Source organism: Adiantum capillus-veneris, chromosome 6, assembly GCF_014529385.1.
Source record: "Adiantum capillus-veneris isolate H3 chromosome 6, ASM1452938v2, whole genome shotgun sequence".
In the NCBI taxonomy this organism is placed as follows: domain Eukaryota; kingdom Viridiplantae; phylum Streptophyta; class Polypodiopsida; order Polypodiales; family Pteridaceae; genus Adiantum; species Adiantum capillus-veneris.
The window spans coordinates 117,624,720-117,696,808 of NC_140936.1; the positions used below are offsets into that span (position 1 = coordinate 117,624,720).

The window sequence follows — 72,089 nt, forward strand, 5'->3', positions numbered from 1 at the left end:
CATCTTTGGCACAACCTAGAATAAGCGTCATGAAAGAGAGAACGTCCTTAATAGGCAGCTCTCCAATGAGATGTTGTGCTCTCAAAATAAATCTTGTTGTGCCATCCAAGACATAAAATTTTGAGAAAGTAGTCCAAGATATAGTACAATTTGTATGCATACTGACCACTATGTTCCCTAAGCATGCACTCTTAGTCAATGCTCTTTGTCCCTTCCCTTATTGACTATGTTGTATGACCTTTGCATTTCAAGAAACTACGCTACAAACATGGAGCTCATAAAAAACTTTCAGTATTTAAAAAGTACATTACATTAGAAAATGTGTGGACCAAATCATTGCCCCTTACTAATAATGTGGCCGTGCGTATGTTCACCAAGATGCAAGCATAGGAGGAGCCCTCACTTTGAGTCAACTAATATCTTTCCTATCCTACACATGCTTGACATACCCTACAATAAGTGCACTCAAGAAATAACATCCTAAATTGGAAGCAATCCAGGAAACACAACACTTGGCATACATACTGACCAATGTACACGTGTCCTCGTAAAGTAACCCATTATCACAAATATTTGGAAGTATCCTACTGTATTGGTACAAATAAAGAATTCCAAGATGACTACTATTCCAGCCTCATCATGATATTGTTTCCATGTCAACTTCTTGCATAATGCCACATGCCTCCACAATGAAGCATAGATGATTGTATATGGAGAAGAAAACCTCAATTCCTATTTGTCAAAATAGGCTAGTGCTTTACAAAATGGACCCTTACTTGATAAAATTCTTGATGGTGGAGAGGGGGAATGGGAACACACCCAAAAACACACCAGAATGCCTCTCTGGTTTCAAGGCACTCACAACACCCCACTCCTCTCAAAAACACCTTCAGAACAACATAATTTTACCTACACACACTCGCCACAATACGCCAAACAAAAGTTGCACCGCACCTTGACATCATTGAGACCTTGGATGGCATAACCAAAAATTGCCCTCATTCATTTAGTACCACCATGTCGGCAATTGTCATCACTTTCCATCCGCTATAACTCCCTGCTCCAAACTCTAATTGATGCCCTGTAACTTCTTATGGCCTTCTTGTGTTATATAATGTTCGTGCAAAACCCTCACAATCTCAAAAAAACTCCCAATGGCACATCTACTGAGGAAGTTAAATTGGCACATAACTGGGCCACGATGAAACTTCAACTACTCATATCTTGGCCATTTGAACTTCGATCTTCGATGCGAAAAGACCGACATGCACCATAAGATGATCGCTTCAAGTCTACGTATTTACTTCAGCTCTAACCATTTGTCTGCAACTTGCCAATCCAACAAGGAGTTGCAAACCACTTTGAACTTCAAACCGCCATTTCTTTCACTCCGTAGCTTTGATTGAGGAGCCATATAGACCGGCTTGTAGACACACTGAAGGCTACCTGTGGCACTTCCATTCATGTACTTTGCACACTTTGACCAGCCACATTTGATAGGTACCATGGCAAAGCACTTTGGTCCTAAAAACCACATAAATCATACATATCCACTGCCCCTTGCCTGCCCTTGATCTTCAGAGTTGCCTTACCACTTTGACATACCCTTGAGAGCACACACAACCTGACATTTCAAAATCCTCATAACATTGACCAACTTTAGATGCATCAATGGCATACAGGTTGAGCACAACAATACTAAGCACAAAACCTTTTTTTTATTCTTGCATAATGCCACATGTATTTAAGATGCAAGCATAGTTAATCACATTTTTTGACAGGTCCTCACTTTGCAATCAATAATATTGACCAAGAGTTTATTTTTCATATCCATGTTATAGACATAACTTGCGATAAGTACAATCCCATAATAGACTACCTCAATAAAAACCTCCTCAACCACATGTTCTACTCTCCGAGGTGCACCACACATGGATTTTATTGTGGTTACAATAGAAAACTTATTGTGTTATCCAAGAAAGCACATCATCAATAGAATGACTCCAAAATACACTTCAATTTGCATACATACCAAACAATGTGTTCTCTAAGCATGACTCCATGTTCGCATAATGCTACTTGGCCTTGACCTTATCATGCAAGTCATGCAAACAATGCATTTGAGGAGACCACATTGCAGATAGAGAAGCCAACAAACATCAACATACATGTGGGCCAAAGCATTGCTGCTGACCAATAATCTCATCTATATGAAATTGTTTGCTTTTATCAATATCTTTCATAATTACACATCTTGTCAAGATGTGGGCATAGATGATTGCATTGGTTATAAAAAAAAAAAAGAAAGGCAGCTTCGCAGCAGAAGGGGATGAAGATTTTGAGAAGATATCCTGCACCAACATATGAATGAAGAGAAAAGGTATGTCTTAAGAAGGCAAAGAGTGTCTCAATAGTTCACACAATGAGGGAAAAGTTCATGCAATTGGATAAACCCTATAACCCTAGCATAGGGGAGAAGATGGTGCTTGGCGGGTGTGCAACACCATTAATGTTACACCATCACTAATGTGTTCAAGGGTTGATCCAAGTGCACGATCCTCCCTCTTTGTTCGCATATGCACACACCATTAATCATATGCTTACAATAAGGTGTTCTAGGAAAAACTTCTTCCCCCCCCCCCCCCCCCCCCCCCCCCCCCCAAAAAAAAAAAGCTCCTCCAATGAATGACACATGGATGCCTCCCAATGCAAGCCCTCCCAACTTAGCCACCAAAGAAACACCTTTTGCTTCTAAATAATTTGATTATGCCAACCTCAAAACAATACATATCTCCACCAAGCACTGAATTTATTACCCTCTCAAGCTTTGTTGGCGTTGTCACCCAACCAATGCTTTCGTGAGACATAAGTAGCAAAATTGGTAGTAATGGGCTTTTTCCAAAAGCTAGCACTTTGTGTGTGCACACGCGTGCGCGCGCGCACGCACACACACACACACACACACACACACACACACACACACACACACACACACACACACACACACGCATTAGACCAAGATCCCAACCAAACATAGAGAAATGAAATTTTTGTTGCCACGAGCCTTTGATCTTTAGTCTCAATGTGTATATGTTAACCAATGTGATGCATCTTATGATATAAAACTACCAAGAGCCTGCAGGTGGTCACACTTCGAGAGGAGCCCACTTTGAATTAGAAAAAACAACCAAGAGATGCTTTCCCCAAAGATCCCTTGACTCTCAATCTCTTTATGTAAAGAATTTGGCCTCCAGCAGAGGGAAACACTACATGTAGAATTGGAAAATGCCCTGCTTTTTGTCCTTTGGGCAAAGCAAAGTGTCATGGCATCCTTAGCAATGCTCCAAATAAAAATACACCTCCATGGAAAGCCCCATTGTGATCCACATCACTGTTGAAGCGCTCGCATAATGGCCAAAAATTGCTAGGATCAAAGTTTCACCTCAGCTGATCAATTGTAGCTTAATGTAATCTGATCCAATCCAAGATCCTTTGGTCACCCCACTACTCTAGTTGCATCTTTTCCATAACTGCTCTGACATCCTCTTGCATGTGCGGAATGAGAATCCTGTTGTCATCATGCTAATCTAGGTGCTTGTTTTCACCCTCATGTGGTAAGTGTACTAGCCAAGCACAAAAAAATTTCTACAGATAAGCTGAATGTAGACCACCTCCCCCTAACAGTACATAACGGGGGGTTACACTACTTCCATGTTCGTTGGTTTTGATGGCTAGTGTGCCCTTAGGAGACAAATAGATTTGGGCATCTAGCTGGTTGGTGCACTCATACAAGAGACACACTGTCGAGACATCAAGAAGGTTGACATACATATCACCACTCTCCTGTGTGATTCCCATGTCTAGATGTATCAATATTGATGCAATGGAGATAGCATGAGTGAGGGTCTGATCTACCTCATTCCCAAGGAGGGTGGCTCCTTGGATGAGATTCGACAAGCATGCGGGGGTTAAACGACGCCCGTGCACGACAAATGCAAAAAGAGAAAAAAGGCAAGGATGAGGGGAGCCATTGTGTGATGGTCATTGCTCAGTTAGCTTGGTGCCATCAGAAGGTCATCCTAGACAGGAATAACAAGGTTGGAGACGGCCCGACCCCTCTATGCATCTCTCTCGAGCATTGCATAGTACTATGCTTGTGTGTGTGTGTGTGTGTGTGTGTGTGTGTGTGTGTGTGTGTGTGTGTGTGTGTGAGAGAGAGAGAGAGAGAGAGAGAGAGAGAGAGAGAGAGAGAGAGATGAATCAATCCACGCTATGGATGTCCATAAGTGCAATGCAAGTACATAAGCAATGAGTGAGGATGTATAGTGACCATGCAAATGTGAGATGAACAACTAGGTGCTTTGCTTGCAACACTGCGACACTCACAAAAACACTACATAATAGTGTCGTAGGCAAGAACAACCCATACGTGCAACCAACTTTTGTGAGGAAAGTTTTGCAAAGGCGAGAGTGGCTACAAGAGCCTTACATGGTGTATAGGTTCATTAGCATTAAGGATGCCAAGATTCAACGATGTTAATGATCAAAGGAGTGTTGTCATGGTGCTTTTGATGAGTGTAAATATAATCGCCACCATTTGGTTCTAGGCAAGATCTTGCCACCCTCCTCCTCCACCATCCGCCGATGTTGCCTTTGCTTTCAGCTGTCTACTTTCTCCCATCTCCTTTCTTTTTTTCTCCTCTCCATCTTCCATGTTCTCCTATCATAGAGAGTAGTCAATCCCAATATTCATTGCACGGGGTAGAACATGCCTGTTTCATTCTAGATAGTTGGAGTCTCTCTCTCTCTCTCTCTCTCTCTCTCTCTCTCTCTCTCTCACACACACACACACACACACACACACACACACACACACACACACACACACCCATCCAAGTTGGCAATTCACACAAGCAAATGTGCTCCTACAAAATTTGGTAGTGGATTGTCCACAAACCTCTCTGCCAACTCTCTCTCTCTCTCTCTCTCTCTCTCTCTCTCCGGTCCCCCGATGCGGTATACTTGAGCTACATCTAGAGTTGGCCCATGGATTTCCCAGCTTTGTCTCATAAGCAAGCAAGCCCCCTCATTTCATAGAAATATACAGTGTCTTTGTAGTGTACATACGCATACGTAGACACACTCACTATAGTAACCAATGAATTAGGGGAGGAGGGGCAACAACGGAGGTGCCTAACATTTAAGAATTTTTTAAGGATGCCATGAAAGAGTATAAAAGTGTCTCTTTCTAGTTATGATTCCTTTTTTAAATGAATTTGCATGATTTTTTAAAAAAATATTAACATTGGTCTCAAAAAAAGCCTCTCAAAAAAAGATGAAGCCAAATATATATTTTCAAAAATTAGATTTTCATTCAATAACAAAATCTCAATCAAAATTGCTTTTTTTGTGCACTTAAATCGGTACATTTACCTTAGGTAAAGTAGAAAGTCTTTCGACTTTCCATTGCCGACAGGCTTTCCATTTCCTATTTTACCTTCACTTTTGCATTTTAAATCTTCTTACACTTCACTTTTCAAGTTTTCTATTTTAGATTAGAAGTTTTGTAAGGTCTTCTTTGAAGTCAACCAATGTGTCACACTTGGATGTCCTCTCCTTCCTTCAAATTTTTAAGCTTCATTATATATAGTATAGATATGGAAGGTGAAATTTTTTGTCATTTTTTGTTTCATTTGTTTGTTTATCAACATAAATAATTGAGGAAAGTGTTCAGAGCATCAGACTCCATCACCCTAAGGAAACAAAGGACACTTTTAAAAAGTACTAAAATTGCACTTATGAACAAATTACCTTCGCCAATTTGACCTTTATAATTCCTTGTAAATTTACCCACATCAAGCAAAATTAAAATTTGATCTTGAGGTTTTCATATTATCTTTGATTTTTAACATCTCATCTAAACTACATGTTTTGAAGAGAATTCTGTCTCGGGTTGTAATAAGCCTATGGTATAGCCAAAAAACATTTTCCATCATCTATCATAATATATAAGATATTGGGCGTCGTAAAATCAAGGATTTTTTTTTTTCTAATAGTACACCGATGAACGCAAACAAATATGCATTGACAATATGTAAAATGTGTTTTTTTCAAATGTTGAATTTGTAATTGAATCAACATAGGAAATATTTTGAAGCTTAGCCACAAAGTGTAATATGGGCATTTTCTATCCCTTAAAATCATGAGAACATGCCTAAACTAATAGAATGAAGCACCTAATGTTGTAAAACACACTAAAATGATTTGAATGTTGTAAAACACACCTAAACTTGAGAAAATTTGCAAAAACAACATTTGATTATCAGCGTTTGAAAAACCTATTCAAAGCATAGAGCTGGCAGGTAAATCCATAGCCCAAAAGAACGTAAAGTTATTTCAACTCATAAGCCAAATTTGCATGTATCAAACACTACAAAAGTCATTACCAATAAGGACATAAATCTGTCCAGTTACCAACATAGAGAGCCTATGGGGGAATCTTCTTAGTTTAATGTGATAACGGTGGAGATAAATAAAGAGGAAATTCTATTAAGGTGGTGACTACAACAACAAAGGTTTCACCCTGATGCAGGGCACAAGGTCCAAAATTATAGCAGATATTGAAATTTGATAGGTTAAACCTGGCTACAACATTTCTCTCATCTTCTTCAAATATATGCTAATTGTGACTAACGAGGGACCATTTGACGATTTCTATCATGAATAGACGCTTCCAACATTTTGTTTTTTATTTGGATAGAGAATAGAAAAGGCAAATTCAGTGTAATCTTGCCTATTGAATTTTGCTTTCCTCGATGCTTTTCAAATTAAGAGGTGAGAAAAGTTACACCATCTTGTGTATAGGATTGTGTTATTGTAATCAAGCATAAGGGGCAGTAATCATTGGCATTGTTGAACCTTGTTAGTCTCTTTGAGGACTTATGGGAGGGGCAAGGATCGAGAAAAGGTAGGTTTGCTTCAACTAAAACATTTTCACACGGCCACCTTCTAATTTTTAGGGATTTGAGACCGGCTCAAGTTTCCAGATTTTTAGCAAGAAAGGCTCAATATTATGTAGAATTTTCTTTCTCAGGTCTCTTGTCAATACATCTTTGAGTGACAAAATGTTGCCATGCTCCTCAACCATAATCACATGTTCAACCACACAGCTGTGTACACCTTTGCCTTATGAACTAACACACAAATTTATCAGTCTCCAAAGAGGGTATCATAAGCTTTGAAGCACTATAATGGGCCACGATCAATCTATTGAGATGGCCATGTAGATGGTTAATGTTACACATCGCATAAAGAGCATAAAGAGAGCTTCCTGCTCCTCACACCTCTAGATGGTCAATGAAAGCATAAAGAGAGCTTACTGCTCCTCATACACCTGCTCAAAATTGAGTTGCTGAGAGGATGAGGCGTACAATTTAAGAGAGTTCCTAGTAACATCATGGTACTTGGAATTGGGACTCATTTGAATTGAAGGCTTGGAGGCGTCGTTCGTCACAACAATCACTGTTACGGTTTTGGGCCCAGCAGGCCCCAGTCGATGGCACGCTCATGCACCTTTGTCGAGTAGTTGAAAATCTTCTCTTTTGATAAAAGTATCAATGTCCTCCAGAAACATTGAACCCTTGGGGCAGATTACCATGACATTGGTCACCCTAATGAACATAACAATCAACAAAAAAGCACAGCTATAGGCACAAGCACTCCTAGAAAAAGATGCGAGTAGCATCATTACCTCATAAAAGAAAGAATGCCGACCAGATTAGGCATTTGCTAAAACTAATCCCATCGAAATGGCTTCATGCCAAATGTTCAATTAACAGGTGCTTACTCATGACGAAGAATGTTTGAAGCACAGGCAGCCTGAATATACATATCAACCATTGCCATGTGTCATTGCTCATGTTCCGACTTTAAATACACCGAGAAAGAATCATTGGTATTTGTAAGAAAGAAGATGAACATGGTTGACGTGTATGTGATGGCAATCCCGGAAATGATGTTTATGTACATGAACTAGAAGCTTCCCTGCTTTAAAGATAAATTAGAAGCTTCCTGGTGTAGGCATACAGCCACAATGCATAATTTAGCATTGCTCAAAGCTTCGTTTCTTCGACTGTATCCGTCAGAAGCCTCCCGCTCGTCTCTATCGGTAGGAAGGCAACAGCTACTGCACCTAGAAGTGGTACAGCAACAAACAGAGCGACGGCGAGTGCCAGCTCGCAATTTTTGACGAGCTCCACTGCAACCAAGGGGCACAGAACGCCCCCAATTCTTGCAAATGAGTTCGCAACCCCAAGACCCGTTGCTCTTAATTCAGTTGGATAAACCTGCAAGTAATACAACTTACCTTGAAATATATAAGCACCACTACTTGCATCATTCCAACCAAAAGAGAATTCTCTGCATACCTCTGGTGCATAAATATACACAATTGTAAAGGTTCCTGTTATGCATGCACGTCCCATGAAAAGAAGAAAGGTGGTTGTGGTGCTAGCCAGTGGCTGAATGAGAGGAGCCAAAACAGCTCCACAAACAAGGAACAATGCAGACATGGACTTTTTCCGACCAAAACGGTCAACAATAGCTGCAGAGACAAGTAGCCCTGGGAGCTCTGAAATCACAAAAAACAGTATTTTAGCAAGGTACGGACAACACAAAATTAGTGGTATGGTTAGCCGATGTTGACAACAAAGTAGAAACTAACCCACATCATGCTTCATGCAAAGCTAACAGGAAAAACATGCCCACCTATTTAACAGCAGGCCTTTGCCAACTTGAAACAGGATTTCTAAAGAGGAAATGATGAACCACATTCCGGAGGTATTTCTGCAAACCAGTAAGCTACATATGCAGGTTTTGGCTTCAAGCATGCATGCCATTCATCAAGAAAAACATACTGAGCAAGAGTTTGAAGCATAATCAAACTGGCGTCCTCCATCCAGCACTATAATAGATGTAGACTCAAAACTTTGCACATAACAAAAGTACCACATGCTTTTAGAGTTCATGCTTTTCATATAAATTGCTTTTGAAGGGCCAAGGGCCTTTAAATATGAGCCAAGGGCTCATTCTCGGACATGCTTCCGCGTGAAGGTGCAGAGGAAGAAGTACATGCAATATAAAGAAATACCGAAAGGGGCACCAAGGTTTGGAGCCAGTGCTCTCTTGGGGTGGAACTCCGCCACTCCCCGTCTCGTGTCGTGCATCTCTTTTAGTTCAGTGTTATTTAAAGTGCTTAAAGTTGTTCAATCTGTTCTTCTTTTTCGTTGGCACATGGTGCCCGTCCCCGTTACAGTGGTGTCAAAGCTACAGGCGTGTAGCTACAGGCGTGTGCTTTCTAGAAAGTATATTGATCCTACCAAAGAGCAGACAAAGCAAGTTGGCGCTTCCAAGTTTTACCGAGAATTTTATCAAAGAATTTTGGTGCCCCGACCCCGGATTTATTAATTACTCCCACCCTTACTCAATCGTGCATTGGGCAAGCTCCCGTCTTTATCGCTCTGTCTTACAGGGGCCATAAGGAATTCAAGATCACTTGCACGAGAAGGATTTAATTTTTTTTTCAAGCCATCGTTTTTCTCAAAGGCAGTGCCATGTAGTGGTGAAAGTCTATAGCTACCAAGCCGCACACTCCAAGGATTTTGCAAGCTTTCAAGAATTTTTTTGCTCGAAGTTACATGCTTTTTGACATCTTTCTTTGGAGTGCAACTTCTGGCAGAGAGGGGTATCCTGAAATGCTTGCCTCAGAAACCCCATCTAATTACGACTTAAAATTCTTGAGCATCTCTCTACAGTTGTCTCTTCTCGAGCTGATAACCCTGGAGACCCATTGTGCTTTCCCAAGATCATCATTCCCCTACACACCATCCCCATCGACCTATGGGACATTGTCTCTGACCAATTGCATGACGCGGAATACGCAGGTAAAATTTTCTCTCATAAACCGGATAAAGAGAAGCCAAAACCAGGTGAATTCTTGTTTAGGAGGCTTTGCCCTCCCAAGGTACGTTCTTTTGGGTTATCAGTTCTCTTTGTTTGTAAGAAACCAAACTCATTCCATTTTTGTGTGGATTTCACCGCACTGAGGACAAGGATGGTCAAATTCCGAAAGCCAAGACCTCACATGATCATTCCTTTTTGGAGCGTCTACAAGAGGCACAGTGCCTTTCCAAAGTAGACCTGACGAGTTGCCGCCACAAGGTTGGACATTTAAGGAGCAATCCAAAAGAAGAGCCATGCGGTATGCATTGATGTGCTGCGGGCAAAGTAACATATAGCAATGTACGAGAATATGTCCGTCTCAACTCTCAATCTCACTCACACGTATCTGGCTCTGAGTGTCAGAACATGGTCAAGAGTGGAGAAGCCTCTCCTGAAACCGTTGCCCCGTTGCTCGTACGCCCTCACTCTCTGCTCATCTGCTCAACTGCTGCTCAAGGATAGATGCATACAACCACACCAATGTGTGTCTAATCATAATAGTATGGTAGTTTCCAGGCTCTGTGGCATCACCTGCCTTGAAGATAGGCACAATAGCAGACAGCCTCCAAGTCTCAGGCAGACCCTCACATATGACACGATTGAATAGGACTGCAAGAACCTCTGTCAACATATCTGTAGCATGTATAAAGTGCTCTACTAATAGACCATCACGATCATGTGCCCTCCTTGTCCTCATCCTGTCAATGGCCGTCTTTACCATCTCAATGGTAAAGAAGGTACTTGTAGATGGGCATGGCTCACGAGGATTTGGAAGGGGTGTCTATCGAGGGACCGTACATAAGGATGTTGTATACTGACCTGACCCCATACATCGGGGGAAGTAATCACTAGGGAAGGCTCATGAAAGAGACACCATGGCTCTCATGAGTCTCTGCTCAAGAACAATTGGTATAAGTCTCGCTCCATCTGAGCTAGGAACGCTCGCTTCTTTCGTCGCACACGGCGTTAGAAGGCTATCTGAGACTATCTATGATCGATGACACCTTATCAATTGTTCCGAGGCATACTCCCAAGCCAAAGTCTCTGAACAGGCTGAGTGTGTGGGTATGCCTCTGCTGCTACATCATGCGATGTCTCAGTCAGTAAAGTGGTGAGCTCCTCCACTGAAAGTCCATGCCTAGCTGTTGTTCATATCTGCATGGACAGAGTCAATCCCTCGTGTAAATGTATAACAAGTATATGTCCTCCTTGACGTGTGGTTAATACGACTAGAAGGAGACTGAAAGTGTCAAAAGAGCATGATCCACTGCTACACCCACTGGTCTAGGTCCTATTGTTAAATACTTAATGTAGGGGATGCAGCTCAATTCTGCCATGATATAGTCCAATCTGTTGGCACCATGCCTATGTGGAACAACCCAGCTGTTGCAAGAAATTGTTGTAGGCCATTAAGTATGGCCAATCCATGTGAGGCCCCATTTCCATCAAATATCTCCTATATTTAGTGTACTCTTCATCCTGTGAGCATTTGCCAAGCTCCATATCACAGGTATCTAGCTCTCTCAATATCTCATCTGAGGTGTCATAAAAAATTGTATGATGATTTCTTGTGCAGGCATTAAGGTCCCCCAAGAGAATGATGTCACCATCTCTGGAAAACTCTCATATGTCCTCGTCTAATGCAGAGAAAGGGGACTATCCTCTAGGTGCGGCATACACTCATGTGCTGGGGGCAAAGTAACATATAGCAATGTACAAGAATCTGCCCGTCTGAGCTCTCAATCTCACCCACATATATTTGGCCTGATCATCTCTCCGAACAATGTGCACAAGCGGCTGCAACCCTCTACGAATAGGACTCCTACTCCCCTCGACCCTCTACCCCTGTGCTTTGATCTCGTCTCTGCTTGACAAGCTCTCTCCCACCTATATCCAATCACATGTGGCATAAGCTGTCCCAAGGCCTCGTGTGCCTCTCAGTAAAAGACGATGTCTCTCCCCATATAGCTCTCCTCAAATGTCCCTACATCAAGACAAAGTGACCCTTCACAATTCCATGCGGCCATCTTTAGTGTGGTCCCACAGGTCTCGCACCGTCATGCAGAGCATCACTCCAATATCACCACCCTTGCATCTCGGTAAAAAGCAATCTTACCTTTTTCCCTTGCCGCTCTAATATCCCGCATTACCTCTTGCATATGAGCAATCTGCGAGAGCGTGAGGTCATCTCCAAGAAAGATGCCCGTCTTCTTAAGAGTTGGTCGCTTCTTCAAAAAGTCCTTCGCTTCCATGGATGGCAACAAAGCATAAGTGCCCTCCCTTCAAGGTTTCCTCGTTGCTTCCATTTTTTCTTATTGCCCACCCTCCACGCTCTTGTATGCGTCGGCTCATTAACCCCCATCATAGTCATGAGTTCTTTTACCTCTTCATCCACATTATCTTTGTCTTTGAGGCCACAAATTCTCACATATAAGGCACGCACCTGTCTCCTGTGCTCCCTTTCTAGTTTCAAGTTAATAATGGTGGATGTGGATGTCATTTCCTTGCCTTTTCCTTTCTTGGCAATATTGATCCATTTTTTGGCCTCGTCCCCTTTCTGTTGAGTCTTTCCACCGAGGAAATCGTCATTTCTTTGTGTTGCTCCTCCCCCACTTTGATGGCCTGTACTTGCTCTTTAATCGTGTTGAGTTCTTCAATTACTAAGGGTTGAAGTTCTCCCTCTTCAAGCGTGTTTCGTGATCGCACTTCTCCAAGCTCCTTCTTGAGTAACACAATCTCCTCATCTTGGGCCGTCACACAATGTTTAAGTGTGTTTATCTTGCTTTTCTGAGCTGACACGTGTTCTTCAAGTGTCTTTATTGTGCCTAGGAGGTTGCAATTAATCTTGTTGATGGTCTCACACATTTGTTCCTTGCATTTTTTATGGCATACTCCAGAGAGTCCCCCTTGTCAATTTGCTTCTTCATGTTTGAGAACTGCAATAGGAGACGGAGAGGTAGAGGGAGAAAGAGAGAAAATCCTTGAGGGATAGAGAAAACCACACTATGTAAATAGGTGTTTCCACATTATGCATACATATTTATTCCACATTTGTTTACATCTCTGTAATTCTAAACCAATAGGTGTTCCCACATCACGCATACATGTTTATTCCACACCTATCTTCGGTCTCTGCAGTTTTGAGAATTCTGAAACTTCTGAAAAATCTAACAATATCTGGACTACTGACTTTCTGAGTCTCTGAATTATCTGAATTTTTGCAGGGGGAGAGGGGCTGAGGAGTGCGACAGGGGGAAATCTGAATTTTTGCACTGCTGCATTTCTGAGTTTCTGCAGGACTGAATTTCTGCATCGGGGGGGGGGGGGGGGGGGGGGGGGGAGATATGAGGGAGCGCAAGGGGTGGGCTGAGAGAGAAATGAAATGAAATGTTATATTAACGTCTTCAAAAGGCCAAAGTGACCTATGAGACCAGAAAGTTACAATGTGATGGATCTGAGTTACAATGTGATGGATCTAATACAAAGTCAGAGTAACAAAAAGACAAAATAAAATACTATGGAATCCCAAATTGCTAGGTGTGAGCTAAGCAGCTAGGTGGGATAGCTAAATCACAAAAGATCCAGCATCGGTCGCTGGCAGATCTCATCAATCTCCTCCATGGTCAATAGCCTGACCGAGCATCGTCCGTGTCGGGCAAAAGTGATCCAAATCCTTTGATGCAGCCTCCATCGATGCTGTGTAGTCCTCCGCAGTCGTGGGCGTCTGGATCTCCCCAGCTCGGTCGCTCGGTCGATCAATGTGCCTCTGGTGTGAGGCGACGTGCTCCGCTGTGGTAGTAGCTCCTCCGGGTGTCCAGTGGCAGCTCTAAAGAAGTCTGTGGTCTGTCTTTGAGAGTGGCTAGCCTCTCCTCTCATCAAGCTCTCTCTGTGTCTGCGCAGCTCGAGCAAAAACAAGCCCATGCATCTCTGATCCTCGTACTGCATGACTCTGGAGAGTGGTCCAAAGCCCTCTCTGAACAAGCAATGGAAGCGGCCTCGTATCTCGTAGTAGACGGGGCAGTGGCATGTGTAGTGCAACTCTGTCTCAGGCTCAGTGTCGCACAGGGGGCATATCTTGGCCTCTGCTAGTACTCCGCTGTATCTCCCAGTCTCAATCCGCAGCTGGTGTGAAGATGTGCGTATCTAGCCAATAGCACATTGTATTGCATGAGACAAGTGGGTGTCCATGTATCTGGGCCTCGTCACAAAACCGTCCTTCGTAAGCTGGAGAAGATGCTCTCTATAGAAAGCCATCTTCGTGCCCAGCTCCTGTGCTGGCTGTATCCATGTCCTCCTAGCTGAGTCAGGTCCTGGCGGATGAGCCTGGTGATCTCGAACTGTGTAAAAGTCACAGAGGGTGCAGCCAGTGAGTACTGGAAGGGAGGTAGTCTGTCTATGCTGAACCCATGTGCCTGAAACCATGATGTCATCTCCCCATACCAGCATGTTGTATCTCCCTGCATGGCTAACTGTCAAGAGGACTCAAGTGCAAGGCGTGCATATCTGTCTCTAAGAAGTTCCCACATGCGGTGTATGAAGGAGACAGATCTGGTGAGCGCCTCCACCACTAGTGGGGGGGCAGCTAGCTCTGCCCGGATGATGGCACGTGGTATTGAAGCCTTGGCTCTGATGAGCCGCGAGATCATAGAGACTAGTGTCTTCTCCATGTCCCCCCATCCATCAGTGCAACATGTCCTCCCGTGATGGTCCAATGAAGGTCCCCAAATGTCAGCTCCATAGAGCAATGCAGAAGCCACCAAACTGTCAAAGAGAAAGAGCTTCGTCCGAGGTTCCTAAAACTGAACATGTGAACACATCCTCTCCAATCAACCCAATGTTGCATGGGCTGTGGTCAGTCTAGTCTCTGCTGCTCTCCTCAATGAAAATGTTGGTCCATTGAAAACCACTCCAAGGTAAGTGTAAGCATATGTATACTCCACTGTCTCCTGGCCGTATGTGAATGCAGGCGCTGACCTCCTGATCCACTGTGGGGTGGTATTAAATACCATGACCTTGGTTTTACCAAGGTTGACAGACAAACCACTTTCATGGGCGAACCTACGCAAAGCATCCAAGTGACGTTGCATCCCCTCCGGAGAGTCGGAGATCAACACAATATCATCAACATATAACAATAGTGGAATCCATGTCCCTACCAGCTGTGCACCTCTATCACTATCTCTCTCAATGTAGTCAGAAACCTCACACATACATACCAAATAGAGTAGAAGAGAGCGGGCAACCCTGCTTCACCCCAATAGTGGAGTGAACCACTGTAGATAGGCCCTCTAAGGTGCGTACATGCCCTACTACTGACCTGCATAATGCCATGACCCCCCAAATAAGCTCTGTGGGTACTCCCATCTCCTGTAATCTGCGCATCAATCTAGCTCTGGGTACGGTGTCAAATGCTTTGCAGAAGTCCACAGAGCTACAATAGATCCGTCTCCCATGTGATCCACCCTCAATGATGGCTCTGAGTGTCAAGATATGGTCAAGAGAAGAAAAACCTCTCCTGAACCCTGCCTGCCCTGCTGCATGTATCCTCTCTCTCTCTGCCCATCTGCTCAGTTGCTGCTCAAGAATGGATGCGTACAACCATGCCAATGTGTGTCCGATCATGATAGTGCGATAATTCCCACGCTCCATAGGGTCTCTTGACTTGAAGATAGGTACAATAGTAGATAGGCTCCAAGTATCAAGCAAGCCCTCACACATGGCACGGTTAAACATAACCGCTAGAAGCTCTGCTAGTAGATCTCTGGCATGCATGAAGTGCTCAGCCACTAAGCCATCATGATCATATGCTCTCCCAGTCCTCATCCTGTCAATGGCCGTCCTCACCATCTCAAGGTGAAAAAACCACATGTGTGGGGGCATGGATCGGGGGGGGGGGGGGGGGGTCGGGAAGGGGCGGGTGTCCAGGAGCTCTGTACAGAGATGACACGTACTGGCCCCAGGCCTCTGTAGAGGTAATGGCGGGGGGGGGGATGCTCGTGCGAGAGCCACCATGCCTCACGTGAGTCCTGACTCAAGAATAGCTAGTATAGGTCCTGCTCTAGGCGAACCAAAAATGCCCTCTTCTTCCGCCACACTAGGCACAGGAAGTCAATTTGTGACTGTCTGTGAGTGATGTCTCCCAAAAGCACCTCAATCTAAAGTCTAGCTCTAGTCTCGCGGCATTCCTCATCATACTAGCTGTTTTGGGGTATCCTCCCAGAACGGCGTCTCTGCTCAGGCTGGGTGTGTGGGTATGCCTCTGCTGCTGCATCATGTAATGTCTGTGTCAGTATAGTAGTAAGCTCCTCCAAAGGTCGCCCTGGTTCTTCTGTACACAGGTGTCTATAGATCCCATCTATGTATACACAGTCTGTCTCCCGCGTGAAGGTGTAGCGAGTAGGGAACTGCTGCCTGTGGCCTGTGTGCTACACTAAACTAGAAAGAGATGATCAACGACACAAGAGCATGATCCACTCCCACACTAACAGGTTTGGGTCCAACCATGAGATCTTGGAGACTAGAGATGAGACTCGGCTGTGCCATGACATAATCCATTGTGCTGCCTCCATGTCTGTGTGGAGAGCATGTAAAACCCCCCGCATCAGGAAATCTTTGTAGGCCATTCAAGATGACCAATCCATGTGCACTCCCCATATCTATCAAGTGTCGTCCATACTCAGTATGTTCCCCATCCTGTGATAGTCTGGATAGGCCTGTCTCTGCAACACCTAGCTCTCTCAACATCTCCTCTGAAGTATCATAAAAAATTGTCTGATGATGGGCAGTCCTAGCATTGAAGTCCCCTAGAATGATGATGTCACCATCTCTAGAGAACTCCCAGATGTCATCATCCAAAAGAGAAAAGGGGAACTGTCCTCCGGGTGGTGCATACACTAACGTACTCAGGGGAAAGTAGCAAATAGCAACATAAAGATATCTGTCGGTCTCTCCTCTCAATCTCACCCACATGTACCTAGCTTGCTCATCCCTGCGAGCTATATGTATCAATGGCTGCAACTCCTCCTTGAATAACACTGCCACTCCTTCTGAGCCCCGCCCTCTGTGCTCTGATCGTGTCTCCTAAGTCTCCCATCTGTATCCACTAATGTGAGGCAAAGACTGCCCAGGGGACTGATGTGTCTCAGAGTAGAAGATGATGTCTCTCCCACTAAAACTTTCCTCAAAAGCACCCACATCAAGACGCATAGATCCATTACAATTCCACGTAGCAACTTTGAGTGTTGTCCCATAGGTCTCACACTGTCATGTGAAGCGTGGCTCCAATATCACCACTCTTCCATCTCGATAAAAAGCAATCTTACCTTTTTCCCTTGCCGCACTAATCTCTGGCATTACCTCCCGCATATGAGCGATCTGTGAGAGGGTAAGATCATCCCCGAGAAAAATGCCCGTTTTCTTAAGAGTTGGTCTCTTGATCAAAAAGTCCTTCGCTTCCATGGAGGAAAAACGAAGGATGAGTGCCCTTTCTTTTGAGGTTTCCCTCTTGCTCCCATTTTTCTTGTTGCCCACTCTCCAAGCTCTTGAGTGCATCGGCTCATGAACCCCCATCAAAGCCATGAGTTCTTTTACCTCTTCGTCCACATTATCTTTGTCTTGAAGGCCACAAATTCTCACATGTAGAGAGCGCACACGCCTTCTTTGCTCCTCTTCTAGTGTCAGGTTAATTATGATGGGTGTGGACGTTGTTTCCTTGCTTTTCCCTTTCTTGGCAACCTCAATCCATTTCTCGGCCTCATCTGCCTTCTGTTGAGTCTTTGTAATAACGTCCACCCAAGAGGTCATTATTTCTTTGTGTTGCTCTTCCCCCTCTTTGATGGCTCGCACTAGCTCTTTGATCGTGTTGAGCTCTTCTATTACTAAAGGTTGTAATTCTCCTTCTTCAAGTCTATTTCGTGATCATGCCTCAACGAGCTCCCTCTTGAGTGACGCAATCTCTTCGTCTTGGGCCGTCACACGATCTCCCAGTATAGTTATCTTGCTTTCTTGGGCCAACACGCATTCGTCAAGCATTTTTATTGTGCCCAATAAGTTGCGGTTGATCTTGTTAATGGTTTCGGTCATTTCTTCTTTGCACTTTTGAACTACATCCTCTAAGGGGTCAAGCTTATCATTGTGTTTCCTCATGCTTGGTCGCTGTAAAAAACAAGAGGGAAATTTGCGACGGTAGTAGGAGACCACACTACAAGCACCACATTATGCATGCATGTTCTCACACTTTAAGCATACACGGGCATACATTTGCACTTCCTGCAATTTCTGCAAGTCAAGACAAAGTCCCGCTTTCTGCAACTGCCAATTCTGCAGTTTCTGTAAATTCTGCAATTTCTGAATTTTTGCATTTTCAAATTTTCTGTAAATTCTGCTTGCAATTTCTGTTTTTCTGCAGGGCTGAAAGAAAAAACCATTTTCAAACTCTGTTTTCTCAAAAACCTGCACCTGCGGGGGGGGGGGGGGGGGGGAGGGGGGGGATTGCTGGGCAGTGGAGCGCTCTGCCTGCAGATTATTTGATGGGGAGGGGGCTGCAGGTTACGCGCGAAAGGAGGGGGGGTGTGCTGCAGGCTACGCGAGAAATGAAATGAAATGTTATATTAACGTCTTCAAAAGGCCATAATGACCTATGAGACCGAGAGAGAGAGAGAGAGAGAGAGAGAGAGAGAGAGAGAGAGAGAGAGAGGGGAACAATTGAAAGAACAACACTGCATAAGAACAGGCGCCCCTAGCTGTATTTGTGAGCCTACTCACTAAATCTATATAAAACTGGCACATAGGTCACTTACTTATAGCCCCTAGTTGCCAAAAGAAACCACTAGAGCAAATGCTAACAAGGAACTTATGGACTCTAGCCCATGTGGAGCCCTTTCAAAAGCATCTATGTAGAATTCTGCGCTTGCGGCCTGCCATATCAGCACTGATCCGTATGGTTCTGCCACGTTCTGCCATCCTTACCCTCCATACAGGGTCGTCACATTGGCACTTGGTCATATCCCCATAACACCCCTCGCCCACCCCACCCCCCAAAACCTCTCTCGATTACATGTGTCAAACAGACATAGCACAGAAAATCAGTGGACGCTACACCATGGAGACATGCTCCGTACACCATAGAGCATGAAAAAATCGAGATTCAAATGTGTCCCAACATTCTACGCTCGACTTTGGTGCATTTACTAGCCATCACATACTGGTCCAAGATTTTACAGTAGATTCATCCAGGAACAAAAACTGAATAAAATGCTTAGCTACGTAAATGGATGCAATCGTTATCAGCAGACTGATGTTTCCACTTTAACTACTTATCTATAAACCCTGGCTTTGACATCTGCTTTTACCAGCACACCTAGCCTTTAGCCTGATTAAACCTTTTTTCCCCCTGGCTGCAACCATGAAGAGCATTTGAAAGAAGGGCTCAGGGGCCTATTTTGCATCAATCATCAGGCGGATAGGTCACTGGCAAGGTTGAGTCATCTCAATTTGTAACCATCAACAGCTCTTGTATCTGACTGTTGCAGAATAAAGAAATACCTGCGGTGGTGCTTACAGTGGCGGTTCAGGGCCACCATCTCTGTCTTGTGCAGGAGCAATCTAGCTCCCCTATGTAACATTTTTTCATTCAGAAGAGTACTCTTTTAAAATATCTAGGGCTGGATGAAGGAAAAATTATTCTTACAGATTTTCTTTTTACAATATTGTGCACAACTACTCACCTAAACAAATCCAATTCAATGCCTCAGTTTCTCAATGTACGGAGACACTTCTTCAACAGCAAACACCATACTAAGAAAAACTAGCTTGGTTATGCACATGATAAATCATCAGTACTTGATCCCCATTACCCGATGGAGGCTTTTATCAGCTCTTATCAAAGAGCATCTTTTTAAACAGCATTAAGGTAATGCCAACTGGTAGATTCTTTGCAGTCTTATCATTATCAGCTTTCTGATGAGAGAAAATCTTACAGTCGATTCAAGTAATTATAGCTCATTATAAGTATTACCTGCAAAGCTTGTCACCAGTGCACCCTTGTATAAATCAGAGGACCCTACAGTCTGGGCAGCATTGACAGCTGAGCCACAACTTGATGCTGGGTCACTCAATTGTGTGGTCAACAGAACCAATCCATAATAGGTGAAAGCGTTGGCAAAGAAAACAAGCCAGAGTAAAAGAGTTGATCTGATCATGGATGGTGAGAAAAGAGCCTTGACCAGGCGCACTGCTTCATTGAATAAATCCCCTTTTCCATGATCATGTACAGCAACAGCACTTTCTTGATCAAGTTGTCCAACAGGCAGTGCTTTTTTATTGACACGAGCCATCCATCTAAGAACATCTAAAGCCTCATCTGCCTTGTTTTTTGCCATGAGGTATCTTGGTGATTCAGGAACAAGTGGGTAAAAAACAAGTAACACCAGAAGAGGTGCAGACGAAAGCCCCAGAAGCCATCTCCAGCCTAATGACGGCATTATAGTCTGCATTACAATGTCTTTTAATACTTAGCAGCATTGATAATTGCTTAAAGGCAATTAAAAGGCCACGTACCAAAATACATTTCAAAAATTCAATTGTAGCATTCACAATTCGCAAGCAATGTCACCTTGAGTAGTAGCAAAACTAAAATTTGTCTGCATGGCTGAAACCAGTCATTCACACAGGTATCATTGTGATTGCTAAGTTATCTTTTCTTTCTCTCTCCCTTTCACCTCTCATCGCAAGTCAGTTTTTTTTTCGCATGGAGTTTTACAGATGTAAAGTGAAGTCATTGCACATGATGTGATTGGAGCTAGTTGTGGTAATGATTAATGCATTTGAACAGCAGCTCACTGTTAAAGACTTATGATGTTGAACTAATTGATGCACAACTATAAACCCCTCACTCAGACAAGGCATGAGTGCAAACCACCTTGCCATCCCACCCTTACCCCCCCCTTCTTTTTCCCAGGCCAACCCAACAAAAATCATCATGCTCACATCTCTGTTGGTTGTCTCAACTCTGCCCCAATCCGTGCCTTCTCCAATCGCCCCACCCACTTGCCTGCACATAGCAAAACTCCTGTGCTCCCTATCCCCCTTGTCTACAATCACCTGAATTCACATGATAAGAGATCATCTTGAGGTTTGAAAGTATAGATGCCCTAATATATTGGTGGTTGAGAAATTTATTTGGCATACACCGTACACACGACCATTAATATGCACTCAAGGAGAGGGATGTAGAGGTCAGCCCAAGATAAGGGCTGAGCGGATATTATGTGATGGTCAGTTAGGATAATGAAATAAGTGCCAAGAGAGAAGGCTTCCATGTATCCACTGCATGAATTAGCACAACCTATTTCCATAGATTTGCAAAAATCAATACTCATATTTTAGAAGTGACCATTCTCCTACATGAAAACTTTCAACTCTCCAAGAACCATGCACAAATCCATCGTCGATTGATATGCTGGTTACAGCAACTCTTCATTACGGTACGGAGATTTGGGGCACCTAGTCTCTACCATAAGCAGCTCCAAAGAAGAGGGTTGACAGAATAATAGAGGTGAAATCCCTCAAGATTGGCAGCAGAAAACAAGGTTTTCTGTGATAGAATCTCTTTAAACTGAGGGTCGATGCAAAAAAGCAGCAAATTAAAATAAGTTATCGCACTGAAATCCAAGAGTTCCTTGGCCTTTTTGCTCTGATACCATGAAGAAAATGAAGAGACGATGTCACAAACTGCTGACGTGTCAAGCCACTAAAGACCCAGTGGGTTGGGATTTCCGAGACCCAACCCTAGCCGACCTGCAAATCCTGGCCGAGGGGCCTAAACCCTACAAGAAGAAACAGTAGAAGCAGCAGAAGAAGTTTGACCAGCTTGCAAAGACTTGCCGAGTGGCCTAACTTTAAAGAAGAGTTCCCACCAACTTATGGGACCTCGTCTGATGGGGCCCTACACACAAAAATCCTTGCGTGGACAGAAAATGATGTGGCCTGGCTGTACGGACTGCCCCCCGCGAATCGCACTGACATGCCACATGGCAGGCTGTACGACAGTCCGCGTCTTGTGTTGCAGTAGATGACGTGGCAAGTGTACAGACAGTCCGTGATTTGCGTTGGGTTGCTGACGTGGCAGCTGTACAGAAATTACGCTGGCCGCTTTTGGGTCGGATGCTTTTGAAACCAGATGCTTTTAGACTTATCGCTTTTCATGCCTAGGGCCTTTAGATCTGTGCCATGGGCTCATTCTCTTGCACGTTTTCCACGTGGAAGTGTGGAGGACAGAGTACTGCCATTGTGTTGAGTTCAAGCAATATAAAAAAATACCGAAAGGGGTGCGAGGGTTTGGGGCCAATGCTCTCTTGGGGTGGAACTCCGCCACTTCGTGTCTCGCGTGTCGAGCATCTGTCACGTGACACATCCAACCCTATGTGTCCGTGGACAAGCTACAGCATGATCAGGGTTCAGTCAGTCTAGTCAGTCTAGATTAGAAGTGATCTAGCACTTTTTGTGAGTCTATTCGTAGACCGTGCATGCCCAGTCACTTAGCATAGAATCCATAGATGCATATCCTCTGGTTGCACACAGCATGATCATCAGTATTCCCTTCAGAATCCATCAGATTCCATCAAGGGAATTTTCCAGTGCATTTAGCCTATTTTACCTATTTTTGTTATTTTTCACTTATTAATTTAAGTGACTTTCCAACAAAAGTAGGTAGGGCAATTTTGCTAAGTTTGTATATAAGCAAACCCAAGTTAGCACTCAATGGTAGAAGAGGCAGCAGGAGCACCTTGCTCAACAGGCAACTTCTCAGCAGATCCAAGGACTTCTAGCGCTTTTGCTTCACAATAGCTTGGCTAGCGTTTTTGGACAAGACCACAACAGATCAGCGTAGCGTTTTTGAATTTGCAGAATCACGGCGACAGAAACACCAATTTCAGCCCCTAGAGTTTTGTATTTGTAGCACCACCTCAGCGTTTTTGCAGATCATCGGGACAGAAAGTCAAGTACCATCAGCGTTTTCAGTTTTCAACAGTTAGACATCGCAAATCAAGTCCCGAACCTCGCAGATCTCACCTTCCCGCAGCAGTTCCTCGCCGCACGGTCAATTTCCGCAAGGTTTACAGTTTCAGCCCGGAAAATGCAGATTTCAGCATCTGCGTTTTCAGCGCGTCGTCGTCGCATCGTCGTCATTGACATCGTCATCGACATAGAGTCATAATTCAGCACATAGAACATTTGCAGATTTCAGCCCTAAGCGTTTTTGGACAGCGGTAGAGAGATTGTAGATTTCAGCCCTTAGGTCGGTCTCGTCATCACCGTCGTCATCGCCAACATAGCCTAGACTTGCATCACCATTGTACCAGATTGTGCAATCATAAGTAGACCATTCTCGCCAACAAGAGTGGGGCCTTTCGGAGGAGGGTTTTACAATGTCTCTGGTGTCGTATCTCTCTTCTCTCTCTATCTCTCAGTCTCATACACTTGCACGAACAGTGTCCATTCACTTTGTTTGTGATCATAGCACTTTCTCATTAAGAACGGAAGGCTCTCCCTTCCATAAGAACAAAAAGAACCTTGAGCACAGTTCGGAGCACTCATCTTGAGCAAAGCGCAAACATTCATTCCGCTGCACCTAACATTGATATCAGAGCTTTGGCAGTGTTCTGTATCACTCAAGGAAAGAACCACAAGAATCACAAGAATTTTTTTTGCTTGTTGCGGTCGCACGAACCCAAGTTCGCTTGGGCGTATCGATTCCTAATCATGTTTTTGAAGAGTGACAGGAATCCCAAGAAAGAAGGGCTTGTCCAACCTCCCCTTGTGTCTTTTTTCACTCATTGAGAGCGGACCATGCACTTAGCGGCTAGCCAATCGACGTGAGGTGGGAAAAAGCAACCTTGGTGTGAGCGCAAGGCCGCTAAGGGGTGCACCCGCGGAAAAGAGTAGCACTCGGATGAAGAGAAGATCCTTCTCAAACACGGTTTGCAAGCGAAAGAAAACCTCAAGACCTCAAGATCCTCAAGAACCCAAGAACTCAAGACCCGCAAGAACCCAAAGTCCCTCGTGAACTTAAGAACCCAAGACCACAAGAACCCACGACTTCAGAATGGTCATCACTCGAACCGGAATGGATACTTCGCTTGGAGGTGATGAGCATGAGAGAGGCGAAGAAGAATTTTCCACACCAGGAGGTTTTTCCGACCCTCCCCTTTCCACATCTACGTCAAGGATTGCACTAACTCCTATGGAGGCTTTGGAGCAATTGTTTCTCAAACAGAATTTAGAACGCGAAGCAAGAAATGCAACAAGAATGGCAGAAATGAAACGCAGACACACAAGACAAAGTAGAAAGAGAAGCAGAGAGAAAGGCAAGACAAGAACAGAGCGAGAGACGCATGCAAGAGTTCTTGCGACTCTTTTCTCACGTACCGGCACAGATGCAAGAGATTCAAGAGTCGGAGACTCTCTCAGTCTCTTCTTCTCCAAAGCATGACACACAGGATTTGCATGATGATAAGCATGATGATTTGAATGATAATGATGAGCATGCTGATTTGCATGATCAAGATGTGATTTCTCACAAGCATGATGATTTGCATGAAGAAGATGTGATTGTTCACAAGGATGATGTGTTAGTGGATGCTTTTTCTAGCGAAGCTAACCTCGTTGTAGATTCGATCAATCACGAAGAACCGATCTTGGCTTTCGAGTCGAGGTCCAAAGAACCCCCACAGGATGATTCGATCACTCAGGAAGAACCGATCTTGGCTCTCGAGCCTAGGTCCAAAGAACCCTCACAGGAAGTAATATGTGTTCGCATGATTGTTCCGCACGCATTGTTCGAATGTTTCATTCGTGACCGTTTCCTGTATTTTAGTCAGCATCTTTATGTGATCCCTTTTCCTAGGCATGACATATTGTGTGTTGAGCACGTTTCTCTCATGGATGAGCACGAATGTATGCACATTCCTCATGAAAAGCTGAAAAATATATATGTAAGGAAGTCACATTCCATGTCTCTTTCTTGGCACGACACAGTTTCCGAACGAGCACATGAAAGTATGAGCACCAAGCATGGGCATTTCCATTGTGAATTGCCACAGTTGATTGCTCTAGATCATAAGAGAAAGATTCGATCTCATTGTTTGCGTGTATGTGGTGAATGGTTTGGCATTCCGTCTATTGGTTCATTTACATTGCATGCACAGTCTTTAGAGAAGACAAGATTTTTTCCACTCACTTTACGTGGAATGGGTATGTTCATGGTTTTGTGTTGGAAATGGTTTCAGGAATTTTCAGCTATGGAGATTCTTGAAGATGGAAGAAGCACGACTCTCGACGAAGTTGAAGCATCGAAAGAGCCACACAAGACTTTGTGTCGCTTTCGGCGCAGCCCAAAGAAGCAGGCATTGCAGACCTTTATGAAGTTCAAGTACCGCACGACCACACATCGGAGTGGGCCGGCGAAGAGTCCCTTCCAGGATTCCGGATACTAGTGGGGATCTCCCTCGACGCCATACAGTTCGGTACCAGTACCTCACTTTGAGAAGGAGGGGATGTCACTTTGAAAAGGAGGGGATGTCACGTGACACATCCAACCCTATGTGTCCGTGGACAAGCTACAGCATGATCAGGGTTCAGTCAATCCAGTCAGTCTAGATTAGAAGTGATTTGGCACTTTTTGTGAGTCTATTCGTAGACCGTGCATGCCCAGTCACTTAGCATAGATACATATCCTCTGATTGCACACAGCATGATCATCAGTATTCCCTTCAGAATCCATCAGATTCCATCAGGGGAATTTTCCAGTGCATTTAGCCTATTTTACCTATTTTTGGTATTTTCACTTGTTAAACAAAAGTAGGTAGGGCAATTTTGCTAAGTTTGTATATAAGCAAACCCAAGTTAGCACTCAATGGCAGAAGAGGCAACAGGAGCACCTTGCTCAACAGGCAACTTCTCAGCAAAACCCAAGGACTTCTAGCGTTTTTGCTTTTGGCTAGCATTTTTGGACAAGATCACAGCAGATCAACCTAGCGTTTTTGCATTTGCAGAATCACGGCGACAGAAACACCAATTTCAGCCCCTAGCGTTTTTTATTTGCAGCACCACCTCAGCGTTTTTGCAGATCATCGCGACGGGAAGTCAAGTACCATCAGCGTTTTCAGTTTTCAGCAGTTAGACATCGCAAATCAAGTCCCGAACCTCGCAGATCTCACCTTCCCGCAGTAGTTCCTCGCCGCACGGTCAGTTTCCGCAAGGTTTACAGTTTCAGCCCGGAAAACACAGATTTCAGCATCTGCGTTTTCAGCGCGTCGTCGTCGCCTCGTCGTAATCGACATCGTCATCGACATAGAGTCAGAATTCAGCAAATAGAACATTTGCAGATTTCAGTCCTTAGCGTTTTTGGACAGTAGTAGAAAGATTGCAGATTTCAGCCTTGATCGGTCTCGTCATCACCATCGTCATCGCCGACATAGCCTAGACTTGCATCAGTCTCATGCATCACCATTATACCAGATTGTGCAATCATAAGTAGACCATTCTCGCCAACGAGAGTGAGGCCTTCAGAGGAGGGTTTTACGTCTCTGGCGTCGTATCTCTCTTCTCTCTCTATCTCTGTCTCATACACTTGCACGCACAGTGTCCATTCACTTTGTTTGTGATCACAGCACTTTCTCATTAAGAACGGAAGGCTCTCCCTTCCATAAGAACAAAAGGAACCTTGAGCACAGTTCGGAGCACTCATCTTGAGCAAAGCGCAAACATTCATTCCGCTGCACCTAACAGCATCTCTTTCAGTTTAGTGTTATTTTAAGTGCTAAAAGTTTGTCTCACCTGTTCTTTTCCGTTGGCACGTGCTGCAGTGTAACAGGGAATGGGCGGAATGCAGCCCAAATGTTCCGATACGGCGTTCCGACGAGTTCTGTTCCCGAAACGGAGTCGGGAACGGAACGCCGTTCCGGAACGGGGTGTCCGGAACGGGAGGGAACGAGGCGGAACGGCGGAACGCGGGACGGAAAGAGCAAAAGTAGGCATTTGGGGCAAAAAAGTAAGCATTTGGGAACTAATTTGGGCCTGTTTGAGGGGCATATTTGAGGCAGTTTCAAGGCAAGTTTCAGGAAAAATTTGGGGGCAATTTTGGGGTTGTTTAAGAGTTGATTTGGGACTAAGCTGAATGGAGGTAATTCAAGCCTTACTTTAGTCGACCGTTCCGTCCCCGTTCCCGTTCTGGCCCCCTCTCCTCCTCCCCGTTCCCGTCCCGTTCCGGACCCTCCCGTTCCCCGTTCCTCGTTCTTGTTCCAGGTAACTATGACATGGTGCCCTCGCGTTACAGACGAGCACACAAGAGAGGAGACACACACAATGTGAGAGGGAAATAATGACTCAAGAATATTAACTCGTTAACCTAAGAGAGTGCTCCTACAACTCGGTAATGAGAATAAGGGGCCAGTCACTTATTTACCGATACTTGACCTGGAGTCCTCATTAAGGGGGGGCACCTAGTGTAAGGCTGAGTTTGGGCTAATGAAAGTGCCACCTCCTCAAAATAATGCACATGGCAATAAAACCTAATAGAAGTGCCACATCAGCTAAAAATATACCACATCAACATAAAAGCTAATAAATGGGAAATATGGAATCAAATTGCATACATAGGGTAATTGTGGCCATACAACCATGAGAAGCAACCAAGAATGCCACCATCTGGTGATGACATACCTATTACAAAAAAACTGTCTAGAGAGAAAATTATATTTAGAGCGAGAGTCCGCGCTCTAGAGAGAAATATGAAATGAAATGTTATATTAACGTCTTCTAAAGGCCATATTGACCTATGAAACCAGAGAGTTACATCATGGTGAATCCGATACGGAGTTTGAGTAAAAAAGAAAGAAAGAAACTAACTAGACAGAAACACTACTAGAGTTGTAAAAGGCGTGTATCAAGAGCCTGAGAGGTACATATACAAAAAGTGGGTGTGTATATCTCAGAGAACAGATACAAAATGGTGGATATGTGTACCAAAAACCGCGAAAGGCTTGCATCGGTCACTTGATGATCGTGTCGATGTCCTCCATGGTAAGAGTCTGCACAAGGCATCTGCCATGTCTAGCCAATATAGAGTTGATCCTTTGCTGCAGCCTCCTCCCTCAATGGGAGCATCCCCTCATCCTAGGCCTCTTGGATCTCCCCACAAAGAGAGAGAGAGAGAGAGAGAGAGAGAGAGAGAGAGAGAGATGAAATGAAATGAAATATTAACGTCTTCAAAAGGCCAAAATGACCTATGAGACCAAAAGGTTACATGTGGTGAATCTAATATCAAGTCTCGGTACAGAAAGTACAAAGAACTGAAAAGAAAATAGTGGGTAGGTGGGGTGAAAGCTGATACAAAGAGAAGACAAAGGGTGAGCTGATACAATGGAGCTCTCTGACAGTCGAGGCATCATATACATATACATCAGTATCCGGGACGGCTCCTATGTCGCGCCAGTATGGTATGGATCCTCTGTCGCAGTCTGCGTTGATATCGAGAGGGCCCTCTCATCCGTGGCGACGGGACCGCCCCAACACTATCGCCCAATCAAGCAATATGCCTCTAGTACCTCTGGTGTTGTTATGCTGTGGGGGCTGCTCGAACTCCTCTGTCTGTGACTGAAAGAAATCTGTGACCTTCCACTATCCCTAGATCTCTCTTATTGTGCCCCTCTTCAAGAGGTCCTCTCTGTATTTGCGAATCTCCAGTAAGTATAATCCGAGGCATCTCTGATCCTGGTATCTCATGACTATAGAAAGTGGCCCAAAACCCTCTCTGAATAGACAGTGAAAGCGGCTTGGTATCTCATAATGTAGCTCTGTCTCTGGCTCTATTTGGCACACCTGACACATCTTGGACTCAGCGGGTACTCCTCTAAATCTGCTTGTCTCGATCTCTAGCTGATGTCAGGATGTGCGTATCTGACCAATAGCACATCATATCCCGTGGGATAGATGAGTATCCATGTATCCTGGTCTAATCACAAAACCATCCTCCGTGAGTTGGCGAAGATGCTCTCTATAGAAAGTCATCTTCGTACCTGGCTCTATGTGTAGGTTGTATCCATGTCCTCTTCATATCCAACTGAATCAAGTCTTGTCTGATGAGCCTGGTAATCTCTGCCCTTGTGAGGGGGATGGAGGGTGCATCCACAGAGTACTGAAATGGGGGTAGCCGGTCCATACTAAAGCCATGTAACTGAAACCAAGATGCCATCTCTGCATACCAACATGATCTATCTCCTTGCAATGCCAACTATCGCGAAGACTCTAGTGTTAATCGAGCATACCTGTCTCTAGGGAGAGCCCAAGTGCTATGCATAAATGAAATTGATCGAGTGAGTGCCTCCACTACCAATGGAGGAGCAACGAGCTCCGCCCTAACAATGTCCTATGGTACTGAGGCCTTGGCCCTAATCATCCGAGAAATCATAGACACCAATGGCTTCTCCATACATCTCCATCCATCAGTACTGCCAGCTCTGCTATGATAATCAACTGAGGGGCCCCATATCTCCATTCCGTATAGCATGGCCGAAGTGACCAAAGTGTCAAAGAGCCAAAGCTTTGTCCGAGGTTCCTGGAACTGAACCTGCGAACATATCCTCTCAAGTCTCCCCAATGTTGCATAGGCTCCGGTCAATCGCGTATCTGTTGCACGCCTCAGGGAAAATACTGGACCACTGAAAACCGCCCCAAGATAAGTGTATGTATCTGCATACTCCACTGTCTCTCGACCATATGTAAAAGTGGGAGCGGACCTCCTTACCCACTGCGTCGTGGTGTTAAACACCATTACCTTGGTCTTACCAAGGTTCACAGACAATCCACTGTCCCGTGCAAATACATGCAATGCATCCAAATGATGTTGCATCCCTTCTGGAGAATCGGAGATCAGCACAATATCATCAGCATATAATAGCAACGGAATCCATGTCCCTGCAAGCTGCGGACCTCTATAACCCTATGTATGTACATAATCTGAAAACTCATCTACATATATCCCAAAATTGAGTCGGGGATAGGGGACAACCCTGCTTCACCCCAATGGTGGAGTCACATATCGGACATACCCTAAGTAGTGCGTACCTGTCCTACCACTGTCCTGTATAAAGCTAAGATCCCCTAGATCAGCTCTGTGGGCACCCCCATGTCTTGCAATCTGCGTATGAGTCTGACTCGTGGCACTGTATCAAAGGCTTTGCGGAAATCCACAAAGCTACAATATATCCTCCTGCCATGGTGTCTACCCTCCTCAATAATCGCTCTGAGTGTCAAAATCTGGTCAAGAGTGGAGAAACCTCTCCTAAACCCTGCCTGTCCTGCTGCCCGTATGCCCTCTCTCTCTGCCCATCCACTTAACTCATGCTCAAGAATTGATGCATATAGCCTAGCCAGAGTGTGACAAACCATGATGGTTCGGTAATTCCCAAGAAGCATAGGATCTCCCGACTTGAAGATAGGCACAATAGTGGACATACTCCAAGTCTCAGGGAAACCCTCATACATGGCTCTATTAAACATCATAGCAAGAGGCTCTGCAAGCATATCTCTAGCATGGATAAAGTGCTCTGCTACCAGACCATCATGATCCTGTGCTCTTCCTGTCTTCATCGTGTCAATGGCTTTCCTTACCCTCTCAACAGTAAAGAAACTACATGTTTCTGGGCATGCCTCTGGAGGGTCAGGCAAAAGTGGCTGCCCCGATGCTGTATAGAGAGATGTAGCATATTCCCCCCATGTCTCTATGGAAGTGATGGCTGGCGATGGAGAGTGCTCATTGAAAAGCCTCCATGCCTCACTAGAGTCCTGACTCATAAACAGCTGATACAAATCACGCTCTAATTGAGATAGATAAGCTGTAACAAACTGCTGATGTCTCAAAGCCCTGAAGAATGGAGTCAACTTGCAGATGTTGGCCGAGGGGCCTAAACCCTAAGAAGAACAAGAAGAAGTCCTACCAACTTATGAGGACCCCGTCCGACGGGGCCCCAAGTGACATCAGGGAAATAAAGTAGGACATACACACACACACAAATTGCGTAGCTATTGATGACGTGGCAGATTTCAGAAAAATATGCTGGCTGACGACGTGGCAGGCTGTACGGATTTTCGTAAATTACACTAGTAGCTTTTTGGCATTGCTTTTGGACCAAGAGCTTTTGCGTTTGAAGGCTTTTCATGTAAACTGCTTTTCATAGGCCAAGGGTCTTTAAATATGTGCTAAGGGCTCATTCTTTGGCATGCTTCCTAGAGAAGGTGCAGAGTCTGGAGTAGCTATATGTATCAAAGACTGTAGCTCCTCCATGAATAAGACTGCCACTCCTCCTGAACCTCGTCCTCTGCGCTCTGATCAAGTCTCTTGTCTACAAGTTGTCTCCCATCTGTATCCGCTCACATGGGGCATGGACTGCCCCGGGGCTTGATGCGTCTCAGAGTAGAAAATGATGTCTCTCCCTGTGAAACTATCCTCAAAGGCCCCTACATCAAGGCGCAAAGATCCATTACAATTCCATGTATCCACTCTGAGTGTGGTTCCACAAGTCTCACGCCGTCTTGCGGGGCGCTTCTCCAAAATAACCACTCGTCCATCCCTGTAGAAGGCCACTTTCCCCTTCTCTCGAGCTATCATTATCTCAGGCATAACTTCTTTCATATGAGCAAGTTGTGTGAGTGTGAGGTCATCTCCAAGGAATATGCCCGTTTTCTTTAGTGTAGGACGCTTCTTCAAGAAGTAGTCCTTCTTTGCCTCCATGGATGGGAAGCGCATGATTAGAGCTCTTTCTTTTGAAATTTGAAGTCTCCCCGTTTCCTTGTGTCTTCTTCCCTACCCTCCATGCCTTTGTATGAGTAGCCTCACTACCCATCATGTGGAGAAGTTCTTTGACTTCCCCTTCCACATCATCTCGGTCTTTTAGACCGGTTATTCGTATGTGCAAAGCTCTAGTCTTCCTTTGTTGCTCTTCTTCTAAAGTCATGTTGATGATTGTAGGAGTGGGATAGACGTGGTTTCTTTCCCTTTCCCTTTCTTAGCAACTTCTATCCATTTCTCGGCCTCATCCGCCTTCTTCTGTGTCTTCGTGATTACATCCACCCACAAAGACGTCTTTGCTCCATTCTGTTTCTCTTCCTCTTTGATCATCCTTACCTGTTACTTGATGACCTTGATTTCCTCTATCACCGAGGACTGGAATTCACCTTCCTCTAGTCCATTGCATGCTCTATCGGCAAGCTCTCGCTTGAGGGCTGAGACCTCTTCTTTGAGTGCTTGTGAATCCGCCGTAAGTGCTTGTATCACTACGTGCAGGTCCTCTTTCTCCTTCCATTGCATACTTTCGTTGAGGAACATTTGAAGAAGGTTTGCCTTCTCCTTCCACCATCCTTCCATCTCTGCTTTCCATTCCTTCATCTCCTTTTCCACTTGTGTTATCCGCTTGTTTGTAAGCATGAAGGTCGCCTTTGTACGGGACTTGCAAACTGGTGAAGCGCTCATGACCTCCATAGTAACAACCCCTGTGTGCAGACTAGTAGGGTTGTGCAAACCAGCAAGTCTACTGTCGTGTGCCACGTTATTACTGCCAATTGCCAGAGCAGCGACAATCCCATCTACGAGTCTCCAATCTGGCGATGGTCCCAAAGTATCACAAATACAAAGGAGCAACAAACCTGTGCAACCGATGGAGATGATATCCTAAAGAGATCCATTGCGACCCCTTTTGTGTAATAGAGCCAAAAAGGGGGGGGGGGGGGGGGGGGGGGGACTCAACTCGCCCCGTCCTTGCCAATTTTGCAGCTTTAATGGAGATCTTTGCCAAGAGCGATTTCCTTTTGGCTTGCGCTCAGAATGCAGGCCTTCCTGGGCTTCCCTCTGCAAAATGCAAAATGCAAAATGCAGCACATTCAGCCCCGTCCTGCGCCCTGCGTGATCAGCTCTGCGTCTTGCGCGCTCTGCCCGCGTTCAGCCCTGTCCTGCGCCCTACGTGATCAGCTCTGAGTCCTACGCGTTCTGCCCTGAAAACTGCGCATGAGAGTTGCTGCATACCTACACACTCTCTATCCTGTACAAATCAAGTATACATGTGTGTATGTTCTTTGTCTATCGGAAAAGACAAAATAGTTCATACTGGTACATAATAAATAAAAGAGAGAAGGACGTTTGGTGGGTGATGAGATCTATGGGGATGGGTGGAGCTCTAATACTAGGGACATGTGCATGTCTATATGTTGAGAGTAGTACAACCATGCAAATGCATCAAACTAGCTAGCTCCATCCTGTACTAATGGAGGGGTGTAAAATGTAGTACATGGGAGGGTCGGGAGCAAGGGCTGCCCTAATGAACGCCTTTGGGTTAGCCACTATCTGGGCTCGTCTCTCCTCAGCAGCTCGATGTATAGGAGGATTCTGACTCTGATGCAAAGTTCAGCATGGGGGGGGGGGGGGGGGGGGGGGGGGGGGGAAAGAGAGAGAGAGAGAGAGAGAGAGAGAGAGAGTACGTTGCATAGGAGGATTCTGACTCTGACGTGGAGTTCAGCATGGACCATTTTTCTCTTGAGAGAGACTGTAATTGGCCAGACGGGCCATTTTTCTATAAAGAGAGAGACTGTGATTGGCTAAATGCATTTCCTAAGGATCCTCTTAAACTAGAAACCTCAGCTTATTGACAATTCTGCACCTTGACAGGCTTACTTCTACGCAATCTCCTTATATATCGCAAAATCTCGTCTCTCTACCTAGAAGTGCATTGGACAGTTAATTACCCTCTGTCCAGCAGCAGCTTCTATAAAAATCGAGGTCACGTTGACAAAACTTTTCTTGTCTCTTTGCATTACAAGTTAATCAAAACAAGAACAAGTTCAGACTTACCCAAGCTAGTGTTGCTTCTGCCACTGTGCCAATAGTCCAAAATACAGATATCAAAACCATCCAAAGACCTCGATTGGAAGTTGGAATAAACTCCAAAAACCAGGATGTAATCACAGCACCACCCGCCAAGCCAACACCCACAATTCCACGAAGGAACAGCAAGACATAGTAGTTTGGTGAGAATGCACTCAACAGTCCAGCAGCAAATGTGACAACAGCAGTAAAGAGAAATCCAGACCTACAAAACACTGCACAAACTATAATTAGCTTGCCAAAATTCCTGAAAGTTACTAAAATGAAAAATTCAAGTCACAGAAGTACAACGGTACAAGTAGACACCTTCTGCCTTTCAAGTCAGAAAGGGCCCCCCAGAAGTAGGCACCAAACATCATTCCTATAAAGACCACACTTGTGATCATGCCCTCTTCGCTGGGAGTCAAGTTCCAAGATTTTTGAACAGCTGGTCCAACAAAGGATAGAAGCATCATCTCCATTGCATCTGCTACCCAAGCCATACCAGCATAAACCAGAACCAAGGCCTGAAATTTTCCAAATCCCATGGACTCAACAGCATCCTCTACAGAAAATTTGCCGTCTTTAAAGCCATCCTCCTGCATAAACCCACAAATCCTTTAGTACAAAATAGTCTCGAGTCTGCTACCCAGTGAAGTTAATACCAGAAAATCTGTTCTTTCTACCCAGTCCCTGTAGTGGTTGATTGACGACTTTTCTCCCACAATATTGGAGCAAACCTTATCCAGATTTTTATCATGTCAAATATACCTTCATAAGGTTAAAAAAGTCTGAACTTACGAATTATATGAGAAACTAAAACACTTACAAAAATACAAAAGCAAGGGACACCAAAATATAGAATAAGAATCACTTTCTTTGTTACTAAAAAAATTTGATAAAAGCAAACCATTATTCACTTGGAAATGCTTTTAGCAAAGGCATAGGAAAAATGAGTTAAAAAAGCAAAACAAACCATTTTTCAGTTGAAAATTCTTTTAGCGAAGGCATAGGCAAAATGAGTTAAAAAAGCTTACTTGACTGAAACTCTGAAAGAAATACAACACTTTCAAAGACGAGGATACGACATCACAAAACTTAATCCTAGAATTCAGACTCCACACGACAATTTCTAAAAGAAGAAATTCTTAGATCTTATGTAAGCTAAAGACTAAAATGAAAAACTACAGCATACCTACTTAGAAGAGGTAAAACATAACCAATCCAGTACAAAATTGAAAACTTGACAATATGCAACCTTAAAGTTGCTACTCGTCCAAACAGAAAGAGTAAGAGTGTGACCTTTATCATGCATAGCCTAGACAACAGCTATGACATCCCTACTCACGTCATTAGTGCCCAAGAGTAGGGGTGGTAAGATTAAGTGCACAAATGTAAGGTGCAACGGAATGAATGTTTGAACTTTGCTCAAGATGAGTGCTCCGAACTGTGCTCAAGGTTCCCTTTACTTATGGAAGGGAGAGCCTTCCGTTCTTAATGAGAGAGTGCAATGGACACAAACAAAGTGAATGGACACAGTGAATGGAAGTGCATGAGACTGAGAGATAGAGAAGAGAATACGACACCAGAGACGTAAAACCCTCCTCCGAAGGCCCCACTCTCTATGGCGAGACTGTCTACTTATGATTGCACAAATCTCTACAATGCTTGGACTTGACGACGATGAGGACGACGACGAGACGGGCTGAAATATGAGAATGCTAAGGGCTGAAATTTGCAAATCTTTATCTACTGAATTCCGAATCCGTGTCGGTGACGATGTCGATGGCAACGATGCGACGACGACACGCTAAAAACGCAGATGCTGAGATCTGCGTTTTCCGGGCTGAAACTGCGAACTTCGATGGATCCCACAGTGCGGCGAGGAACTGTTGCGGGAAGGTGCGATCTACGAGGTTCGGGACTTGTTCTGCGAGTGCTAAGGGCTGAAAACTGAAAATGCTGGTGTTTCTTGAAGTTTCGTGTTCCGTCGTGGAGAATCTGCAAAACACTGGGATATGATGCAGATGCAAAAACGCTAGGGCTAAAAATCTGTTGCTGTCGCTGGTTGTTCTGCAAATGCAAAACGCTGGGCTGATCGGCTGTGTCGTGATGACGCCGGGGCTGATCTGCTGTGCACAAAACGCCAAGGCTGATCTAATGCAAAAACGCTAGGTCCTCAAATGGCTGAAAACCTTAGGGCTACTGCGGGTGTTGGTCTTGCTGAGAAGTTGCCTGTTGAGCAAGGTGCTCCTGCTGCCTCTTCTACCAAAAAGTGCTAGCGCTAGGTTTTTATTTATACAAACTTAGCAAAATTGCCCTACCTACAAAAGTCACTTAAAAATAATAAGTGAAAAATGTTTAAAAATAGGGAAAATAGGCCTATGCACTATAAAAATGCTACTGATGGGATCTGACTGGAATCTGATGTCATGCTGTGTGCAACCAGAGGATATGCATCTAATCTAAGTGTCTGGACATGCACGGTCTGCGAACAGACTCACAAAAGTACCAAATCACTTCCTATTCTAGACTGACTTGACTGAAATGAACCCTAGTCATGCTGTAGCTTGTCCACGGACACATAGGGTTAGATGTGTCACGTGACAACAAAACTCCTTAGGATAAATTCCTCCACTTTATCCTCCACCTAGAGAATTTGAATTCAAGTACGAAAAGAAGGAAAGTCAAGAACAGATCATCTACAAAGCTTCTTACATAATACATTGCACAACTTGTGCCGTGAGAGTTAGCAAGGACAACACGCTCCATCAAATCAAACTTACCTCCTTAACTTGACAAACTATGTGGCTAGATCTTGTACAAAATGAAGATCTTTTCCTTGGTGCACAAGATAGGCAGAACCTTCTTGCCACCCTAAAGTATCTTACATGGTGCCTTCCTAATCGGTGCATGTATTGTGTTGTTGTATGAAACTTAATGCTCCCATTAAGACTTATGATTAGAGATATAAAACCTCAGTTTTATAGATTAAGCTGGTAATAACTGATTGCCCATCGGTTCATGAATGAAATGACGACCATGACTTGACTGCTGTACCCAAATTTTGACACAACAAACTGGTCAACCGAGGGTCTCTATCTGACCGAATAAACATAGACATCCCATGAATTTGAAAGATCCATTCAAAAAACAGCTTCATCGTCTTCTTCACTAGTACAAAGTGAGCTTGCTTACTGAACCTATTCACAAAAGTCTAGATACCATCATCCCCACCTTGAGTCCTTGGAAGGTCGAACATAAAAGTCTGTAGCGTTACTCTTGCACGGTCTATCTGGAACGGGTAAAAGCTGCAGTCTTGTCGATTTGTGCCTGTGGGATAGCCCTAAGGGAAACGGCCAAAAGAGACTCGATGAATAAAACTTACAAAACATAAAACACTTGCGAATCTTTTGAAAAGTTTCTTAGCTCTTGTATATACTTGGAGGAAGTTCACTACAAAATCTCCTTCACACTTTTAGATGTATTATTTTTTTGGAAACTCATACAATAATATGTCTACTGTTATCGGCTGAAAGCTCCGAAAACATTCAAGAAACTATTCACTTATGCATGGTTGATCAAGGAGTACAAACAGGACGTCATCCCTTGGCTACCTATTGTCAACGGTATACGTGAGGATGTAATTGCTAAATAAGTTACAATGATCATGATTTGTATCTAAAATCTCGATGGAAATGTGATGAGAATGTTCAATGATTGTCGTCTTTGTGCAAGTGCTAGATGTGTGTAGCTTGGTGCATAGGTACATGGAGTCACTGTCTACTGAGCTAATTTTTTGTTCTTTGTTCGTTTTGCAGGCATAATCGCAGACAATTACTCTTCTTTCAAGAGTGGGGTATGTCACAAGTTGTTGACGTGGGATAGCCGTAAGGGAAAGGGACTAAAGCGACCCAATGGATACAACTTGCAAAACATAAAACACTTGCAAATGTGCTGACGTGGCTCAGGCCCGAAAATCACACTAACTTGACATGTGGCAACCAGCTCACAAAGCACGCTGACATGTGTGCGGAAACCCTAATTTTTGCGCAACATATTTGGAACGCCAACTTTTGGGGAGAACTACTTTTAGAAGTGATAGCTTTTGGAGGCACTACAGTTTGCTTTGAGGCTCCCATGTAAGTGTAAGTGTGCCCAGGAGGCGATGGCTAAATCAATTCAACTCCACCTTCAATGATATCGACTTGTCGTCGGACCAGACGACATGACCGTTATCCTCCTTGGTGGGGAGGCTAGATACCCCCTCATGGGTACGTCGTGATCGGCACTCAAGAAATGGAACTGTAGGGCACTTCCTGTAGCAAAATTCCTCACTGACGTGGCTCAAGCCCGAAAATCACAATGACTTGACATGTGGCAACCAGCCCACAAAGCGCGCTGACATGTGTGCGGAAACCCTAATTTTTTGTGCAACATATTTGGAACGCCAACTTTTGGGGAGAACAACTTTTAGGAGTGAGAGCTTTTGGAGGCACTACAGATTGCTTTTAAGGCCTCCCATGTAAGTGTAAGTGTGCCCAGGAGGCAATGGCTAAATCAATTCAACTCCATCTTCAATGATATCGACCCGCCGTCGAACCAGACGAGATCACCGTTATCCTCCTTGGTGGAGAGGCTGGATACCCTCATGGATTACGCTATGATCGGCACTCAAGAAATGGACTTGTAGGGCACGTCCATGTAGCGAAGTTCCTCGGTGACGTTGTGCCCAAGCACCTGAGTGCTCTGCATAGGCGGATGGACGGATAATGCCGTCCTTCCTAAGCTTGAAACTTATACTCCGATCCTCTCGAGGGAAATGACGTTATTCTTCCAAAGCGACAATAGATGAGCACTTAGAGACATTCAAGTACCTTGCCCCCGCGGTTGGGTAAGCCTCGCCAAAACGGGATTGGGAGGTGGAAGGGAGGCACCACCAATCCCAACAGACACCACTTGTGAGCCGATGCCCTTCCAAGCAGGTATGGCATTTCCTTTGGGAAAATCGTTGGGTTTCAAGGGCAGTTTAGAGTGGGGAGCGATAAGCTACCTTGCAGAGGAAACTCCAAAGGGAAGGCCGAAGCAAGTCCTGCACTACATGGGCCTCTGATATGAGGTACTTAGTCGTTGGCATGCCCATAACTTTCGGCGATGTGGGTCTCTCAAGGGCTCTGCTCTAAGAGAGAGTAGATAAGCATGACAAAGCGTTTGCCCTGGGAGTATGGATGCAATTGAAGTCTTTGTCGTCTCTTTCCCTTTCGTATTTATATTGTATAAATCTTTCTCTGCTTTGTTTTGGGGAGACGACAAAGGGTACCCATCCTCGACTTCTAAAACAAACAAAGAGAGCTTGTGCAGAGAAAAGGACCCTCGGGTGTAAGGTGCAGCGGAATGAATGTTGTATTTTCTCAAGATTAGTGATCTTTATTGCTCAAGGTTCCTTTTAGTTCATAGGGAAAGAGAGAGCTTTCCGTCTTATGGAGAGTGCCATGATCACGAACAATGTGAGTGGATATTGTGCGTGCAAGTGAATGAGACTGAGAGAAGGAGAGAGAAGAGATACGACACCTGAGAGTTTGTAAAACCCTCCTCCGAAGGCCCCACTCTCGTCGGCGAGAGTGGTCTATTCTTTGATTGCACAAAGGTGTACAATGCGTATGCAATGAACTGATGCAATGGGACTATGCCGATGACGACGACAGTGATGACGACGACGACTTGATGGCTGAAATCTGAGATCTTCTAATCGCTGAATTCGGGGACTGTTTCGGTGGCTGAAAATGACTGTTTTGGCTGCGTTTTCTTGGCTGAAAATGGGGGATCATCTGCAACCAACTTGGGGGCTGATCTGCTACAGTGTCTGAGGCTGAAAACTGTGTGCATCTGCTGCGCTATGGCTGAGAATCAAAAACGCTGGGGTCACTTGCTGCTGACCAAAAACGTCAGGCAGTTCTGCATCTGAAATCCAAAAATGTTGGTGTGCTTGATTTGCAGATCTGCTAGCGTTAGTAGGTTGCTGGAATCGCTGGGAAATTCAGCAAAGCTGGCATTAGCAAAACGCCAAGGGCTGAGGCTGGTGGTCGCGGGAAAACACCTGGTTGATGGCTCTGCTGCTAGAGGAAGAAAACGCTAGGGATAACTGGGGGTATGGCGAGGTTGGGAGTCCAAAAACGCCAAGGTTCTGAGGTACTGCTAAGAAGTTGCCTATTGAGCAGGAAGCTCCTACTGCCTTTTCTACCAGAAAGTGCTAACTTGGATTTGCTTATATATTAACTTAGCAAAATTGCCCTACCTACTTTTGTTGGAAAGTCACTTAAAAATAATAAGTGAAAATAACCAATAAATAGGAAAATAGGCTAAATGCACTGGAAAATTCCCCTAGTTGATGCTAATGGATTCTGATGGGAATTCCGATGATCATGCTTTGTGCAACCGGAGGATATGCATCTATGCTAAGTGACTGGGCATGCATGGTCTACGAATAGACTCACAAAAGTGCCAGATCACTGCTAATCTAGACTTGACTTGACTTGACTTGACTGAACCCTGCTGTGGTGTAGCTTGTCCACGGACACATAGGGTTGGGATGTGTCACGTGACATCCCCTCCTTTTCAAAGTGAGGTACTGGTACCGAACTGTATGGCGTCGAGGGAGATCGCCAACAGCATCCGGAATCCTGGAAGGGACTCTTCGCCAGCCCACTCTGCTATGTGGGTCGAGCGTTACTTGAACTTCATAAATGTCTGCAACGCTTGCTTCTTTTGGCCGCGCCGAAAGCGACTCAAAGTCTTCTGTGGCTCCTTCCTTGCTCAACTTCGTCGAGAGATCTGCTTCTTTCGTCTTCAAGAATCTCCATGGCTGAAAATTCCTGAAACCATCTCCAACACAAAACCATGAACATACCCATTCTCTAAAGACTGTGCATGCAATGTAGATGAACAAATAGACGGATTGCTAAACCGTTCACCACATACACGCAAACAATGAGATCGAATCTTTCCTGTTTGATCGAAATCAATCAACTGTGGCAAATCACAATGGAAATGCCCATGCTTGAAGCTCATACAATCATGTGCTCATTCAGAAACTGTGTCATGCCAAGGAAGAGACATGGAATGTGACTTCCTTACATACATACTTTTCAACTTTTCATGAACAATCCGCATACATTCGTGCTCATCCATGAGAGAAACGTGCTCAACATACAATATGTCATGCCTAGGAAAAGGGATCACATAACGATGTTGACTAAAATACAGGAAACGATCACGAATGAAACATTCGAACAATGCGTGCGTATCAATCATGCGAACACATAATACTTCCTGTGATGGTTCTTTGGACCAAGGCTCGAGAGCCAAGATCGGTTCTTCGGGGTCTATCGAGTCTTCTTGTGGGGGATCTGTGGACCTCGACTCGAAAGCCAAGATCGATTCTTGGTGATTGATCGAATCTACAACGAGGAGAGCTTTGCTAGGAACAACTCAACTAACACATCATCAATCACATCATCTTCATGCAAGTCATCATGCTTGTCTTTGTCATCCAAATCATCATGCAAATCAGTATCATTCAAATCATCATGCTTCTCATAATCATGCAAATCCTGTGTGTCATGCTGTGGAGAAAAAGAGACTGAGAGAGTCTCCTTCTCCTAAATCTTGTCAATCTTGTCCTGCATATAGCAATGAGAGATGGAGAATGAGCAATGTCCTCTTCATGAATGACAATAGGAGAATCACTTTTGGCATTGAGAGTTATAGTGTTAATCAGAAAATCCATGAGAGCGTCATTATCACGAAACCATCGAATGTCCAAAATCATATCACATCCTGAGAGAGGAGAAACAACAAATCTTCTAGTGAAGGCAGTCTGTTTAATTGCAAATAACACATCAAGGCATTTCTCAGTGATGAGAGCGTCCATACCAGGACGAAAGCCAGAGACCTCGATAGGAGATCTCGAACTAACTTCGAGGCAGGCTCTCTCAACAAGAGAGGAACTAATCACATCATGCATACTACCTGGGTCAAACAATATGACAAAACGGTGCCCCGACGTACGACCATAGCATTTAATAAGAGAATCATCAATGGGAGGGTCCTGAGAAACTTTGGGCACAATCGTGTTATCATTCATTGCATTGACAGATGTAGTGGGTGCTGTGGGTTCTTTAGATTCATTCGATTCAAGCTTAGGACATGTTCGTTTTATGTGACCCTTTATGTGACAATGAAAACAACGACCTTCCTTAGAATAAGTGCTTTGTTCTTCCGAAGTGATTGATCCTCCTACAATTCCTTGTGCTACCTTTTCATCTGGAGTAAGCTTAGGTTTAGCAATTGTGTTACCCTTACCCTTAGATTCATTGGAAGAATTCTTTGATGAGATACTGTTGGTAGATTGGTTCGAAGAGTTATCATTCTTACCATTCTTACTGTTCTTACCGTTCTGAGGAGTCTGCGAGGTACTTGTGGAAGTCTTGTTCTCCTTAGGCTTTCCCTTGTTATGCTTCATCTCCTGTGCGAGAGCAATCGCTACCGCCTTGTTGAGATCGATTGGATCGAGTACCTCGACATCGTACTTGATATACTCGTCCAGTCCAAAGAGAAAAGCCTCTTTGCGCTCTTTATCCGACATGCATAGTTGGGTACCTAGCTGCAAAACACGATTTGAAAAAGACATAACCGACATACCATTTTGCTTGAGAGCACGCCAATCGTCCTTCAATCGTGCGAGGTACTGAGGTGGCATAAACCGCGCCTTGAGCTTGTCTTGGAAATAAGCCCAACTAAAAGAGAGGGGTGTGAAATCGTCGGCTGCCTCTCGGTGCGCGGCTAGCTGTGCCTCTTGCCATGCGTGGTACCAATTGATGGCATCACCGGCAAGGTACATAGTTGGCGTCAAAACTTTGCTATTTCCTGTCTTCTTAGTTGTCGCAAAATAAGCATTAAATTGACGCAACCAAGAATGAATAACTATAGCATCCATCTTACCGTCATACTTACTGAAAGTCAACTTTCCTGTGACTGGATGGTTGGAATCCGCGTCGTGGCTTGCGCCACTTGACGAACTTCCACAATCTTTGAGTGGTTCGGTCTTCGAGGCTAGGATTTTGGCAATAAATTCTTGATTGCGAAGCTCCCTTTGAGCTTCACGCTCTGCGTCCTTTTCTGCTTTTCGTGCATCTCCTTCATCGCGCTCGCGTTCGAGAGCAAGTCGATTTTCTTCTTGCTTTGCGGCAAGAGCAATGCGCTCACATTCCTAAGCAAGTCGATTTTCTTCTTGTTGTGCGGCCAATCTTGCGTTTCTTTCGTCGCGCTCGCGATCCTTGGCTCTTGTGCACGGTCCTTTGCTGCTTGTTCTTCTGCTTTGCTTGCGAGTTGTGCCAATGCAACTCGATTCGTTTCTTTGACCATCATCTCCATAGGAGTGAGTGCAACTCGTGGCGTAGATGGCGAAGGGGGAGGGTCGAAAAAGTCTCCTGGTGGGGAAAAATCTTCGCCGCCACTCTCATGCTCATCACCTGTATGCGAAGTATCCATTCCGCTTCGGGTGACGACCATGCACTATAATCTTGGGTTCTGAAGTTCGCGAGGAACTTGGGTTCTTGAGGGTCTTGAGGTTCTTGAGGTCCTTGATTCGTGAGAATCTAAGGTTCTTGAGGTTCTTGAGTCTTGAGGGTCTTGGGTTCTTTGGGTTCTTGAGGTTTTCTTTCGCTTGCAAATCGCGTTGGAGAAGGATCTTCTCTTCACCCGAGTTCTACCCTTTTCTGCGGGCGCACCCCTTGGTGGCCTTGCGCTCACACCAAGGTTGCTTTTTCCCACCTCACGTCGATTGGCCGGCCGCTAAGTGCACGGTCCGCTCTCAATGAGTGAAAAGAGACACAAGGGGAAGCTGGACAAGCCCTTCTTTCTTGGGATTCCTGTCACTCTTCAACAAAACACGATTAGGCATCGCCACGCCCAAGTAAACTTGGGTTCGTGCGATCATAACAAGCAAAAAAATTCTTGTGGTTCTTGTGGTTCTTTCCTTGAGTAATGCAGAACACTTCCAAAGCTCTACTACCAATGTAAGGTGCAGCGGAATGAAGTTGTATTTTCTCAAGATTAGTGATCTTTATTGCTCAAGGTTCCTTTTAGTTCATAGGGAAAGAGAGAGCTTTCCGTCTTATGGAGAGTGCTATGATCACGAACAAAGTGAGTGGATATTGTGCGTGCAAGTGAATGAGACTGAGAGAAGGAGAGAGAAGAGATACGACACCTGAGAGTTTGTAAAACCCTCCTCCGAAGGCCCCACTCTCGTCGGCGAGAGTGGTCTATTCTTTGATTGCACAAAGGTGTACAATGCGTATGCAATGAACTGATGCAATGGGACTATGCCGATGACGACGACGGTGATGATGACGACGACTTGATGGCTGAAATCTGAGATCTTCTAATCACTGAATTCAAAGACTGTTTTGGTGGCTGAAAATGACTGTTTTGGCTGCGTTTTCTTGGCTGAAAATGGGGGATCATCTGCAACCAACTTGGGGGCTCATCTGCTACGGTGTCTGAGGCTGAAAACTGTGCATCTGCTGCGGTATGTCTGAGAATCAAAAACGCTGGGGTCACTTGCTGCTGACCAAAAAAGCCAGGCAGTTCTGCATCTGAAATCCAAAAACACTGGTGTGCTTGATTTGCAGATCTGCTAGCGTTAGTAGGTTGCTGGAATCGCTGGGAAATTCAGCAAGGCTGGCATTAGCAAAACGCTAAGGGCTGAGGCTGGTGGTCGCGGGAAAACACCTGGTTGATGGCTCTGCTGCTAGAGGAAGAAAACGCTAGGGATAACTGGGGGTATGGCGAGGTTGGGAGTCCAAAAACGCCAAGGTTCTGAGGTACTGCTGAGAAGTTGCCTGTTGAGCGGGAAGCTCCTGCTGCCTCTTCTGCCAGAAAGTGCTAACTTGGGTTTGCTTATATATTAACTTAGCAAAATTGCCCTACCTACTTTTGTTGGAAAGTCACTTAAAAATAATAAGTGAAAATAACCAATAAATAGGAAAATAGGCTAAATGCACTGGAAAATTCCCCTAACGGATGCTAATGGATTCTGATGGGAATTCCGATGATCATGCTGTGTGCAACCGGAGGATATGCATCTATGCTAAGTGACTGGGCATGCACGGTCTACGAATAGACTCACAAAAGTGCCAGATCACTGCCAATCTAGACTCGACTTGACTTGACTGAACCCTGCTGTGGTGTAGCTTGTCCACGAACACATAGGGTTGCGATGTGTCACGTGACATTGGGAGTTGTACTTGGTGAACGAGCAATAAAGAGAGAGATACTGAAAGAGGCACCAGTCTTTGGGGCCAGTGCATATGGAAGCGGAACTCTGCTGCTTCGTGTGGACTCTCTCTCTCTCTCGATAGTTGTTCACATTGTTTACATCTCCTCCTTTGTGCAAAGGTTTGATCCAATTTGCACTCCAATCATGAGGCATGCCATACTGAAGTGCAAGGTTAAACATATCGCATATCCAATATCGCACTATAATGGTTGGTTCTTTGATGGCAAAGTTATTTGAATGTATCATGGAGATGAAGATAAGTGAATGGGCTGAAAAGAATGGCAAACATGCGCTTGGCCAAGCAGGTTTTCGAAAGCATCATAGCACTATTGATCACCTTGTCACTCTTCGAGTTCTTATGGAAGCGTCTCGATTGAAAGGAAAAAAGTCGTATTGTTGCTTTGTGGATTTCAAGAAAGCTTTTGACATGGTACCGCGAGGAAATCTTTGGAGACGTATGCAAAGCCTTCAAGTGCCGAGAGAATTTATGCATGCAGTCTTTCGCATCTACCAAAAAGTGATATGTCGATTACGTATGGGAGATGGAATTTCAGAATTTTTTGCAAGCACTATTGGTGTCAAACAAGGATGCCCACTTTCCCCAACCCTCTTTGGGCTACTCATTGATGAATTGGAATACATGGTTCTTGATTTTATGCAGCAAGAAGGCATAGAAGAGGTTAAGATTGGAAATGCGGTGATCATGCTTTTGCTTTATGCCGATGATGTAGTGCTCTTGGCACATACCTTAGAAGATGCACAAAAGCTTATGAGTGTCTTGGAACGCTTTTGCCTACATAGCGGGCTGATCGTGAATGGATCCAAAACCAAGGTTATGCTTGTAAAGACCCTCAATGACGAAAATCCATGCATTGTATCCAACAATGAGAAACTTGAAGTGGTAGATCACTTCAAGTACCTTGGCCTTGAGGTTCCATCCAATCATAAATGGAAGGATTGTGCAATGCGTCGCTTGGAAGCCGGAAAGAGGGCTTATTATGCATTTGAGAACATGTGCAATGCAGGAGAGATCAAGTGTTGGGCTCTCAAAAAGTACCTCTTTGACACATTGGTGACACCGGTGCTTCTTTATGGAGTGGAGGTGTGGGGTGGAAGCATCGGGAAGTCTACTTGGAAAGAGTTTGAGAATGTCCAAAAGCGTTTTCTCACCAACTTTCTCCAAGTCAAGACACAAACACCCTACATGCTCTTACTTCTTGAGTCCGGATCGCTTCCCATTGAGGTCTTGGGCATGGAAAGGGTTGTGGAGTACATGCGTAAGACACAACGTAGCCCTTTGCATCGACTTCTTAGAATCGCATATGAAGCAAGTCAAAAGGTTCAAAAGACATGCAAGAGCAAAATACTAAGTTCGGGGTGGATGCTTGATATCAAGAAATGGTTTGGAAGATGGGATGCATGTCACTTGGTCAAGGATGCGTCGATCGACTCCCAAGTTAATGAGGCCTTCTTACAACGCCAATGTATCATGGCTTGGGAGAAATCCGGAGGTTCTCGCTTCAGCCATTACACCACACACGTTGCCCCAAACTACAAATCTCTCTTCTTCTCGGAACGAGGTAACCGAACCCATTCCTACATCCTTGAGCCCATCCCGTTGAGTACGATCCGCACCACTGCCTCCATTCGTCTTAGCTCCCATTCTCTACGCTGCGAGACAGGACGTTGGGGCACTGGCGAGGAGTGTCATCGACTTTGCACCTTATGCCCTCGTCAAGTGCGAGAGAGTGAGTACCACACACTACTTGAGTGCTCAGTTTTTGACCACATTAGGTCCTCTTTTCCCCATATATTCAGCCATGAGCTCTCCCTACATACCTTCCTCTCCCAACCACGATGTGGACTCTCTATTGCGACGCTCATTTCAGCCATTTTTGAGCATCGAGAGTCACTTATGAACTCCACTCACACCACGTGACATGTTCATTTGGTCCCATAGGTCATATTTGACCTCCCAGGACGATAATAGAACTATCTATCTCTCTCTCTCTCTCTCTCTCTCTCTCTCTCTCTCTCTCTCTCTCTCTCTCTCTCTCTCTCAGTTCAGTTATTGCAGTTTCTAGGCGCCCCATGAATCATGGTGATCCTGGTCGCAAATATGCAGGAAGGCCTCGAAATTGTCCTCTGAGTGTATGGATCAGCTCCGGCCCGATATGACGTACAGTCTCTGCCGTAGGGACTGATCGAGCATGTAGATGGGAAATCATTGAGCTCTCTAGATGAACCAAAGTGTCAGATTGCATATGAGCTCCCAACAACTCTCTCTATCTCTGCTCCAGTCCTGAGGTACACTCTTTATTTTGGGGAGACGACAAAGGGTACCCATCCTAGACTCCTAAAACAAAAAAAGTGTGCCTAGGCCCTAGTCTTTGAACAAAGAAGCTACAAGAGCTTGTGCAGAGAAAAGGACCCTCGGGAGTTGTACTTGGTGAACGAGCAATAAAGAGAGAGATACTGAAAGAGGCACCAATCTTTGGGGCCAGTGCATATGGAAGCGGAACTCTGCTACTTCGTGTGGACCTCTCTCTCTCTCTCTCTCTCTCTCTCTCTCTCTCTCTCTCTCTCTCTCTCTCTCTCTCTCTCCCTCCAAGTTCAGTTATTGCAGTTTCTAGGCGCCCCATGAATCATGGTGATCCTGGTCGCAAAGATGCCGGAAGGCCTCGAAACTGCCCTCTGAGTGTATGGATCAGCTCCAGCCCGATATCACATACAATCTCTGCCGTAGGGATTGATCGAGCATGTAGATGGGGAATCATTGAGCTCTCTAGATGAACCAAAGTATCAAATTGCATATGAGCTCCCAACAACTCTCTCTATCTCTGCTCCAATCTTGAGGTACACGCTTTATTTTGAGGAGACGACAAAGGGTACCCATCCTCGACTCCTAAAACAAAAAAAGTGTGCCTAGGCCCTAGTCTTTGAACAAAGAAGCTACAAGAGCTTGTGCAGAGAAAAGGACCCTCGGGAGTTGTACTTGGTGAACGAGCAATAAAGAGAGAGAGATTGAAAGGGGCACCAGTCTTTGGGGCCAGTGCATATGGAAGCGGAACTCTGTTGCTTCGTGTCGACTCTCCTCTCTCTCTCTCTCTCTCTCTCTCTCTCTCTCTCTCTCTCTCTCTCTCTCTCTCTCTCTCTCTCTCTCTCTCTCTCTCTCTCTCTCTCTCTCTCTCTCTCTCTCTCTCTCTCTCTCTCTCTCTCTCTCCAAGTTCAGTTATTGCAGTTTCTAGGTGCCCCATGAATCATGGTGATCCTGGTCGCAAAGATGCCGGAAGGCCTCGAAACTGTCCTCTGAGTGTATGGATCAGCTCCAGCCCGATATCACGTACAGTCTCTGCCGTAGGGACTGATCGAGCATGTAGATGGGGAATCATTGAGCTCTCTAGATGAACCAAAGTGTCAGATTGCATATGAGCTCCCAACAACTCTCTCTATCTCTACTCCAGTCCTAAGGTACACGCTTTATTTTGGGGAGACGACAAAGGGTACCCATCCTCGACTCCTAAAACAAAAAAAGTGTGCCTTGGTGAACGAGCAATAAAGAGGGAGATACTGAAAGGGGCTCCAGTCTTTGGGGCCAGTGCATATGGAAGCGGAACTCTGCTGCTTCGTGTCAACTCTCCTCCTCTCTCTCTCTCTCTCTCTCTCTCTCTCTCTCTCTCTCTCTCTCTCTCTCTCTCTCTCTATTCAAGTTCAGTTATTGCAGTTTCTAGGCGTCCCATAAATCATGGTGAGCCTAGTCACAAAGATGCAGGAAGGCCTCGAAATTGTCCTCTGAGTGCGTGGATCAACTCCAGCCCAATATCACATACAGTCTCCGTCGGTGGGACTGATCGAGCCTATAGATGGGGAATCATTGAGCTCTCTAGATGAACCAAAGTGTCAGATTGCACATGAGCTCCCAACAACTCTCTCTATCTTTGCTCCACTCTTGAGGTACAAGTTCTGTGGCGGGTCCGGCCCTCTTGTATCACAATCATCCTGCTAGCTGAAGCCATCTCAAGGCGAAGTGTTGGGCCCGTGAGGAAGTTGCAACACCCCAAGTGTATTGGCTAGCTATTGAAAGTGTAGGCATTAGCCGAAGAATCTGAAGCCAAACCTTGTGTGCCATGGGGCAGTCCCATAGACAATGACACCGTATCTCAAGTGGGTGGTCACAAATGGAACATACGGCCAAGTGGCAAGTGTGCATCAACTAACTCCCAATTGTAGTAGCTCGATGGGCAATTATCCATTGTAACATGGTGACTCTCCTCGGTTGTCTGTTGTCCCACAGATGCCCCCAAAAATCTGCCAAGAACTCAGTCATGAGACCCTCCTTTCAATGATCCGCCATAGCAATACAAGCCTCTCTTGGCACTGTCAGTATGTGACTTCCAAGCCATGTTGTGTACTGAAAAAAGTTGCGTTATTGGATGGAGTAAAAGGATCCCGCTAGAACTACTCCCCTTGGTCCTGCTACACGCACGCTAGAGGGCGGCTCTCTCAAGCCCATAGCCACCAATGTCACAAAGTGATGATGTGGCATTCATGAAATAGACCCATAACTTCCTTATATGATCATCAATGAAGCTCACATAGTACTTGATCCACCCATAGACGCAGTCTTTGTTGGACCCAATACATGGGTATGTACTAAATTCAATGCATTTTTGCTTACATGCTTGTCATGAGGAAATGATGCTTCTCGAATTGACTAGTCTCACAAATTTTTTGCATTTTAGTAACTTTAAAGGTTAGAAAACCATCTTTTTAGTTTGCATCGTCTTCAGCCTTTGCAAGTTTACATGACCAATATGCTTGTGCCAATCTCAATATCTGCAACAACTCTTGCACCTTGTGCAAACATGGCAACATTCACCTCGAGCACATTTACATTTAAACCAAACATTCTGCCCACTTTCTTTCCTTGTGCAACTAACTTTCCATCCTTGCTATACTCTTCGACAAAGAGACCATCAGAGTTAAACTTGACTTGAAGAAAGGGAATTGAATCTAGAAAGTGTGGCCGAGGGGCCTAAAACAGAGGGAGGGGGTTAGAAATTTTAGTTCTAACCTCTACCAACTTATGGAGCACCGTGCGAGGGGTCTAAAACCTAAACTATCAGAAGCTTGATCTTCGGAGCTGATTTTTGTAAAACGCGTTGACCGTTGACGTGGCATGACTGTAGAAGTCTGAAGAATGGCATAAGAAAGCAACAAACAAAGTGACGCCCCTTTCAGTACTTTCCATCTTAAATCATCCACAGAGTAACCATGCACTAATCTGACAAAGCTGACCCCCAAGGCCCATATTTAAAGGCACAACGGCCTAAAAGCAATTGATACAAAAGCAACTGCTCCAAAAGCAGAAGTTAAAAACTAAGGCCCAAAAGCAACTCTGTCGAAAGGACCTGCCATGTCAGAACTATACAAGAGCAACCCGTTTTCTGTTAAATTCCGAGTCTCGCTGGTTGTCCACATCAGCACCTCTCTCTCTCTCTCTCTCTCTCTCTCTCTCTCTCTCTCTCTCTCTCTCTCTCTCTCTCTCTCCTCGCCCTTCCCTACGCTCCCGCTCCATCTCTCTCCATCGTGCCGCCCCCCCCCCCCCCCCCCCCCCCCCCCCCCCCCGTGCTTTGTCCATCGCCCCCCCTGCCCTCCTCTCTCTCTCGCGCAGTCCGCCCCGCCCCCCCCCCCCCTTCCTTTTGTCTATCCCCCCTCCTAACTATCGCCCCCCCCCCCCCCCCCCCCTTTGTCTATCGCGGGTTAATTTTCAGCCCATAAGTTTTTTATTTATCATTTATAGTCTATCGCCCACCCACCCTATCTCCCCCCCCCCCTTTTTTAAATTTTTCAAAACTTTCGCCCCCCCCCCCCCCCCCCCCTTCACCAGCCAGTGGCAATTCCATTTTTGTTTATTTTCTCTTTCTTTGGAAAATTTCGTTTGTTTTACCTTTTGGAAACACCCCTCTAGAAATCTAACTGCCTTGCATTGCATAGCCAGTGTGGAACTGTTCAGAGAGAGTCCAGGCCTGAGGGCTAAAGAGCACTAAGGTTGGACAAGGACTATGGTTAGCCAAAGTGGGGTCATTGGCCAGCCAAAGCGGAATCCTTTGCTACATAGGCTACATTTCAGTTCTGGGTGTGGCTGCAGTGTACAAAGAGGGTCAGATGACATAGAAGAATGTAATGGCAGAAACTCCTAAATTTTAGGGACTGCTATTTTTGGACGGCAAAATGTCTTCACGTCATTACGTGCAGTTTGACATGGAGATCATTTTGTTACTCTGTGGCCAAGTCAACAGAGGCTGCAGGTGAGATATTTTTAGACCCAAGGGTCTAAAGCGGGAAAATGCACAAATGAGTGACACTTGGCACTCTGAGGCCAGTTTACTACTTAAAGAGAAGGCAAAAACGTGATTTTCAGCTATGAGCTCGTTTTTTAGTGCTGTCACAGGTGAGAGAGCTTCAACGGAGTGCTGGCTTACCCTCTATGTACAATGAGGTGCAGGATGACATGACTTGCACACCTCTCACTGCTCTCTCTCTCCCCTATTCTTTATGGTTATGCCCCTCTAGTGGGCTTTTCATTTGACCAATGTACAGTTATGTGGGTTCATGCATGATTGCCGAGGCAAGAGCCTCTTGCACAGGTATTGGATTAGCTAGCGGCTAATCCCCCGCAGGTACAGGTGAATTCGGAGAGGTTTCACGTGCGAAATCCCGACCATTCAAAGGGCAAGTAGCCTTACGGGTGCGGGAGCTCGAGGACTTGCTACGGATGCGACCGGCACGCGAAACAGAGCCCGAAACAGTGAATTACAGCCTGCTGTGTATGTTTGCAGGTTTAGGGTTTTGGCCCTAAACAGACCCTAATATCCCCAAGAGGTTCGGGGATGCGAGGGGATTGCTGTACAGGTGATCTGGCGCATTTTCGAGGCAGAAAACAGAGAATTCAGCGTGCTGCAGATTCTCGCCAGGTTTTGCAAAGTGTCCATATGCGTCGGGAAAGTCATCCAATGCGTGGGAATACTGACTGTGAAGGGTCCTAGTACAGTTATGCTGCCGAAATCAGGCCAGAACAGTTGAAATTCAGCCAAGATTGTGCGGGGCAGCTTGTAGGGCACCACAACTTTTATTCCCTCTGTTAAAGAATAAAGAAATACCGAAAGGGGCGCCTAATTTAGGGGCCAGTCTGGTGTCGGTCTTCGCATACAGATGCATTCTAGCATCTGTATCCCATTCCCCTCTCTTGTGTCATTATAGCACAGGTAGAATAGACGACTAATAATGGGTGAAAGCTAAATCAAGATTTGAAGTAAAGTCTACCGCCCTTTTTGAAGTTAACAGACCGGTTACACACCCCCCCTCCCCCCGCCCCCGCCCCCACCTGCTTCTCTCTCTCTCTCTCTCTCTCTCTCTCTCTCTCTCTCTCTCTCTCTCTCTCTCTCTCTCTCTCTCTCTCTCTCTCTCTCTCTCTCATTCTTCTCAGTAGGCGCGCATTATTCTCCACGGCTGCGTGCGGCATTGGGCGATCTAATAGAAGCTTCATACGTAGATGATCAGGCTTCTAACCGCCTTCTGACTGGCAGCTTAACACAGCTCCAGGGCTGCAGAAACGCAGAGGGAGCAGAAGCTGGCGCTCACAAGATCAATCTCCTTTGTACACAGTCTGTGGGATACTACCAGAGACAGATATGCCAGGGTGGCTCTAGAGTCCTCCAGACAATTAGCTCTTGACGGGAATACATCATGCTGGTATGCTCATATGACATCATGGTTTCAGACACATGGTTTCACCATGGTCAGGTTGCCTCCTTTTCAATACTCTCTTCAGGCACCCTTGAGGTCTCTGACACGGGTAGAGATTAATAGACTCGTCCGTCAGGATTTGATCCAGCTGGACACGAGGAGGACATGGATAGAGCCGTTACAAGAGTTGGGCACAAAGATGGCTTTCTATAGAGAGCATCTTCTCCACCTCACGGGGGATGGGTTTGTAATTCGACCTAGCTATATGGACACGCATCTTTCGCATGGATTGCGTTGTGCCATTGGCCAAATACGCACGTCCTCACATCAGCTCGAGATTGAGACTGGCAGATTCAGAGGGACACCAGCACATAACAAAATATGCCGCTTATGCCATCTAGAGCCAGAGACAGAAGTACATTACATATGTCATTGCACAGTGTACTATGAGATACGAGGTCGTTTTCACTGTCTATTCAGAGAAGGTTTTGGGCCTCTATCTAGGGTCATGAATTATGAGGATCAAAGATGTCTTGGGCTTTATCTACTTGAGTTACACAAGCATAGAGAAACCTTACTGAGGAGAGGTGAAGAGAGACATCCCCAGAGACAGATCACAGATTTCTTTACACTAGATACTCTACACCCAGAAGAACAGACAGAGGAGCAACCAGTGACGGTGGAGAGGTCTACCCGCACTACTGGCATTCTCATAGACCGAGCATTGGAGCTAGGGAGATCTAGACGACCCCGAGGGAGGAGAGGAGCTACACAATTTCGAAGGAGGCTATGGCAAAGGATTCAAGCCATACTCTTTCGTCGTCCAGAGTGCAGATGAAGATGGATCTCTACTCCCCTCCCATATTGTCTTCACATTGTACTGCTTAGTTTAGGATCCCGCAGTATTTATATTTTGTTATCCTAGTTTAATTTATTTTGTTAATCTGACTTTGTATCAGATACACCGCATTGTAACTTTCTGGTCTCATAGGTCACTTTGGCCTTTTGAAGACGTTAATATAACATTTCATTTCATTTCTCTCTCTCTCTCTCTCTCTCTCTCTCTCTCTCTCTCTCTCTCTCTCTCTCTCTCTCTCTCTCTCTCTCTCTCTAAGGATTACATATATGATACATGTCTGATATATATACAGTGATTGTCAAATTACATAGTCTATGTTAATCAAGAACCGACGAATAATTAAATTAAAACATTTAAAAATAGTAAATGATTAGCGTTATGCATACATTGCTTACAACATGTTTCACAAAAATCAGTTGACAGGATCTGCATATTACTTGAAATAAATCAATAACGCAAACGTAAGAAACCACAATGTATGTTATTCATGCCAATTGAAAGGAGTTAAAAATTTGGCAGGGAAGTGAATGAAATACCTTAAGTGAGACAGACATGTGGCCTGCGCTGGCAGTGCCAGTTTTGGAAATAGCATTGTGGGCATGAGGAATAAGTGTTTCATGGGGTTGGTCAACATCGTCATCCTGCACTGCTGATAGCATAATGGGAGATCGTCTTCTGGTGGTGCGATTGGAGAGGGCCCCTAGATTTGGTGCAAAAAAAGCTGAGTCTGCAAAAGAGTGAGCTAAATTTAGACCAAAGCAAGCGGAGCGCGATGGGCGCGGGGCAAGGCAGAGCTGATGTGGGCGGAAGGGGAAGAATCTGCAAATACTAAGTGCGACCCGATGCTCTCCCTTAGCGTAGCTTCTGTGCAGCTTCAGAAGTGGAGGACAGCTGCTTTTGAATTGGGCAAGAGTTCCAAGCGAAAATGCCCACCATTGCGTCTCCCTCTGCTGCAAAGCCGGCGTTACCATATTATTACGTTAATTGATTTTTATTCATCCACGACACGAAGGTGTGCCGGTATCTTCCTATAAGGTTAAAATGCCCTTTGGATGGGCCCTTTCAAGGTGTGTTGGTCACCTTCATAGTCTACCACACTTCCACTATTGCTCATTGGACAAATGTCAGATCGTTGTGTGCTACACAATTGCACAGATTTGATTGGCTAAGGCATAAAGACATTCATACCCTTCCTTGTTACCTCAAGGCTCATGCACATAGTTGTTTGTCATGATTGTGTGAGAAGGCTACCAACTTTTTAGTTGATGGGCCTAAGATGCTATTCGTAAAGAGGACAAAGAGTTAAGCCACTCGGCTCAATCCCAACCCCCCATTAGAACTTTAATGCAACGATCCAACCTTGAAAAGCCACCTCAATAAAAATAGTGTGTTTCAATCTTCAAAAGCACCAACGTGCGTAGTCTATTTTTAAAAAAAAATACATCATGTCCAACTCGTTGTTGTTATCAGCTGCTCAATTCCTCATTCATCAACGTGTTCTATGAACCCACCTGTTGCTCAAGTAAGTCTCTGTGCACTCTTGCCTCTATGCCATAGTCATAGAGAGAGAGAGAGGGTTGTCTGATGAAGACAAATATAGGAGGATGCAAAAACGAATTGTGTGTGTGTGTGTGTGTGTGTGTGTGTGTGTGTGTGTTTTTGAGAGAGAGAGAGAGAGAGAGATGCAAGAAGCATTTCTATTTGAAAAGAAGAGCACACTAACCAATTTTCAATTAATTGCTCGAATGGCCACTTTGCCTCATGGATATGGTGTTATAGGGGTCTTTCCTACCATTGATTTCTTGCAAAACACACTATTATGGAGCATTATGAGTATAAAGAGTAATATTTTGTTATAAGGGTCTTTCCTACCGTTGATTTATTGCAAAACACACTATTATGGAGCAATATGAGCATAAAGAGTAATATTCTCTCTCTCTCTCTCTCTCTCTCTCTCTCTCTCTCTCTCTCTCTCTCTCTCTCTCACACACACACACACACACACACACACACATAGCACGTTGGAGAGGGGGAAGGCGGAACACACCCAGAACACAACATAATGCCTCACTATAGCACAAGGTATACACAGCATCCCAATCCACTAGAGTTCACCTCGAAATTCGACACTATCCAACCACCGCTTGCACACGACCATACGCACACACAGTTTGCCATGCATCAAACCAGCCCAATCATCCCGCTTTGCTCGACTCGCAACCTTCCACACACACACAACCTCTCTCTATCTCTCTTTGCACAACAGACCTCGAGGTGGGCCACACGCTGACACACGCCCACAAGCAAAGAAGAGAAGGGGGAAGGGGGGATCGATGCCAAGAGACAGCAATGATGGCCTTCCTTCATTCCAACACAATCATTTACAACGTATCCCAAGATGGCACAATCCTCGACAACATATCCTGGCTCCACCGGTCGCCTCAGCAAACAAACCCTTTAATCGGTCAAAAAGCCCTTTCAAAATTGTGTGCATCTCCTTTTATAGGAGTGGCTAAAGACCAAAAAGAAAAAAAATTGAGCTCCCTAGCTCATGCAATTCAACTTGGGCCCCTTGTAGCATTTTTTCTTGTATTGCTTACACTTGGCCTTACCACTTTTAGCATATTTGCATGGGCCCGCCACATCGGCAAGCTTCCATTCTCTCTCTCTCACTCTTGCCCACATGACTCCTCCCCTTGTCCTTTGTCCACTTTGAATTGCTCTCTTGGCTGCCCACTTTATTCGGCTCGGCTTGGAACTCCTTTCCATCTCTCTCATGACCCCTCCCGATTGCACTAGCGAGGTCGCTAGGGGGGGGGCTTCATTTCTCCCTCTCAAAAACTTTGGGGGCCTTATGAGGCCGCGGGACCTCGCCCTTGGGCGGGCTTGCCACATCATCTGTCTGGCGCGCCACCAAGTCCGCCTATTGGCGTTAGCCGCTGACGTCCACCAAAAGCGCCTTTGGATCGCCCGGCCACCCATGCAGCACCCCACAGACCCGCCATATCCACGCAAGAGAGAGCTCTCTCTCCTCTTCACACTTCAAATGAGGGCCACGCCCTGCCCCAAATGCCTCGGACTCCTACGATGCAAACCCACATGTGGGTTTTTCATGAGCCACATGGCGGTCACCCATGGACTCACCCCCAAGCTCCTCAAACCTCAAGTTCTTTTTTCTCAAAAAAACTCCCAAGCACTCCAACCTTCTGGCCCTCTTTCCACTAGCTGCCATTTCTTGCATGTAACTCCTATCACAGGGCCTCAAAATCCCACATGGCTCGTCTCATATCGATCTCGATGCTTTTGGAACTTGAGGGGCCCTCCAACCAATGCGACCAAAAACTGGAAAAATCATCTGGCATCACCTCACCGTCGCTTGGCACAAACTTCATCTCGCAATAATTCATTGTCCAGGCATCCATTTGACAATCCGTCACTTTATATCAGCTCCATATAGTGCATGATATCTCTGCAAACCCGATCGAGCTTCAAAAACCACCTAATGGCACGCTCTTCCAAGCAGTCAAACAGTCACACACCTGGCCCCCGACATAACTTCGAAGCTACGTATCTTAATATCCGTGACTCATATTGCCGATCTGAAAAGAATAGCACGATCCATAAATCAAGCACTACTCATCTATCCACTGAAACCGGCTCGGACTACCTGGCACCACTTGCCCCGCCCATCTCATATCTGCAATGCACTGCACCTTCAACTATCTTAGGCTATGTGGCCTTGTTTGATGAGCAGTCTAGACCTGCTCCTTCAACAACTCAAGCTCTATATTTCTAGGCAAAAAGACTGCACCTTGAACCTCTTTCATCTGCCGCCCAAATTAGCCCTTTCCGGAGCCCTTCTTGGCCTATAAACCGCATCAGCCATACACATCCGCTGCTACCTGTCTGCCCATGATCTTTGTAGCTACTCCTGCTCTTTGCCATGCATCTGCTAGCCTGCACATACCTGCCCATACCATCTTCTATGGTCGATCAACTTTGGTTGCACCAACGCATGGCTTTATTGCATATGAGTTAATCTATGCACACTACTATGTACTTTAGTGTGACTGCTAATGTTGTGAAGGAGCAACAACCACATGTTCCATACGAAAAAGAATTAGTACATTAGGATTGGTGAGGAACAACTTACAGCTAACATCCACTTTCATCTGCAAGGGACCCACTACATAAATTTGCCTCTGTAATCAACCAATCATAAAGTTTCCTCGTAGACTACACAATCCTCGAGGAATTATCCATGACAAAATCTTACAGTTGTTGATACAAGATTCTAATTCCCTCCCCTTTAAATCTGCAAAGGAATTGTATCATTTGTAGGTATTGTGTACTTTCTAAATTACTCTACATTTTAGCCAAGACTAACTTCTACGCTGTATATTTTTATGTGTGGTCAAAGCTTGGCTGCCATTTTGCTAAAGGTGTGTATGTGTGGTCAAGGCATTGATACCATTTCTTAAGAGTATAGCCAACAAAGTTGTGAGAGTTGAATTGTGTGTCTTTGTTTGAAACATGAATGCCATCAAATGGGTGAAAAAACACCAAGCCAGGGCAACCCTTCCCGCCCTTCCTTTGTTGCTAGCCCTACACATGCCGACAGGCAAATTTATAGTAGCCCTTCCTAAGGACGAGTAGGTTGCTTGATTGGCCCTACCCTAAGGAAGGGCTTATTTTTGCAAAGCTTTCCTAGAGAAGGGCAACTGCTGAAAGTGCCCTACAGAGATTGAGTTATACCTAGGGGCCTAGGGCATATGCCATGGACTTTGAGAGCCATCTGATGGTTGTTTAAGCATGCACCTTAAATTTTAAGTATTACTTTGCAGGTCAATTTTTTAAGCACTAGAAATGGCCATGCACCTTAAAACTTAAAAGTTAAATATCCCTTTATAGGAAAATTTTCAACGCACTTGTAGTGCTAAGGGTAGAAGCAAAATTCAAATTGTGAAGTGCGAAGTTCAAACCTGAAGGCTGAAAGTTGAAATGTTGGCGACTTTTCCGCCATGAGTCGACGTCTAGTGGCAAGTTGTGGGTGATGGCAAGACATCTCTCGTAGGCCCGATGGACACTAGCATGGAAAGCAAGTTCATGGTTTAAGGGAAAATCAAGAAGCTGCCAAGAGGGGTATCAACTTTTTGGAGGTGTTTAGTTTGCAACATGTATTTCTACATCAGTATTGCAGTCCGATTTACCAAATTTGTGTTGTCAACATTTAGGACACGGTTGTTCGGCTTGGAGATTGTAGCATGCTTTTGTGCAAGCACTATAGGGTAGAGGAGCCAGTAAAAAACCGAGTGCCTCTTTAAGGACCCCCCCCATTTGTTTAATAACACAAGGGTCCAATTTAGGTGCACAAGCAACCCAAGTTGGGGCAGTTTACAGCAGACGTGGTGGAACCTCATTCGTTATGGCAGTAGTTCAAGACTTGTTGGCGCCCGCATCTCTAATTACCCCCCTAGGTAGTCTTCTATTCACCCCCATTTCTTTGGAAAGGATTTTGAAATCGCTGTCGCATTTGAGCTGTGGAGTAGCAATCGGACTACCGTCTTTTGCTGCAGATGCGCGAGGTCATGACGGATCAGACGCACCCTCCCATGCCTAAAATGGTTTTGTGTAGCTTGAGCTTGAGGTGCCAAGATTTCAGCGCCTCTAAACTAGCTCCTCTACCCTACCCAGAATCAAATCGATTTCTCCACTAACATTTCATTGGTAAGATGGTTATGCTACTTGACACAGCTTTCTATGGATTGAGAAATCTATTGTGTTTCCCCAACTCCCCTTGTCAACTGGAATATTTCCATCTTTCTAGTAAGTTGTATTTATTTATATTGGATCCCTTATGTCAAGGAGAGTCAAAATATTTTTGACTTACCTGCTCATTTTGGTATGCGATTTGTGTGGAGTATTGAGGCAACGGGGAATTTGTCTTTATGTTGAGCCAAGTGCCATTCTCATGTGGTCTCTCAATGTACGCATTGATATCATCTTTGGATTCTCTTCATGTTATAAATGGAGTGGAGATTTGAACCAAGGACTTGTGTGACCATGTCTCGACTTTTTGACACATCTATCGAGGTTTGTGGCATGGAGATTTGAATCGAGGACTTGCATGACCATGTATGGACTTTTTGACACATCTATCGAGGTTTGTGGCATGGAGATTCATTAAACTTCTACAATAGAGTTTATCAAGTTATGGTTTTGTTTCTAAAATGACCATTCTGAATTCTCGTAGGCAGGCTCCAGTAGAAGAGGCATCTTCTACAACAAGATGGAGTGTGTTTGTGAGTGCTAAGAATCTTGTAGCCGGTGACTCGGTGTTATTCATTAAGTAATGAACCAAGGATTTGTAAGGGAGAATACTACTTGGAACTTCAAAGTAACAGTGCATAGACTTATGAATTCTTTGTTGGAATTACGATTGCATGAAAACACACACAGCTTGGAGAAGATGAAGGAAGCTCAAGGCACACAACAGAGAGTGTATTATTAAGTGTGCAGTGGAAATATAAGTTAGCCCTAGAGTGATGGGCGTATATACAATGCATGGGGGGGAAGTCCCTATTGAGGGGGAAAATGCCACGACGGTCCTAAGTGTGTTCACACACATCACTACCACATGTATATGGTAACAAATCCCCCCTGGGAGTGATGTGGCGAACGAGAGCTGGCACATAGAGCATAGGGAAGTACCATGCCTTGAGGACATGATCGGCCACAAAGGGGAGTAAGCCCAAAGCTTTGCAAAAAGCTTTGAACTTCTCACGAGACAATGCCTTTGTGAAAATATCTGCAAAATTGTCTTGTGTTGGCACATAAGCCAAGCTAATCTCTCCTGCTGAGAGCCTCTCCCTTAAATAGTGGTAATGCACCTCAATCTCACCTCAATGTGCTTTGTACGAGCATGAAAAATTGGGTTCCTCGCAACTGCCAATGCGCTCTGATTGTCAGTGTAGATAGTGTTGGCAGTGCCAACACCCAAATCAACCATAAGGCATCTGAGTCATACACACTCAACCATAGCTGTGAAGACTTCCTTGTACTCAGCCTCACAAATGGAAGTGGCCACAATAGGTTGCTCTTGCTCAACCATGAGATACATGAACTACCGAGCATGAAACAAAAACCACTTTGTGGACACTTGTGTGTCAAAACAACCAGCTCAATCTGAGTCTAAAAAAGCATGTAATTCTAGTGGCAATGATCCCCCTTTGGGACAAAGCAAACCAAGATGTAAAGTGCCACTCAAGTAGTAAAAAATCCTCTTGACAGTCTGCCAATGCTTAGTTCTTGGGCTATGCATGAATCTACTGACCTCTGAGACTACAAATTGAATATCCGACCTCGTGTTGCATACATAAATAAGGAAGTCAACATTAGTTTGGTAAAGAGTGACATTGGTAGGATCACCAGCATCATGAAGACTCAATTTCAAACCTGTTTCCATGGGAGTGGCAATAGGTTTACGATCCTCGAGTCCAAACTTACATAGCAATGTTTCTATGTAACTTGTCTGACAAAAGGAAATACCACCATCACATTGCTTAAATTGTAAACCCAAGTAATGATGCAACAGTCCCAAATCTTCCATCTTAAAAGTGGCATTCAACTTGTCCTTAAATTCAACAATATGTTTCTCATTTGGTCTAGTGATCAAGAAATCATCCACATAGAGAATGACAATGACAAGTACATCACCCTCACACTTTACATACAATGTGCTTTCTGTTACAAAAGCCTCGATTGACCAAATGAGTGTCAGCCTTCTCAAACCAACCACGAGGGGATTGCTTCAACCCATACAAAGCCTTCTTACATTTGCACACTTTATCTTCCTGCCCTTTAATGACAAAACCGTGAGGCTGCGTTACATAAACTTCCTCAAATATGTCACCATTTAAGAAAGCAGTAACAATGTCAGACTAATGTACATCCCAACCAAAATGAGCTGCCAATGCACATAGAAAACGCATAGTAGTCATACGACAAGTGGGAGAAAAAGTCCCTTCATAATCTATGCCTTTTTGTTGTGCATAACCCTTTGCAACAAGTCAAGCCTTATAGCGATCAATCTCACCATCCGACTTGCATTTCAACTTGTAAACCCACTTTGTACCAATGGCCATTTTGCCAAGAGCCAAATCACATAAAGTCCATGTGTCATTTTCATAAGTGCATCATATTTAGATTGCATGGCAACCATCCAATTTTTTGAATTATGTGCTTCATCAAAAGACAGAGGTTCCTCAACATCATGTAAGCTAGACATAGACAAAGCATAACAATTTGATACAGAAGATGCATGGCGAGAACCTTTATGAGTATGACTAGACAAAGGTGCATCCAATTTTGTCATGCAAAGTATGCACCAGCCATTTAGGCATACCTCTAGCCTACACATTCTTAGTCCTTTCCTCATCAAGTACATCATGTACATTTGCATCAGTGATAGGCTGATTTGTAACATTTTCAAAAAACCCCATAGATTGTACATTTGCCTCATTGAAATTTACATTCAAACTTCCACCACTGAAAAGAGGTAACAAAGTGTCATAAATGTCCTGTGAGCTTACATTACTGTCTCTAGTACATGACAACAAGGGTTGAACAGAATCTTCCACAAACACAACATCCCGTGAGGCCAAGATATGTTTGTTTACGGATGATACAACATGTAACCTTGTCTTTCAGCACTATAACCAACGAAAATACATTTTACAGCCTTATCATCCAATTTTTTGTGTTGCGTTTGTGGCACCAAAGCATACGCCAAACCACTAAAAACACACATGTGCTCAATCAAAGTCTTTCTATCATGCCATGCTTCATAAGGAATCATACACTACAAAGCTTTCGTAGGATACATGTGAAGCACATATGTGGCACACATGATGGCCTCAAGCCAAAACGAATGCGGCAAAGTTTGACTTTTGACCATATATCATGCCATTTTCGTAAGTGACCTATTTTTCCTCTCAGTAACACCATTTTGCTGAGGCGTATAAGGCACTGTACAATGGTGTTTTATCCCATGACTAGCCAAAAATGCATTTAAATCACGAGACACATACTCCCCCCCCCCCCTCGATCGGAACAGAGGGTCCCCATAGTACATTCCGAGACATTTTCAGCCATAGCCAGAAATTGTTTGAAGCACAAAAACACTTCAGTCTTCGTTTGCGGATACACCCATGCATGCTTGGAGTAATCATTAATGAAAGTCACGAAGTAAAGGTAATTTCCCAAGGACGGAGTTTGCATGGGCCTACAAACATCACTATGCACAAGTTGTAGCCTGCATGTGGCCCTAAATGAACCATCCTTTGGAAACTTTGAATGATGCATCTTACCCAAAATACAGCCTTCACAAACATGTTTGATAGGTGCTTCAAGAGTTCTTGCTTATTGTTAACATCATTGCCAAAACCCCTACCAAGGCCAACCAAGCAAGACTAGTTGTGGTTACCTATCTTTTTTTTGGCCCTAAGAGCTCATTCCATCCATGCAAGAGAGGTTCTAATGGGATAGATACATTGCTATAAATGCAACTTGCAACACAAAGTTCAAACAAAGATTGAGGAAAATCCATGTGCATACGCCACTATTTTTTTCAAATTGAGTGAGTCAAAATTAAGAGGTTTCATGTCAACTACCCCCTCCTCCTTAAAAGGGATGATTTCTAGAATAGGACTTGTATAGTAGCAGCAAAATGAAAAATTCACCTCTCGGTTTCCCCCTAGTACATGCAACCATCACATCAACAACTAGGGTATGGAATGTTTGTGTTAAAGATTAGAAACACCATACAATTGTTATTCATGTTCATTTAGTTCATTATAGAAGTTTGTATAAGGTAGACATGATCTGAAGCTCATCCATATTAATATTAGGAGCAGACTTATAGTATGCTCCCAAGAGTCTTTCCATAAGCAAGCATGAGCCATCTCTTATAGCCACCATTGTTTAAGAGTAGTTCCTATCCATTTTTAGCTCTTGAACTATATCTCCATTTTTTATGGAGCCACATTTTGCAAGGGAGTTGGAGTTGCTAAGGGATGTTCACCCTTAGAAGGTTGGGGTGCCCATCTTCCTATCCACCTTTGATTCACTAAGATAGACAACATTGGGGCACAAGGCACCCCATGTAGGGGTCATAGTGTCCATCAATTTAAAATATCAACAAGATTTTTGCTAGAGCATATAATTTTTGAGGTAATTTTTCATGAGCCCCCAAAGGATTATTGGCTCGAAACAACTATGGAGGAAGGCATATACTAGGTCTTTTATAATTCTGCAAGTTGGCTCACTTGAGGAGCTACACAATAAGTTGGGTTTAATTTATGAAAGTACCACTTTATGGGCCTATGGCCCAATGGCCCAATTAGTAGGTCATTTGTTGCTTGGAGAAGGTACTTGACAAGGAGTTCATCCTTATTCATACTTCTACACATTAGTGTACTTTTTTTCGCTTTCTAAAAGAAGCCTTAGAGAAGAAGAGAGTTGGGTGGATATTTGAAATTTTATTATTTTAATTATTGGTTGGATTGACCTTTTCATGTGAATAGTTGAAATCTTCTTTTGTTTATTTCGTCAATTGATGGGTCTTTTCATTTCACAACTTTAGATGACTTGATTTTCCCTTCATTTTATTCATTTAGAATGGCAATGTGAACCTTCACCTTGTTTATGCTTATAGTCATGCTTAGAAGTTTGCTAGCAATCCCTATGCCATCTACAAGTGTACTTGAGCTAGAGTCAACGGTTGCTAGCTTATTGGGGTGGATCGATCTTTCGTGAAGGAATAATAATGTAATTATATTGTCAATCCACAAGATATCATCAAAGTGTTTGTGCTTATAGTCATGCTTAGAAGTTTGCTAGCAATCCCTATGCCACTACAAGAGTACTTAAGCTGGAGTCAACGGTTGCTAGCTTATTGGGGTAGATTGATCTTTCTTGAAGGAATAAGAATGTAATTATGTTGTCAATCCACAAGATATCATCAAAGTATCTAAAGCGGTGGTAATTATTTTGTCAATCCATGAGATATCATCAAAGTATCCACAAGATTGCACAATAAAAAGTGTCTCTCTTATGAGTCATTTCGCAAGTCTTAGATTGTAATTAAATTCAATTACAAGCTACATCATAATGGTGAGGCGAATATTTCTCATTCTCTTTTAGCTTGTTGTTTTTTTTCAATTACTTACAATGCTTCCAAGTGTTTTTTCAGCCATTGGTTTTTATGCTTTTGAAATCTATTGTGATTTTTTTTACAAACCTATTGTAATCTTAACGATTCATTGTTACATTTATTCTTTAAAAATCTAATGCTCTATTGTGAAGAAAATGCTTTAAAATGTAGTGTCAATTTTTAGTTTTCTCTCTTACAAAGTAACCTATTATTATAAAATACTTTTCAATAGTCTTTATGTACCTTTGTAATCTATTATTATGAAATTCTTTTCAATAGTCTTTATGTAGGCCATAGTGAACTTTCACCGTGGTCCATAACAACAAATATTTAGGTAAAGTATTGAAAGAGATATAAAGAGAGTGAAGACAAGATCAAACGCTTGAGAGGTTAGATAGTTACTTATCTTATAAAGCTTATGCTCACCTTCATGGAGAATGTTTTTGGACTGCAGAAGTAGTCCATAGTAAAGGGTTGATTTTTGGGTGTAAATCTCTACCATTGAAAAAAGCTTGTCGATTAATACCACATGGCGACTACGTTTTCAATTTTAAAACACAAATTTGAAAAGGTAGTCGTGGGTCTAAACGAAAGCATCATTTACAAACTAAACAATTTGATCAAATGAAAGGACCATTTACAAACTAAAACAAGGTGAGGTTTCACGATGGCTTTCTAAAAAAAAAATCAAGATATGAGGGAAATAAAAATTATATATATATATAGAGAGAGAGAGAGAGAGAGAGAAAGAGAGTCACAATCGCTTGTTCTTGTGAAAAAAACTTTTTACTCTTTAAAAGCTTTAAAAATAAAAAGGTACACAAAATAAAAACAATGCAGTCTCATCCTAAGAAAAAAGAACATGTATAAATTGTGTGTTCATGTTGAAAATAATATAAGATGAGCAAGGACAAAAAAAAAAAGAAAAAGGCAAAGTCTTCAAAAGCACTGTAAGGCTATGAAATGAAAGAGACCCATTTGACAAACTCCATCAACATTTAAGATGAGTCTCCATCATTGGCACTACACTGAAAACATTGGAAGGATGCTTAATTCGACTCAACACTAAGGCTTCTTTTAGAAAGCAAAAAATTTGATCAAATAAAAGGACCATTTACAAACTAAAATGAGTTTTCTCAAAATAAAAAGTTAAAAAAGAAATCATGAGGCCTTGCCTTGGGACAAATTACTTCCTTTTTTGGGGGGAGGGGGGGTGTGTGTGTGTTGTGGGGGGGGGGGGGGGGGGGGTTTGGAGAAGGGACCGATGACTTGGACATTGGAGGCAAGATCTCGATCGGGTTAAATTCGAGCAACGTGAAAACCAAGGCAAAAAGAAGTTCGAGCAATGCAAAAATTCAACCTCTCCTCGGTCGGTTTTGAATCCACCACCTCGCAGTCCGGGTTTTGGGTCATATGATGTTTTATTCTAAGGCAACATGCATTACTCGGGTTTAGAAGGTATAATATGTGGTCGGATTTAGTTTTGATGGGATGATTGTGGTTGTGATTGCATAGAATCTCGTGTGTGGATGTGAATTGTGGATCCCCTCACCACCTCACATATATTTTTGTGTGTCACTTAGTCCCGAGGCAAGCCTTGGAGACCCTTGTGGGGGTAAGTTGAATACATAATCACATATTGTATCTAGGATCCACCATCATTTTGTAAGTGATTGCTATATCTAAGTAGGGCCATGTTGTTGAGTTTTTGGGCCCTATATTTTAGGTAAGTTATACAAGTTTTTAGTAAACGGGAGATGCTTAGGGAAAAGCCAAAAAAAATATAGATATCAATCTATACTCTTTATAATGCAGCTTAAAATTTTCAAGGAAGGAGAGGGTGTCCACATGTCACTCCCTGGTTCATTTCAAAAAAATCTTACAAAACATCTAATTTAAAATGCAAAAGTAAAGGGTAAGATTGTAAGAAATGACAGCCTTTCCTTTTCAGAATGTAGAATGTAAGAAGTGACAAGCCTTTTCAAATGTAAAATCAAGAGACTTTCTATTCCACATAAAATAAATGTTTAAGTTTGATTGCACATAACAAAAAGGGGATAACTAATTTAGTGGAGGTTTTGTTACTCGATGCAATTTACTTTTTGAAGATATAACACAAAAATAAAAATCTTAGTGATTTTTTTTGTTTAATAAAAATGTAATTTTTGAAGATATATTTAGTTTTATCTTTTCAAGTGGCTTTTTTCAAGATCAAAATTGATATATTTTACAAAATTTTGTAAGTATGTATTTCTTTAAAGAGTTTGAGAAAAAGAAAAAAGCTCGCCTAACGTCGACTTGGGGTTGTCTCGCTTTGAGGACATGCATGACCTTGCAAATGCAGGGATCGTTATCCACATTAGAGAGAGAGAGAGAGAGAGAGAGAGAGAGAGAGAGAGAGAGAGAGAGACAACCACATTGCTTGTGTGTGTGTGTGTCTGTATGTGTGTGTGTGTGTGTGTGTGTGTGTGTGAGAGAGAGAGAGAGAGAGAGAGAGAGAGAGAGAGAGACAATCACATTGCATGTGTGCATACACATGTACATTTATGAGAGAGAGAGAGAGAGAAAGATTTTACCGTTGAGCTCACGCACTTTTCAAATTTTCAAGATATTATTTTTTGGCATTATTGCATTTTTAAAAGGATAGCTAAAGTTTTTCACTTGTAGAAAATGGTTTAAATGCCCGACAAAGACCAACCCTCACATTAACACCCCAAATGGGTACAGAGATTTTCCAGTTGATGGACCTTTTACCAATTCTTGGATATTTTGTTCTTTTTATTTTTAAGAGTTAACATGTGGGCCATGCTTAAAAATCTATAAATTCCTTAAATTTTGACCGGCAAGGGTGCCAATTTAAAATCAACGCGAGAGAGAGAGAGAGAGAGAGAGAGAGAGAGAGAGAGAGAGAGAGAGAGGGGGGGAGGAGAGGACAATTTTTAAGTACCGTATTTAATGTGTTGAAATGCAAAGTCCAACAAATGACGCAAGAGGAGAGAAGAAGACATAACAAAATACTCGCGTGTAGCAACAATCTAAAGTGACTTTAAAAGTTACAAGACAAGCCTTCAACAAAAGTGAATATTCATGGGGACGAGGAGAGAGAGAGAGAGAGAGAGAGAGAGAGAGAGAGGAGATAAACAAGAAGAAAATTTTTAAAGCCATTGGAACAATCCCAAAAGATATATCTCACAACATGGGTAAGAATAAAGTTATTTTTGTTTCATCTTCTCTCTCTCTCTCTCTCTCTCTCTCTCTCACTCACACACACACACACACACACACACGTCTTGATAAAAGGAGAATTTGAAATGTTGTAGGAACATCCAATGAGGTCTCAAATATCTATCCAATAGTAGAGAGAGAGAGAGAGAGAGAGAGAGAGAGAGAGAGAGAGAGAGAGAGAGAGGAAGATCAATCATAGCCATCTATATGTTTCTTTACAAAAAAATGAGAAAAAGGAGTTTGCTTCTCCTTTTTTAATGTCCACCTCGGATAGTCACTTCAACTAGAGGGTTTTGGAGGGGGGGGATGAGAGGAGTATAAAAACTTTGAATGTCATAGTTACTGTATTGGAACAATAGCAAGATTCCTCTCTGTGACAAATGTGACAAACTCAAGACATATATGACAAATCTTTCCTTCAAGCATATATACATATATGTGTATGTGTGTGTGTGTGTGTGTGTGTGTGTGTGTGTGTGTGTGAGTGTGTGTGTGTGTGTGTGAGAGAGAGAGAGAGAGAGAGAGAGAGAGAGAGCTATGTGTACATATAGACATAATTGAAACATATAATGATGTCTCAAGACCTATGTGACAAATCTTCACTTCAAGCATATATATATATATATATATATATATATATATATATATATATATATATATATATATATATATATATATATATATATATGTGACAAATCTTCGCTTCAAGCAAATATATATATATGTATGTGTGTGTGTGTGTGTGTAATATGTGTACATATAGATGTATATATGTTTACATACATTCATACATACGTACAAGGATAGAAGCAAGTAAGAGAGTGGAGTAAAGATATTGAATCCAACTGCATTCCTATCATTGAAACCAATTGTAGAACTCACTCCATTTATTAAAAAAAGTTTTATTATTACATTCAATTCTCTTAGATTTCATCTCTTCACACCATGCTAACTTATCTAATCTCTATAATCAAGCTTGGTAGCATTGTTAGATCAAGGTAGACCAAATGAAAGAATCTCTCTCTCTCTCTCTCTCTCTCTCTCTCTCTCTCTCTCTCTCTCTCTCTCTCTCTATATATATATATATATACACACACACACACACACACACACACACACACACACACACACCCCAATGTATATATATATATATATATATATATTACATATACACACACATACACACGCATACACACACACACACTCCAATAGAATTAGAGCACTCCTAAGTTTGTTGAACAAGGGCTAACACCTCATGAAAAATAATGTCTATGAGAAGCTTCCAATCTTGGTATCAAAGAATGCCTCGCAGCATCTATTAAGAGGTTGTATTATGCATCACTTTTATAAATGCGATAGGCTATATGTGTAGGAAGAGAGTATTGATAGTGTTTCACTTGGAAGAGAAGATAGCCCTATGAGAATAGAGGTATTGTTTCCTTGGCCGTAACAACACGCGGGTCACATACTAGTACATACTAATAGGCTCAATCTCTGGAAAAATAAAAAACCTTTCAAAACATCTTAAATGTATGAGTGAAAGGTGAGTTTAGAAAATGAAAAGGCACCCTAAGGTGGAAAGTCAAAAGACTTTTTGAGTCCATATAAAGAAAAAGGTGGTAAGAGTGCACATGTTTCTTTTCTCCTTTATTGGCCTTAAGAACGCCATAGGAGAGTGGGTGGAGAATTAGTACACTTTTTGGACTGTTGATTAAGAATCACGGATTGGAGACACATGTCAGGTAAGCTTGTTTTATAATGTATATGGGTATTTTCATCATTGTAACTTGGTCCCTTCTTTTAATGCTCAATTGACTTCCTTGCTTTATAAAGGTTATATTTTCTTTTGATAATGTAAATGGGTCTTTCCATCATTGTAATTTGGTCCCTTTCTTTAATACTCACTTGACTTTCTTTTATTTTTAAATCTTGTTTAGTTTATAAGTTTTATAAAGATTAGATATATTTTTTTATAATGTAAGTGTCCCTTTTCATCATTGTAATTTGGTCCCTTTATATAATACTCACTTGACTTTTAAAAAAATTAAAATTGTGCAGTTGATAAATGGGTCTCTTCATTTAAGGATCTAATGACTTTCTTGTCAACCTTTTGATTTAAAACATACTTTTTTCTTTGTAATTTTTTTCATCTACAAAATTTTTTTAATTAAAAAATTATAAATTATCCTTAAATGAAATAAAATTTCACCACTAAGAATTTTTTTTCAACTTTTGTTTTTAATATGCAAAAGTCCCTTTCTTACTTTAGTACATGTACGATTATTAGGGATTAGCTTTAGAAAATTTTCACAACTATTTTCTTTTTCAATTTTTTGTTTTGATATGTAAATGTCACCTTGTTAGTTTAGTGCATGTATTATTATTAGGCATTATGTTTAAACATTTTCAATATTCATTTTTATCATAAAGATATTATGGATTTCTTTTATTTAATAACATGTATCATTTTTATTATGTAATTTGTTTTATTGATATATTTATACAAAAATTAAATAAATTCCTAAACTCTCACTAATATTTTATATGGTTTATGTTTTCATGAGGTCAATTAATATAACACTCATAAGGGAAAGAAAAGGATTTTGGTGCAATTCCTTTACCATTGAATTGAATTGTTGGATGTTTTTTATGTGGTATTTAAATGTTTTTGGATTTTAATGTGTGCATATGGGAGTGCCCCCCCACTCTCTCACTTCGTTGGAGTCAAGGTATCTCTCTCTCTCTCTAGGCTGCCGTAAATCTTTATCTTGTTGTTTTTTGGCCTCTAAAGGCCTTAGTATCCATATGGATGAAGGTCGTCCATTTTTTGGTGTTTGACAAGTGTCCCTCAAAAAGCCTTAACAATCTTGAAAGCCTTTCACATGATCTTTCTCAATGTTACATTTATTTTATTTTGGAAAGAATGCAACAAATGATTTAAAGTTTGAATATAAGAATATTTTAAAAACTTTTGATTTTTTAAAACCACAAATCATTTTAGACTTAAGAACAGGGCTTGCTAAAAGCATTTTTCCTAACCAAAGAAATTAGGGCACACTTGAAAGTTTGCCGGTTATTAGGTCAAAATTTTAAAAATTTGTCGATTTTTACATTAAAACTTATAAATATTTAGGGTGTTTGTCAAGGCCATCTCATAATCCAGCTAGGATTTTGCAAATCTAACCGGTTAAAAATACACTAAACCCCGGTTTTTTTTCAAACGCTGCTTAAGAAGTCAACTAAATTTCACAACTTTACATTAAGGACTAAATAAAAGGTTTTTTTTAAACAGAACCTTTTATATATATATATATATATCTATATCTTGGAGATCATTATGAGTCTTTACCTTTATAAAATAGATTTTTAACACTCATGACCCCTCAATAGTCACCTTTTTGCCTTTTGAAGGCCCTTGTGAATACTTCACCTTGTTTTCTCTTAAACGTTTTCTTCTCTTTAGAGTGTCCTTGCACTATGTATATATATATATTTTTGGAACTAAGCATGCAACACCAATTTTAGGAAATCTTTGGAGATGCTGCAAGCTTTAGAAAGAATAAAAAATACTATTAGGAGGAAACTTTAAAGAGAAGAAAACGTTAAAGAAAAGAACAATACAAATGTAAAATGACACACACTAGTAGAGGTCTAAATCTTGAAAAGTTAATTAATTAGTATTCTAGATTCTCAAGAATCTTGGGATCTTTTAACACTAGGTTGGTAATGGAACACTTTAATGTCCTGTTAAGTGACCATTTTCCTTGAATTATGTCAAGAGTTTCAAAATGGATTT

At 43.4% G+C, this 72,089-nt stretch overlaps 1 protein-coding gene across 1 annotated transcript; it reads right to left on the minus strand.

Annotated features, from left to right (window-relative positions):
* Positions 1-7,798: 7,798 nt before the first annotated feature.
* On the minus strand, positions 7,799-54,880 carry NIAP (Major facilitator superfamily protein). The gene is made up of 6 exons (XM_086514712.1): positions 54,393-54,880; positions 34,238-34,509; positions 33,899-34,136; positions 20,015-20,486; positions 8,427-8,629; positions 7,799-8,345 (listed from the first exon to the last, which is right to left on the minus strand). Exons 1-6 carry the CDS (start codon positions 54,825-54,827, stop codon positions 8,112-8,114), a joined length of 1,854 nt encoding a protein of 617 aa, XP_086370838.1. The 5' UTR covers positions 54,828-54,880; the 3' UTR covers positions 7,799-8,111.
* Between the last annotated feature and the right edge of the window lie 17,209 nt (positions 54,881-72,089).

Bases quoted from the DNA above. Each gene is read 5' to 3' on its own strand.
- NIAP (XM_086514712.1), bottom strand. From the start codon at position 54,827: ATGGTAACGCCGGCTTTGCAGCAGAGGGAGACGCAATGGTGGGCATTT. The intron at 34,510-54,392 runs GTATTTCATTCA...GGGTTTATGCAG, and splicing joins ACATGTCTGTCTCACTTAAG to GAGGATGGCTTTAAAGACGG. The intron at 8,346-8,426 runs GTATGCAGAGAA...TATTACTTGCAG, and splicing joins TGTATATTTATGCACCAGAG to GTTTATCCAACTGAATTAAG.